This window comes from Vombatus ursinus, unplaced genomic scaffold (assembly GCF_900497805.2).
Source record: "Vombatus ursinus unplaced genomic scaffold, bare-nosed wombat genome assembly UNPS02014802.1, whole genome shotgun sequence".
Taxonomy (NCBI): Eukaryota; Metazoa; Chordata; class Mammalia; order Diprotodontia; family Vombatidae; genus Vombatus; species Vombatus ursinus.
Genome location: NW_020954580.1, coordinates 282,407 through 354,495, shown reverse-complemented (window position 1 = coordinate 354,495; position 72,089 = coordinate 282,407). Strand labels below are relative to the sequence as shown.

Sequence of the window (72,089 nt, the reverse complement as noted above, 5' to 3'; positions counted from 1 at the left end):
GTCCCAAAAGTCTTAGTGCATTTTATTAGACACCCTATATTTATAGTGATCCTCTCATTGTAATCCCCCCTCGCCAAAAAAGGGGGAAAAAAGGAAACAAAATTGGCATTTGTTTATTGGGAAACTGCTGATTAAATTGAGATATATGAACATAATAGAATATTACTGTACCTTAAGAAACAAGGGATACATATATAAGGACTTTAGAGAAACATGAGAAGAGTTTCATGAAATAATGCAGAAGAAAGAAGAACCAAGTGAACAAAATACAGAATGACTATAACGATATAAACAACACTAAAAAGCAATGAAACTTTGATGAATTGTATTAAACAGTCTTGGCCCCAGACAACTGATAATGAAATGCACCTCCTTTCTCTCAGTAGAGATGTGGAAGACTATGGAGGTGGAATGTGGCCTGCTCTATCAGATGGGATCATTGTGTCACTTGGTTCTACTTAAATGTTTTTCTTTGTTACAAGGGAGGGTTCAAAGGTAGGGGGTGATGGAAGGACTGTGGGAAGGGAAATAAGTAGCTAGATAACACCTACTATGTGCCAGGCAGTGTGTGAAATGCTTTTACAAATACTACCTAATTTGATCCTTACAACAACTCTGCAAGGTAGGTGCTACTATTTATCCTCTTTTTACAGTTGAGGAAACTGAGGCAAAAAAAGTGACTTACCCTGGGTCACACAGTTAGTTTGTCTATCTGAATTCAGGACTTCCTGCTTGTAGGCCTCTGGTTCTATCCACTGTGCCACCAGCTACCTCAAGCAAATGAATACACTGCCAGTGGAGCTAATGGTCCAACCATTTTGGAAAACAATTTGGAATTATACTTTTTTTAAAAAAGGTTAATAATCTGTACATACCCTTTTAATCCAAAGATATCTATACAAAGCACAAACCCCAAAGAGTTCAAAGATAGTGAGAAAGGTCCAACATATACAAAAGTTTTTATAACATCACTTTTTGTGGTAGTAAAAAGCAGGAAGGCAATTGAGTACCTGTCATTTGCGGAGTTCAACAATTGTGGGGGGCAGCTAGGTGGCGCAGTGGATAGAGCACCAGCCCTGAAGTCAGGAGAACCTGAGTTCAAATCCAGCCTCAGACCAAACACTTGACACTTACTAGCTGTGTGACCTTGGGCAAGTCACTTAACTCCAACTGCCCAAGCAAAAAAAAAAAATTGTGGGACATGAATGTAATGGAATATTTGTTATGCTGTAAGAGGTTGAATGTGAAAAATTCAGAAACACTTGGGGAGACTTTTATAAACGGATGCAATGTGAAGCAAGTAGAACTATGGTAACAACTTACATGCTGACCACAGTAATGTAAAGGAAAATAATATTAAAAGACTTCAGAATTGTGATCAATACAATGGTCATTCAGACTTCAGAAGACTAACAACAAAACATGCCTTGGCAGAGAGAAAGGTGGTCAATTATAGGTAAAGAATGGGCATTTATTTCATAGATATGGCCAGTGTGTTTATTTGGCTTGACTGTAACTGTTAAAACTTAAGATGTTACTGTACCAAACTACTTAAAAAGAAAAAAAGTTAACAATAACAACTAAAACAATAAAATATCATTGGGAAAAGTCAGAAATGCAGCTGACCCTGAGTGAATGCTATAAGAAATATGACCAACTGTCTGCTGGAATAAAATACAGGACTAAGTTGGTCAGAGGAAGTAAATCTTTGCAGACACCCAGAAATCTAGTGAGCTCTATGAATAAAGCTCTGAATTCTTTGCTCTGAGAGCTGAGTACTGCTTGATTTGAGCCTAGTTATTTTCCAACTCACATAGTTCCCAAAGAAGCAACAAGTAAATTCCTGAGTCTACTCACCTGGAAAGTCACCGATTCAAAGCAAACCAGGGTAGAGGAAAGTGTTACTCCCTTTCTCTAATAAATAAGCAGTGATCTGGCAGTACAAATAAGAAGAAAATCCCTGCAGCAATTTATCTCATTCTGAAGTGTGACATCCATCACGCCTTTTCACATGAGTTTATTGAAAGAGGGTCTATTTTGCAATGAACTATTCAAATGGCATCAAAATCTCATTAGATCCCATGACTAAATAATTCATAACAGGACCCTTGTTCTTCATTCTCCAGATCAGTCATCTCCTTGTTTCCTCTTTTAATTGCTGTAACCTATTTCTGCAGCTGCTGATCTGCAGGAACTTTGTGGCTCCAATTTCCATGAGAGATACTGGATAGTTTTATTCAAAGTCTAGCTCTTACCTGGAATACCATTTTGTCGTGTTATAGTCACTCAAATAGGTGCTATTTAAATTATCAAAACCTAAAATACCAGACAAACTTAGGGCCTGAATGTTAACTTCACAACTCCTTGGCATCCATGCTTTATGTGATTCCTCAGGCAAAAGTAAATATTTCATACGATTCTATAGGTTTACAACAGAACAGACTAGAGCAATGTTATTAGCATCATGTTATATATACAGCTTTTGAGCAAAAGCTTTGTATTTTATTCAATCAAAACATGGTGCTGTAGCCCTCTTGTGTTCATTTTGAATAATAACTTCTGGCCAGAATCTTTTTTTTTCCTGGAATGAAAACCAAAGGCAGAGGAAAAACAAAACGTTTAGGCCTAACTACAATCAGTTAAGCAGACTGCATATTTGCAGTTACTTTCTTTTACCATTTTGGGCCACTGCACCATTATAAAGAATTCTCTATGTTCTACAGGAATCCTAGGGAAAGGAGTATGCCCAGAAGATACATAAAACCCTACTTTTGCTAGGTAGATCTAGTCCTCAGAGACTAGACCAGAACCTGAAAGGCAAGTGCATCCATGGTGAGGAGACGCTGAAAGTGTGCCTATCAAATGTCTAGGTAATGATAAAAATCCTGTTCAGGATTTTTGAACTGGCCTAGTTCAGATAGAAAAATACACATCTAAACCAAATTGTCACAAGGTGAAATGAAAAGAATGGACCTTGGTTCAGGTCCCAGCTCTGCCACGTGCCCTCTCAGAACCCCATTTGAGTTGTTTAAATTCCCCGAGCTTTAATTTCCTTCTATGCAAAATGGGGTTACCCTGAATGATCTCTGCAGTCCTCTCCAGTTCCAGTTCTAAGAGCCTAAAACCATTATTTTATTCTGGACACTGATTCATATTTCCTGAGTCAGTCCCCTTAGTAAGTCAGAGTACTATCAGGCAGTCTCAGGGAATTACCACTATATTATAGTGGGGGAAAAATGTCAAATGATTGCTTCAGTTGCCCCTGAGATAAAATAAAAACCTCCTCTGACATTTAAAGTCCTTTGCAATTTGACTCCATCCTATCTTTCTAGGTTGGTTTCATATAATTTCCCCTTACTCTTCACTCCAGTGAAACTGCCCTATTTACTCTTCCAAATGGGTAACTTCCTGTCTTCTTCCTCTCTGCCTTTGCAAGGCTTCCCCACTTTCCCCTCTAAGAATCCCTAGCTCCCTTCAAAGCTCAAATCAAGTGCCATATCCTACATGAGGCCTTTTCTGATTGCCCCCTACACATAACTGCATGTGCTCCTCAGTTCCACAAAATTACTATATAGGCTGTGGGTTTTATAAAATTAGAGCTATTCAAAAAGTAATGGGCTATCGCAGTGGTTACTGGGTTCTCTCTCACTGGAAGCCTTCGTGGAAAGCCTGGATGGCCACTATTTTGGACTGTTTTCGAGATTCTCATTCAGATATAATGGTCCTTGCAGAGCCCTTCCAAATCTGAGATTCTGTTATGTAAAGGCACATTTGGCAGATCACATTCCGGTGAAATCCAATAGGTGAAGAATGTGAGATTTACTTTTTTCTTAGGGAGTATCTAAAATAAAATGCATTTGCAAAGTTTAAAAAGTTCTGTTGGGATGTGGAGCTACTTCTTGTGGATAAATTATCAGAGACACTTCCCTGTTCAGGTCAGACAACTCTTTCTTCCTTGGTGTAGAAGCCAGGTATTGGTTTACTAACTCATTGTCTTCTCGCTGCAGTTCCTCATTATTTCACCCAGTTTCCTCCCCTCAAGGGAGTGAATGCCATTTCACAGCTTCTCCTCTACTACCTTAATCCTAAAGCATGCGAGCAAACCCTTTGAGGTTCCCTAAGGGTATTTCCAACTGGTGACTACAGAGAAACAGACAGCAGTTAAAAATATCAGAGGAAAGAGTTGTAAGAACTCTTGAAAAGTCCTGAAATAATAAATATCCCTGTAATAAAGTAACAAGTATTTATAAAAATGCACACTAGGCTTTCTTTTAGCTCTTCTCTGGGTCCTTCGCTAACATCACTTCCCTTCTGTGCTAGCACACCAGAGAATCATCCAAAACCAAATCATCCCCCTCACCTCTTTATAAAAATTCTGGTTTCACAAGGACTACCATCCTCTCAGATAAACAGGAAGGAGGAACAAAAGTCCATACAGGAGCAGAGGACAGATCTTAGAGATTCAAATGAAAATTATTTACATCTGAAACTCTGGACCATTTAACCTACCTACTTCAAAGCCTTCTAAGCTTCACACGGAAGTCATTCTCTCTCTAGGCACAAATGCTCGGTCAAGAACAAAAAGGAGCAATACTAAAAAAAAAAAAAAAAAAACAAACCAGGGAGTTGACAAAAGCATCTGCTGATGCTTCATAAAATGTTTACCCTTAAGCTAAAATATTTATCAGTTGGCAAAGTATTTCACATCATCAGAGAATTGGAAGGGACCACCCCAACCCACAGCCATCCAGTCTAATCTGCAACAAACCAAGAACTGCCTCCTAAAAACATCTCCCTTTATTTGTTGTCGATGTGCGTCTTCCGTGCTAGAAGAGGATCAAAATCACATCACAACATCTGGGTGGATGCACAGTGAGACCAACTTGTGGCTGATCAGACCGATAGGCGCTCAGAAGGCTCTATCACAGGTTGGGCACAGATAGTCCATATGACCATTTGGGAGGGAGATGTCTCTAAATTTGTGCATCTCATTGATGAGAATGGGATCTGGACCCCAAAAAGGAAAAACCCTGGCCTTTCCCACACGGCCAATTCTGTGACCCTTAACCTAGCCTAGCCCTCCATTGCTTTACCTCCCCATGGCCCCTGGCCACTTCCCACCCTTAATCCTAGCTAGGCTCCATTCTCCCTTGGCCACATGGTCTAGGTCCCTGGCATTCTATTTATTACCTCACTCCTAGATCCCTCTCACAGTCTTTCTGTACTTAAGATCCACCTTGTCTCCATTAAGGCGCTCAGATTCTTATAATCTCAGATTTTTACAATCTAGCCAATAGCTCATAGATGCTCAGATTCCTTAAGAGTCTGGCGGATCTTTCATAAACCTTGTCTCTGGTTGAAAGAAGGCTCGGGTCGAATTTTTTCAGGCAGGATCCGTGTGTCGTGATCTCAGGGTCCCAGCACGCTAAGCCTCTAGATCTCGTCATCATGCTTCTTTTGAGCTATCACAATCCTGCTTTGCTCATAGATCACAACGTCTTGTTTGACGTGACCATGCCTTGTGGATGGTCCCGTGCCAATGACCCCCAAAGTTCTTCGGAGAGACCGTGTATCATCTCTTCTGACCACCACATAGGTGCTTGCTTTGTGTGAGTTTTTCATTAAACAGTCTTAGGCAAATTTATGATTGGCATTCCAACAATATGGCCTGTCAGTCGCGGAAGCCTTCATTTGAATATCTTTACAAAGGAAGAAACCACTAGGCTGTCCATTCTACTTCTGGATGGTGGCAGAAATAATCACCTCTTAGATTCTATCACCCACACCTGTGCTGCCTCCATGATCTCGAAAACTCTTCTGTTCCTCTCTCAGATCATAACTTCCTTTTCTTCCATCTCTCCCTCTGCCTCCCTCCAACTCAATCCGTTTTTCATTCTGTGACCTCCAGTCCAGCCCCACCCCTACCTGTTCTCTCAGTCCATCACTCTTGCTCTGGCTTCCCTTTTATTCCGTTTTGTTCCTATGATTGACCAGCTCAAGTACATACTATCCGCTAATCTGGAATCCCTTGTTCCCTTGTCCTGTTTACATTCACACCTCGCTGAACCCCAATCCTGTTTTACCCTACCTTCTGCCTTCTATACTCCTCACATGCAGATGAATATTCTAGGTCAAAGTTACGGAACCTAGGTCCATTATACTTCATGTTTTCTGATCTATTTTGGGCATCCGGCTACCTAGCAATACTTTTATACTTCCTTGACCTACCTTCAGCCTCCGTGTCTATTTAGTTTTATTCAGTTTTTGACTCCTGGCAGTCTAGCTTCTGACCCTGCTCCACCCCTTACCCCCATCCTGGATGGAAAGCCTCTCTGGCCACAGTTACTAGTGATCTCTTAACTGCCTTTTCCCAGTTTTTATCTTCTTAAATGCGTTTGCTCTTCATCCCCATAAACTTTGCAGTTTTTGATCCTGTAGACCACACTGACCTAATGGATATGCTCTCTTCCCATAGCTTCTGAGACCTTTCCTCCTTTCTGCCATATTGTTCCTTCTCAGAATCTTTTGCTGGCTCTTCATTCATCTCCTTTTCCCCTAGCAATGGTATCTCTCAGTAATCTGAGTTTGGGGAAAAAAGGGCCTCTTCTCTTCTTTCCACACATTCTCATGGTGACCTCATGTATTCCCATGGGTTTAACCATCATCTTAATGCAGATGACTATCAGATCTCTATGCGGAAGCACTGGGGCTTCAAGCCTCACACCACCAACTATCTAACTGACATCTCTATTCAGATGGCCTGTAGGAATCTCAAGCTCAACATTTTCAAAATGGTTGGGACCTTAGGTCCAAGAAAACATTTCTGTGTCTATTTCCTAAAAGACAGATTGGCAGAAGCCTTTACCTGCAATGAGAAAAAACTGAAACTCTAATAGGAGTCACAGTCAAAGCCAGGTTGTTTATATTTCATGAGAATTTTCAATTGATTCAGTTTGAGCAGAGAGAATATGGCCTAGAGGGGTATAAGAAATTAACATCTAAGTTCCTGGAAAGAAGAAACCATTTCTTTTATTTGGTTATTAATACGAAATATTCTTCGAGGCAACGTGCCTCCTTTTTAATGTAGTGTTTTAGAGTCTTACTTGGAGGTTCCATAGTGTGAGTATGTGGAAAACATATGCAAAGGATCCAGAAGACAGAAGGTAAACTTACTTCTATTCTCCAAGTATCCATGGGTAGATGCTTGGATTCTCAGCTCTCTGACGCAGAACGCAATCCTGCTGCACTGTGACTGAAAAAAATATCCATCACTTGGTGGCCAACCCCATGTGCTAGGCCTTCACAACCGTAGCCAAGCCAGTCCTTAGATGACAAGACTTTTGGTCCACCCCTAGGTCTCTACTTAAAATAGTACCTGTGAGAAAAGTAAAGATATAGCAATTTGGAGTTTTGAGAGACAGAGATACCGGGAGACTATTAGGGCAATTTAAGGTATATCATAATACCAATTACATATAGCTTTACTTATACCATTTATATATAGTTTTAAGGTTTACAAAGAGCATGACATATATTCTCTCGTTTGAGAACCCTATGAAGTAAGTGCTATCATTATTCCTCATGTTGCAGGTAAAGGAACTGAGGCTACAACAGATGAAATTACTTATCAAGGGTCAAATAGATCATAAGTGCCCAAGGTAGAACTGAATTTGGGTCTTCCTGATTCTAGGTCCAATGCTATGCATGTGTACATATATACATATGGGCAGCTAGGTGGCACAGCAGATAGAATGTCAGACCTGGAGTCTAGCTGTGTGAATCTGGGCAAGTCACTTAACCTTGTTTGCCTCAGTTTCCTCAACTGTAAAATGGGCTAGAGAAGGAAATGGCAAACCACTCCAGTATCTTTGCCAAGAAAATCCTAAATGGGGTCACAGATTCAGACATGACTGAAACAACTCAACAACAACAAATATATGTGTGTGTGTGTGTGTGTGTGTGTATGTATATCACATTTACATGAATGTGTATACATGTGTTTATGTGATACATATAGGTATATGCAGATTGTGTCGGGTATAAATATTTATATGCATCTACATATATGCACCATATGGCACATGTGATATGTCAGTGTGTATATGTATGTATGTATGTGTATATATATACACACACATCACGTGTATGTGCAATCTGTGCGTGTGTGCAGATGTATACACATACACAATCCCCTAATCTTGAATCCCACCTGGCTGCCTCTGGAAGGACAACGAGGGATAAGAAGATGTCATTCTTCACTGAGGGGAAGGAAAATGGGTTTAAATGGCAACAGAAGTACTCATAGGTATTATGTAGAGTGGTTATGGTGGCTCCTTCCCTCAGAAGTTTGGCAGCCTTAGAGAACAGGAAAGCCAGGTGATGTGAAGTCAGCATGGTATAAGAGACAGGGCATTGCATTAGAGGGCAGGAGAAACTGAGGACATGGTATGTATATCACACAAACACACACACGCAAAAATGACACTGATTATAAATTTTAACAAACAATTGGCTACCAGTGTAAGAGTAATTTCCAAATTATCTATCTAGGTACAGTAAGAACATTGACTCAGAGCAATAATCAAATACCAATTTAGAATAAAAATGAGAAGACATGATATGCCTACTTTCCAATCTCTATGAAAATCTCCTGACGCTGATCTAACACACATGCAGGGCATCCCTGATAAAGCTATAAGAAGGATCAGTCAGGCTTTCACAAAAGATATTATATAGTCACACAGCTGATAAAAATGCAAAGAATTTGATTTCACCGTACTTATTCTTTTACTTACTCTTTGTTGAATTTTTGTTTAAAGCATGTGACTTTGTAGAACAAAATGTCACTCTCCTCCAACAGAGCTTCCCCTGTGCACATGTCAAAATTATACAAGATTAGTCAAAAGATATAACAGAGAGCTTTGTTCAGTGGCCTTCTGCTTAATTAAAATGGAAACAGATATAAGTTGGCCAAAGATGCTTGCTTACTGGATTGGAGGATGTCCAACTGAGGGCTCCCTTTGGAAGGTGAGGTCCTTTAGACATTCCTGTTTGTATGTGGCATCGTGCTGACCTGCATCAAATGCGGCAACGCTGCAAAGCCTCTTCCATGAGATCCATATTCATTTAGAAGACTTCAGTCTAATTATTCATGCAGGAAAAACCAAATTAGGAATATCTATTGTAAGGCCCCATAGAAACCAAAATATTTATATAGCTGCACATTTTGTAACAGCAAAGAACTAAAAACAAAGTAAATGACCATTGACATAAAGAGAATGGAATGTTCCTGAAATGGCAGAAAGTATGAAAGTGATGAAGAGAGCTTACAGGAACTGACAGAGAGCGCGCAAAACCAAGAAAACAATGTACACGATGACTAAAACTATGCCAATGGAAACAAAGACAAATCAAAACTGAATGGTGTGAAATAATGACCAAGCTTGAACCCAAAGAAGAGAGATCATTGCATCACTGATTGAGAGCTGGGAGGGAGCTCAGAGACCATCTAATCCCGTTCTTATTTTGTAAATAAGGAAAGTGAGGGGTGGGGTGGGGGGTGGGGGGTGGAGGGAGTGAGGTTAAGGGAGGTCGTAAAGCTAGTAGGTGGCAGAGCCCAGGTACTCAGATTCCACATCCATCATACTGTACATTGTAAATTTTTCCCCAGCGAGCACACACCTTTCTCTTTGTTGCTGAGGTAGGGAACTATGGGTATGGAACAATGCATATATTGTTGTTTGGTTGATGCACTGGTTAATTTTTACATACCTTTTATTCTCTTTTAAAAATATCCTTTAAGTGATGGATCTTTTGAAGGGGGAGAGAAGAGAGGTATAATGGGAAATGTAGGTGTTATCAATACTTTTTTAAAAGGATGTCTGTTGGGGGCAGCTAGGTGGCGCAGTGGATAGAGCCCCAGCCCTAAAGTCAGGAGGAGCTGAGCTCAAATCTGGCCTCAGACCAAACATTTGACACTTACTAGCTGTGTGACCCTGGGCAAGTCACTTAACACCAATTGCCTAATAAAATAAAATAAAAAAATGAAAGGATGTCTGTGGTAGACAGTAGTAGGTGCCTGGATGTATAATAGAGTGTTGTCTCATACTTTAGTAGATCTGTCTTGGACAGAACCTCTGAACAGACAATAAATTGGGGCCAGAATTAAGCCAGAGAAGGTGAATGGATGGGCTGAATTGCCTTTGAGAAATTTCACAGAACTCATGACTGCTGAACTTTTCCTGGAAACAAAAGTTTATCCTTTTGACATCAATATTATTCTGGTGATGCTGTAAGGCTGCAAAAACACATAACCTTCAAATAATTCAAACCAAAAGACTCACAAAAGGCAATGGAGAGGTACAGAAGGCAGGCAGAAGTAGGCTGCAACATGTTACCAACACAGAATTATGAAGAGGGGTGTGAAGGACAAGAGATATAAGACCAAAAGAGAAGTTGAACCAATCATGTAGTCCCTCCCCTTAAGAAGTTTACAGCCAGGTCACAATTAGTTTGAATAATGAATCCAGTGGATCAATGTAAGTTCACGCTATTCAAAGTTATAATTATGTAAAATATAATTGGTCCAGTCTAATGAAAATAAGCAGGGCAGCCTATCAATATTACAGTAAACAACACATAGTGTTATAAAGCAGTGCTGGCCAGGGAGGGATCTATGATGTCAGAAGTCACAAAGATGGTAAGTGGAACAATAGCGCAGTCTATTCCCAGAGACAAATGGCAATGACGATTTGATTACAGTTTTCAATGGAATAGAGGAGGGGAGAGTACACAAAGAGGCAGTGGGGCAGTAAATGGCTAAGGTGAAGATGAGAAGGAAAGGGCAGGGTGAAGATAAGGACAGGATAAATGGTCCCGAGAAGGGCAGGGCTCAGTGGTTTAGCTTCTCCCAGGCAGTAAGACAAGTAGTACAAATATTAACTCCATTTTAGCAATAAAGAAACAGAAGTTTAGAGGTGTTAAGCAACTTATTCAAAGCTAAACCACCCTATAGCATGCTGAATCAAAGATCAAAGACAAAAATAGAGAAACAACTCATTGCTGCCTTTGGGGGTTATACCTAAGGAATCAAGCCCTGGGTTTTCTCTGTCTATATTTCAGTATCTGTCAATACACAGATTTGTCCTTAGATTACACTTGGCAGCAGATTTCTAATCAGTTTAGCCCAAGAAGAAAAAAAAAATTCATCTATTACAGGATTCAATTTAACTTTGAAAATTATGAAGTTCTCACCGAATTGCCAAAAAGAGTAAAGCAGGAACTGGGAAGGCATATGGTTTCCCCAATTCTTTTGCCCTCTTAGGGTATATAACATAGTCTAGGTCAGCTCCCACATGTGTGAATAGGGAAACTGAAATGCAGAAGCTGACTCATCTGACATTATAAGGCTAATATATTAGCCTTATAATGTCAGATAAGTACTTGGATGTGACATAGTTTGAGGATTATTTATTAGCTCTGTGACAATGGGCAAGTCACTTAATCTAACAGCCCCAGTCTCAATCCATGAAATAGGGATAATACTAGAATACAGAAAATACTAGAAATACTAGAAAAATACAGAAACCAGCCAGCTTTTCAGGCATGCATGTTACTCCTGCAAAGATGGAGAGCTTAGCTCAACTTTCCTGAGTTTCTGGAACTCTAGAAGGGGACTTCAGGTTTCCATTCTAAGACTTCTAGCCACTCTCCACTCCACCCAAACACGAAACACTTGAGAGTTTAACGACTATTCTATTCTTTCAAGTTTATTAAGCCCTAAATGTTGAGTCTGGGTACAGATGTAGTAAGTAGTGAGAAATTATTTTCTAAGTTTCATTTGATTTAGTGCTCCCAAACCTGAGTTTGAATCACTACTACTCACCATCTGTTTGGCCTTGGGCAAATCACTGAACATCTCTGAGCCTCAGTTTACTCACTTGTAAAATGAAGGAATGAGACTACATAATTTCTAAGGTCTAGCTCTAAATCCTTTGATCCTATTTTGAATCCTATTTGAATTGGATTATCTTGAAAAAAACATAAGATCTTGCATTATTTTTCCTAAGATTAACTAAAAGTATCTAATTAGGTATTTCAAATTCACTTAATTCTTTCATTGTACTCATCAAAATATCTGGTGAAAAGAATTCTGTTGCCAAAATTTAAGATTACATTTAATGTTACAGGATCGTAGCTCTAGAGCAGGAAGAGGCAGATGACGAAACTGAGGCTCAGAGAGGTTGTCACATGCTCAGGGTCCGTCAATAAACATTTATTAAATGCCTACTGTGCTTAATAATGTGCTAGGCAAAAAAAAAATTTTTTTTTAAAAATAATGTCCTAGGCACAAAGTTAAGCACTGGGGATACAAAGAAAATTAAAAGTCCCTATTCTCAAGGAGCTCACAGTCTAATGGGGGAGACAAGATGCAACCAAATATGTACACACAAGCTACAAATAGGATGAAATGGAAATAATCAAAAAAAGGAAGGTACTAGAATTCAGAAAGATTAAGAAATACTTCTTGTAGAAGGTAGGGTTTTAGCTGAGACTTGAGGAAAGCCAGGAAGCAGAGATGAGGTGGGAGAAGATTCTGTAAATGGGGGGACAGCCAGTAAAAATGCTCAGTCAGCAGATGAAGCGTCTTGTTTGAGGAATAGCAAGTCCAGCGTCATTGGAATGATGAATAAAATGTATAAGATGGAAGAAGACCGGAAAGGAAGAAGGGGGCAGGTTTTGAAGGCCTTAACCAGAGTATTTTATGTTTGACCCTGGAAGTGCTAGGTGTTTGTTGAGTATGAAAGAGGTGACACTCTCAGTACTCTACTTTACAAAAATCACTTTGACCACAAAAAAAGAGGATGGGCTGGCACAGGAAGAGTTTTGGAGCAGGAAGGCCAAACAGCAGGCTCCTGTAATGTTTCAGGCATGAGATGTCACACAGCTGAGGTATCTGAAGCAAGATCTGAATGAAGTTCTTGACTCCAAGCCCAGGGCACGATTCACTACACCAACGAGGGAAAGGATGCTTTGACTTCTAAAACCATACTACATTTAGGAAGCCATTCAATGATTTGACCAACCTGATCATTCCTCTATCAGCCATTTATTAAATACCTAATATATGCAAAGCACTGTGCTGAATGCTGGAGAAATGCAAAGATAATTAAGAAATGATTGCAACCCTCATGGAACTTACAATCTAGCAGACTTTCATACTAGGACCCACAGGCCTGATAAAACAAAAAAATTTTGGGAAAAGTCAGCATTTCCCATTCTCAGGCAAACAGATCTAACTGACAGTTCTTTATAGTGGCACAGGTGTAAATCTATTCTCTTGAGCAATAATTGTCCATATCTTTGAAGTGGGATACCCTTATCATTACCTAGATTTTTACAATACCCCTTCCTTGAGTTTTATTTGAAATAAACAATTAAGTTTTGAGAATTTCATGACATGCAATATAAGTGAAAAGATCCCAGGTCATTACAAGACCAGGATTAACAATCACTTCTCTAGAGACTGGTAAGAAATCAAATAAACCGATGGTTACTACTTCTTTCAGCATGCATATTCCAGCACTGATTAATTAACTTTTGGCATGCTACTGGTCTCACAAAAGCTATCATAATAACTGGCACCTTTGTTAATAATTTCATAAAAACAAATTTGTTATTTAGTGTAATTCAAACACCATTTCTCCCTTAAAGTAGAACTTCTTGGCTAGAGTGAAGAAGCTGGACAGGGTGATAAAGAAGTCAATACCGCTCTAATTTAATGCTACAGTATGAAAAACATCCAGATAATTTTGGATTTCTCCAGAACTACAGATTACATAGTTGGTGAGCATTATAATCCAGTATCCAAACTTTGTTCAAATGTATCCAGATAAAACATCAGGACAACATATTAACAAGCAAGAAACATTTTTTATTGTACACGTATTCCAAAAAATCCCCACAAAAACAAAACCCACAAATAGAGAGGAGCAAGGGAAAAAGTTTATCTAGTCTCTCCAACTTATGCAGGGCACAGTATCTTGCAGAAAATAGCTAGTAAGAGACTAAAATACACTTAGTAGTACCCTATACTCCCCCATTCGAAAAAGACTCTACAAGAAAAAAACACTTAAAATTGTATCCTAAATACAAATTTCTTACACAATTAAATTGGTATGGTATAGTAAACTGCAGAAAATACAGTAGGCATTCAATAATCTGCTTGCATTTAACAACAAAGCAATAGACACTTGAATACATATACTACACATTACTCACTGTTAAACCCCGAGTTTATAATGAGTAATTGGTATTTCATCAAGAGCAACAATGAGTTTGTTCAATTTCTGGAGGTAACAGAATCAATAACTTAAACAGATGTTATTTAAATGCAAATTGGTTTTAGAAAATACCTGCTTAAGTTTTAACCACTATATTATATATATAATTTTTTTTTAACCACAACTGGGGCAAGTTTAAACAATTGCAAATTCAAGATACAACTCACTTGGATTCTTCAGGAAGAGAATAAGAACTGGAAAGTGCTATAATAATTTTTAATTGCCCTAGGCAGCAAAATAGGAACTAGGACACACTCTTAGAGAGATTTGAGAAGTAATGAATTATCTGTATCTATGTGATGCTCAGGGGCTAAGGGGATTGGCCTTACCACTGAGACTGACACAGGGAAACTAAGGAATTGTATTAAATAAGCAATTGGTCTTTCTTTATCACAATACTTTCTACTAGCACTTAACATAAGGACCTCCTTCCCCAATATTATGAGCTTGAAATTCCTAATAATGTTTGTGAACGTGAGCATGGAGGAATGAAGAGATAAATGAACTGCTATTTATGGACAATCTGAAATAACCCTCTCCTCTCCACAAATAAAAATTAATGAAGTATCTATAATATAACCTTACCAGTACTCTTTCCAATAGTAAACTTAAGGAAATAATTTTTATTTGTTTCTCTAAACAGTATTACTTACACTTTTTTGTCACTGAATTTGTGATAGTGATAAGACATTTCTGTAATGTGTGTTTTTTTTTTAGTAACAACTCAAGTGAAAAAAAAAACTGAACCATTTTCCTTTGCTTTCCCTAGATATTGCACTTCCATTTTAGCTTAACATCCATTTCTTCCCCGATTTATATTAAGTTAATACCTTAGGAGTTGCTATAGCAACATCGTGTCACTCTCTGGAACACTGGATTTTTCATTAAGTATCTCGAAAATGGAAATAATTCAAAACTGTACAATCCTGCCTAAAGCCTTGATAATGTGTCCTGTCTATCGCACGGAAGAAACATGACACTTTGGAAAGTTTAGGAAAAAACAAGACTAGAGGTTCAGCACTTTTCAACAAGGCAAAGAGTCAATCATAGCTAGCTTCCTTGTAAGGACCAATCAGATCCCCAGGACAGTACCTTCATATGGGCTGAACACAGGGGAAGAACATTTGTTCAAATGGAAATTACTATAAGATGTTTAACATTCAATGTTATATTTTTTTTTAAATTACATTTTCAGTAAGCAACATATGGGGCCTTTGGCAGGAAGTCTAACAAGTTTTCAAAAATAAAACCTCTCCTAAGTACAGCAACCCAAAAAACAGTATTTAATACCAAAAATTGACTGCTATTCAGAAATAAGTGAAGGCTAATTCAAAACATGATGCATGTGACAGCCCTCCCCCAATCCCCTCTTAGTTCATGTCATCTGGACTTTAAAATATTTAATTCTAATTTAAATTTCCTAAATTTGATATTCCACTTAACTATTACTATAAAAGAGAGTCTACGACTCATTTTAATCCCACAAAATTAACCACGAACTAGCAGAGCCTTTTAACCCAAATACATCAGTGCACAGGAACAGACACCATTACCATCTGTTTTAAAATTTTTTCTTCAAAAAGTCTAACCGAGTATACTAAAAAGTGTGCCCATTTCTGCAGCCCAGCAGGCAATAAATCATAAATATTTTAATATTAAAATGGATGGAATGCTGACATTGTCCAGGAAACAATTAGCTGAACAGTTTTAACAAGACCTGGCCTCTACACTAAACTTGGTTAACAACTAAAAGAAAATGTTAGGTCTCATATCAGCAAGTTACTGCTTACTGTGCAAAGTCTGATTTTAGAACTATTGTCTTGAGTCATCGACTACTCTTAAGGAGCACCAAGAAATACGAAGAACTCCAAAAAAGCCGCAGAGCTTAAACACCAGCTCGATCTTCTGAAGTGCGCACTGAATTGCTACTGCAATCTCTCAGATCCTCAATTTAGAACTAGAAAGAGGTTTTCAGTATCAAATGGACCAGACTGTTGGATGGAACACACAGACCGTTTCCCATACAGTCATGATGGTACCATAATCATTCTTCACTGCAATGAGAAAAGCGAGGCAGTTTAGTGTGTTTCCCATTTTAACAGCACCATAGAAATGTCTGCAAACTAACTGCTGGGTGGTACATGGCCAGCTTGGACTGCCTCTGGGGACGGAGAGAGTTTACGACTGACTTACAAACATCTACGGTGGCCCGTGTATATGAGACAAGAAAAAAAAAAAAAGAAGAAATCTACAAATGACTGAAGGTGGCTGAAACTATGTGCAGACTATCACACGGCCTGGGGAAAAGAGACGCCTTGAGGAGTCTTGGCAATCACTATGCTACAGAACATACTCCAGTTGTGGCAGCAGATAGGACTCTCTGGCAGTTCAGAATTCAATCACTGCCCCTCAAGAAAGACAGACCAGGTATTGTGTGTCTTCCTTGCTCTTCCTTCTTGCTCCAACAATCTGTACAGCCAGAAAAGTGCTTTGGGAATCTGGCTAGACTGGTTTGTGAGTAGATTTAGAATCCTATGGGAACCATTTACCAAAAGTCCTTTATGTCTCTGTTCAATGTTTTCCACTAACCTTCTCATCTGATTCCTTTTTCAGGACATTTTAACACACTGTTCACATGCAAACTAAGCTGAAGTTAAGTCCGCTTTTCCAGGACTCACATTACAGATGATCCTTTGTATCCATCCTACCAAGACATTTAGAGGCATGTCTGCATCGAGGCGGTTCCAGGGGTGTCCTACAGAACAAAAACTTTTTTTAACTTTGTTTTTTAAATGGTTACTGGATATTCAAGCAACCAGAAATCGTGGAGCTATTCAGAGGAAGGACTTCATTTGGTGCTTGTTGCTGTACATGAGGTGCATAAATTGCCCAGGTCCTAGGTCAGCGGGAGGAGAATCCAGTCGCAAGACTACAACCAACTACAGGCGTCATGTCCCATATCTGTAAGAGAAAAGGGAATGTCGGAGAAGGCAACACTGGTCATCTTACAGGATAGCAAATGACAGATCTGGAAAAACACACACTTGCTAAAAATGAAAAGTATTCATATTAGAAAAACTAGATTCTTCCAGTTTCTTCTTCCCTCACAATAGTACCAAATCTCCTTCAGCCTATAATATTGGGCATTTTTTGAGGCACAAAGGAAAACAGGAAACAAAACTCATTTCAAAAGGGAGGGATGGAAGGTACAGTAATAGATCAGACTGAAGATTTTCAGACCATGATCATATAATAATGGCTAACTTACAATTGCCTATGGCTTGTCTCAAAATACAGTAAAGTCTTTCTATACCTCAGATTCATTTTTATTGTTGCTCAGATCCCATCCCCTAGGTAATGGGTTCTTAGCTATATTCATGAACTTGAGCTTTAAAAAAAAAAACTTTGATAACTATATTTCTATATAATTGATTTCCCCTGTAATCCTAGTAGTTTATGCATTTAAAAACATTCTGAGAAGGGAGCCACAGACTGCCACAGGGATCCCTGACAGAAAAAAAGGTTAAGAACTTCTGTTATTTCATCAATATAGGAAATCCTTCCCCACAAAAAAGGTTATAACGCCTCTAAGCTTTAACAGATGGCCTTGATGAATAGCTATGGATAGAAAAAAATGCACGGTCCATTGGCCAACCTTCTGGTCATGAGTCCATCCTAATCCAGTCAAGTCTGATCCTCAGATGACTGACAGAGTCCTTTGCAAGGCTGGGACTTAAAGTCATCCTAATAATGCTAAGATGAGGTTCTACTGTATTTTCTTCCCACCTTTACCTCATCCCTTCCAAATAAATGCTGGTGTAAATCGAGAACCATGTCAAATACAATTACTTTACCTGCCACAAGCCCAGGGACTTAATTTTAAAATATCTGGTTATGCTTCAAAATTAGAACATAAACGTGCCTGTTACAGATGCATGAGACATCCAGAGGAAGACCACAAGCCCAAGAAGAAAGAAAATTAAATCAAGGAAGGAGGAGGAAAGTAAGAAGAAAAATAATAATGGAGATAGGCACAAAACAAAGTTGACTACACAGGAACATGCAGGAGCTGGGGTATATGCAGACGAGGCTCCCTATACAGTTGGGGAATAAGTCTAAGAAATATGGCTGTTTTGGCACCAACCTTGAAGATGAACATACCAACCCTTCAGCTAGACAGAAGAAGAGAGAGTATGCCAACAATAAGAACATCCAGAAAATGTACCAGCAGTGGAAGAAACTTCATAAGAAAGTACCAACAATGAAGGGAACTAAAAACTATAACTGTTTTGTGCCTCAACTTTTTAAATGGATATTGTATAGTTTACAGAAAACAGATGCCACCTTTGAAATTACACTGTCAACAAAAGATAGAAGACAAACTGCTTTTAATTTTAATTTCGTCAAGTCAATGAAATGGTAATAGCAGAACAAAGCAAAAAGCCAACTCTAAATCTAGATAGTACCTGAAACAATTTTTAAAAGTTACCTTTACAACACGATCGGTCCCACAGGTCACCATTAGTCCCCTAGCAACATCCATAGACATGTGAGAAATGTTATGTTTTCCTTCATGAAAGGTTGCCAGAGAAGTGCGACTAGTAAAGAGAAAACATTAGATTTGAAATTCATTTGGCAAACTGTCGTCAGAATTTAGTGTTATTTCTACATCTGGACAGCTCTAAAAATTGTTTCATGATTAAAGGCCACAACTAAAAGGCAAGACAAAAGCAAGGCTTTTGTAACAGATTAAAGAATTCTCACATTTTATTTTTATTTCATCACAGGGAGAGTGAACACATATTCCTAGATATTTAAAAAATTCTCACAAGTGTAAGAATATTTAAGGCAAAAGAGAAACTATGAAAGTTAAAGCATGAGGGAGCACAGTCACATGAAAGAAGGCCTCCTAAGTTTAATCCTAAAAGTTTTCATGGGCTCTAAGTATGAGGTATTGTGAGACATAATAGATAAAATGCTAGATTTAGAGTACGGAACATCTGAATTCAAATCCTGCCTTTGACACTTATTAGTTTTTTGACTCAGGGCAAATCACTTAGCCTCTCTTAGACTCAGCTCCCTCATCAGTAAAGTAGGAATAATACTCAACACTTATAAAAAAAGAACTGTTGTATCACAGCAGATAATGCATATTAAATCCTATCTATTCTTTAAAATTCTATAAGAGTGTCAGACTAAGAGGGGAACAACTAAATTAAATCAATCATATCATATCATCCCATCCCAAGATGCTACGCCTTGATATGCAACAGGAAATGTTTAGATTGGCCTTGATCATGCCCTTTGAGCTAGCTGGAATCAGAGATCTGAGCATCTAATAGCTTAGAGGAGATTCAAGCCATCTAGGGATGTTAGGTGAGAGAGCAACCTGAGAAAGAACTGATTGGGAGTTAGCGGAGAAAAGAGTGGGTGGCCTTCATCCTATCCCTTTTAACCAAAGGAGCCTTATTAACTTCAAAGGATTGGAGCTATTCCTTCAGCATCCTAACCACTTCCCTTAAAATGGAGGGGCTGACCGCAGTGTCTGCAATGCGTAGATAGGAGGCTGTACAAACAGTCCAACAGAAGGGCTACACCAAAGCTAGAGAACCCCAACAAAAGGACTTCATAGAGCGGAGACGCCCCCCCTTTGCTAGATGTCCTGAACTCCTCAAAGCATTGATGATCTGATAATTACTATATGAATCTAAGTTTCTACAGTGCAGGAGTTGTATCTTATTTATCTATTTCTGTAAGCTCCTGGTACTATGATTTTCACACGGTAGGTATGTGGTAAATATTTGTTTAATGAATGAATTCTGAACCATGAGCAGAAGAAAAATCTGAAGTTGCTAATATTACAATATCATTATTTTAAGTAGCAAGCTGATAAAAAGGTCAAGTAATCCAGAAGATAGTTATCTCATTATTCTAAATCACAAAACAAAACTGAAGTAGAACTCCAGTTAGAATATGTTTTCTAGCCCAGAACTGTAACAGGATCATGGGCAGGCATTTAGAAATAAACTTCAGGAAAAAAAAAAAAAAGAAAGAAACTCCTGGACTAACTTTGCTTCTGTACAAGAATGTTTACGCTACAAAGTTTTCATAACTACAAAATCGACACAAATATAACAGAAGAAAAGAATGAAATGACTTAGATCAGCCACAATCAATACATGGCTATTGCAGACCCTTCACTGTAGCCTAGAAACCACTAGGTGGAGATAGAGATTGTGCTAGGTCATGAAGCTCAAAGGATCATAGATTTAGATTTGAAAGGGACCCTACCCCTCCTTGTTTAACAGATGAAGAAAGTGATATTCTGAGGGGTCACATCATTTGTCCAGAATCACAAAGTTAGTAAATGTGTGTCAGGATTCAAACTCAGACCTTGCTGACTCCCAGTCCAACAATGTATCCACTACGGCACCTAAACTATCTAATAAAAGAGCTTCTGCTTATCCAAGGTGAGAATGACCACATACATCTTTAGAAATAAGTAACGGAGAGTATCAATAAAGCATTGTAAAAGCTGTATAAAAAGGAGTAATGATGCTGCTTGGATATATTCATATATCTATGTATGTATGTGCGTGTGTGTATCATAATATATGTGTATTATATGTGTATACACATATTTGTATATATCTGTGTGCATGTAATTTAATTTTTCTAAGGAAAAATAAAAGCATAGAAGTTTATACAGATGTTTACAGTCCTCTTTTCTATTCTTCGAGTTTGGAGTTGTCTGTCATTGTTGACAAATGAATTTTTTAAAGTTGAAAAGAATTTCTTCAAGTAGACCTTTTGGTAAGAAATGCATCTTGCTTCTCACATTTTCATTGGAAAACAAGGCCAAGATATGAAAGCTCCTTACTCTTCATCTTTGATGGAGTCATAGCAAGAGTCGCACATGCGGACCTGGAACTCGAAGCCCATGACTGGGTACGTAGAGCGCCTGGTGCTGCACTTTCCACACACTGCTTGCCCACACTTCCTACAGTGATGCTTTTTTATGAAAAAAAAAAAAAAAAAAATGAAAGCTGAGATTTTGTGTTTTTATACATGTACCTTTACATTTATATTACATAAAATCTAAGAATCAAATGTGCTTTAAACATTAGACCATTCCTACCCTGGAATAATAATTTGCAAATTGCCTTGTAATGCTTGACTCCAATTTTTTTTTTCTTCTGTATTACTTTTTTTAGCAAGTAACAAGGGATTAGCTAGGTTTAAAGTTAAGAAAGTATATATGGGTGAGACCAAATAATACACAAACATTTTTAGAAAGAACAATCAGAACACCAGAAAAGAAAAAAAAAAGTCCTTAAAGAATGGTTTTGATGAAATATTTCTTGATTAATATACTGGTACCAAAAAAAATCATAGGTTCTCAATTTTTAATCTTTCAAATTTACATAAGAAGATATGAGATTCAAGTAAACTCCACTGTCAATCACTGGATTCTTGTTATAATGACTTACTCTTCCCAGAACCCCTTTGAGGTGATGACTGGACACTTCCACTCTCTACACATATTAGTTGTTAGCTCCGAAAAGCACAGTAAAATTTCAGTATTTTCCATTAGAAATAGGAGTTACTTTACCTATTAACTACAATGCACTGATCAAAAGCACTGCTGGGCAAACAGTAAGAATACAGAGGCTAGTAACAGAATGCTAAAGAGACTGCACTATCTTGGTGCATTAGAATGTTACACATATGTAAGTATTTCCTGAATTGTCTGCTAATCTTAAAATATCACTTCACTCTGGAGTAGCCTTGTAAGGAACACCAAAAAGTAATTTGCCAATTCACACAAACTTTGAGCCAGCTTCTCATGGAGGTATATTGGTCATTTGAGTCGACATTCTATTCTACTAACCAGCAAAATTCATAATCGCCCTGAGTGAGTAGCTATTTTCAAAGCTGCTGTAGAAATATATTTTTTCAGAACTTTAGTAGTACATAAATACCTAATTCTAAGAATCTTTTTTTAATTTTATATGAAGTATAAGCTATTTCTTTAATCCTTAATTTTAAATCAAATTGGTCTGTTACTTGAATCATGTGTCTTGAAAATGCTGTAGGGTTAAGTGTGTGGAAAAATTCAGAAGAATCTTAAATATTTATCTTATATTCTAACATCTTACATATTCAGCAATATATATATTTATATCATATATAATATTATATATATATTTCATATGGAGAATAGAGTTACTCTTAAAGACCATGATACTATGGGAAAAGCTTTAGATTTGGAGAAATAAGAATGAAGTTCAAAACTGGCTTCTGTGACCTGTGTGACCCTCGGCAGATCACATAACTTCTCTGTAAAATAAGAGGGGTTGGACACAATGGCCTCCAAGTGCCCTCACAGCTCTAAACCTATGACCTGTGATCATCCCACGAATAACTCTTCTCCACGAAGATCTTCCACTTCACTCGTGATCACAGCGTCTGAGTTTCTGAATATTTTTGTTTTTAGAAGACAAGCAATTACGGAGTTTGGTACCTTTCTGAGTGCAAGATCACTGCCTTACATATTAAGGTACCAAATTCTTAAAGTACCTACTTAAATATTTGCTGAATTGAACCAGTCTTTCCTGGATGGACACCAAGCGGCAGTGACCATTAAAAACAGATGAACTCAACAAAGTGAGGTTCAACACACAATCACAATGTAATTAAGAAAAACAAGGCAACAAACAGCAGCAAAAGCATCGGTAAAGATTTGAAGTTGGCCTCTTACCTGTCTTAACCCCAGTGTCTTTGTGTCCCACATCTGCTTTATGTTCCAAAAGAAGGGTTGTTCACATTTTTGACAAGAATCGCTTTCTAACCATTGAGGAGCCTGGACAGGAAAAACACACAAACTTATCTAAATTTTTCAGTTTGACTGCTCGATGAGAAATGAAACTTATAAGATGTTAATAAAGCAAGAAGAGAAAATGCTAATTGTTTTACCTTCTCATATCTGAGATTCAATTGTGACATTATATATTAATACCATGACTTCTGGAAACGGTGTGTTAACTGATTCCCCTACAGCCCCACTCACCAGCCCTATGATGTCCCAAACCTACAATAGATTAGAAAATGCTTATATTACCAGTGACCTGAACTGACCAAACAGATCAAATGGATCTGTGATCCCACTGACTTGGGAGTTCTCTCCAACAAGGAAAAAGGAAATCCATCTATGTCATCCCAACTCGTGCAACTCTTTTCCATATCCCAATATGCTGGGGACCTTTCTCACTTTCTCTTGACACTGCTCCACTGGTAAGCTGTTCATGTGTCATCTCCCCTCCTTGCCAGGTAATCTTGTCCATTCCTCATCTAGTATATGTTGCAGTCTACTCATATTCACCATGAGCCTCTCAACTGCCCCTCCTCCATGTGATACTTTTTAATTCTTCAGAAGCAGTTATATTCCTATCCCACTGCCAAACTGCAATATCAGTGAGCTGTCAGTAATGAAAAAGAGAATGGTCTTTGCTTTCATGAAAAGCTTGGATCAGTAACAGAGCTTTGCAATCTCCCGAAGTAATCTATCCCAACTTCCTCTTCGTCTTCAAATCTGGGCCTAACTCACTGTTCATCTGTGCTGCCTGTCCCAGACACACATATTGATGTGCAAGTTCTATAGGGTGTCTATGCAAATACATGTTGAAATCTGGGCAACAGACATTTTTCATCCACTTCCCTGTGTGCCTAGGCTACAAACCTTCTGAGTGATTATGGATTTCTTCCAGGAAGCTCTGCCATGCTACAGAGCTTGATACAACCCATACAATGTTATCCACAAGCAGGAACATTTGAATGATTTATTACTCATAGGGAATCCCTCTTTGACCAAGATCCTATCACATTTGCAAACCATATCTTTTTATGTTTATTCTCTAATTTGGTATTGATTTAAATCATTGCTCTAACTAGGTAATAATTGATAATAATAAAAATAATAATAATAAATGAAATAAGAAAACAAGAAAATTACAGCTAAATGGGAAGAGCAGTGCCTAGTTTCTCTTTGAAGAGGCAAATAAAGGAATGGCAGTGGATTTTTATCACATATCCGAAGGAAACAGAAAATGTCATTCTTTAGGGCACTTGGTCATCTCCTATTCCAATGCTCATGAAGAATGCTCTCAATAAAACCACCAAGATGGTGTTAACCACTCACTATGTTCAGTATCACATGTCAAAAAAGAACTAGAAGCATACTTAAAATGACCTAAGACGGCCAGTAAGAAAAACACAAGAGATCAGAAAAGAATGATTTCTTTGAGCAGTTTAAGAGCAGTAAACTTGCTTCTTTTAACACTTGGGAAGAATAGTGAACACTAAAGTGACAGCTATTTTGGGCTGTCTTGTATTTTAATCCTCCATAGTCATAGAAAGTTTTATTTCTGTGCTATGTTATGTCATACAACCTCCGGCATCTTGTCCTCTAAGAACAGCCACAAAGGTCATTAATCCAACATTTCATCAGCAGACTGTCTTCTATAACCTACCTCCTTTTCCTTATCCTGATCTCAACAAAAATGAGAGACTGGTGCTCACATTCTACTGCATGCATCCTCCTCCTGAATAAAGTGTTTATTTTCAAGAGCATTGTCTCTAATTCAAAAATGGTACAGTAACAGATTTTCTTTCAATCCTCCAGTAGAGAGAGAGCAAATCAGTAGGTAAAATGAGCTCCCAAAGCTTTCCCAAGGAAGTTAAAAAGCAAACTAGTTATGGAAGTGTGACCCAAGTAATCCTCTGTCTAGCCTGGCTCCTCAAGTAAGACAGAAATTCCCCTTTAAGGCCAGACACTTACTAACCATAGGTTGCCTATTTTTCCTATATATTTTTAGCCAACTGTTTAAAAAAAAAAAAAAACGGATCACAACAGACAAGAATCACAGACAGGAGGTGACTGAGTCTAAAGCCAATTCTTTTATAAGATGTTTTTGTTCAATTTGCTCACTTTCATTTCCACTTCCGAACTCCTAAGAGTCATGAACAATTAATTCATGCAGAATGGCACAAATCAGGTACAGAACTGAGATTTAGACACTGACTAGCTGTGTGACCCTGGTCAAGTCACTTTATCTCTCAGCTTCAGTTTACTCATCTGTAAAATAAGGATAAAAGGACCAACCTCTCCACCCTGGGTTGTTGTGAAGACAAAATGAGACATGTATAAAGCACTTTGCAAACTTTAAAGCGCTATGTAATTGCTCTTGTGATTTTACTATCATTATTATTATTATTACTGAGACATCCTGTTCTATTTGCTATTTTTCGAATGTGTTCAACATCTTTGTCAGAAAATAGTGAAGAGTTCAGTAAGGAAGGGGAAAGTGAGGCAGCACAAAGTGAACTGTCCAAGCTTCCCAGGCCCTGGGGAACGAGCAGAATGAGGAAAGGAGAGGACTCTTAGGCCCGACCACAAGAGCAACTTTACAGAACCAGAGGGGCAACAATAGTGAGAAGTGGCCCCAAGACAGAGGCCCCACAGCCTCCGCACAGCTCCCCTCTTACCTCTTCTCTTTGGACATCCATGTTCCAGACAGCGATTCCCCCATCAGATGAACAAGAAACCAGCTGTCTCGTAAGTGCAAGGTAACAAAGAGATTGCACCCGGTCACTGTGAACAAAACAGACAACAGACCCCTTTCTCAACAGGGAAAGACAAGGTGCTGCCCCAGGCAGGCTTGAGACTCTGCCCTTCAGAACCCTGAATCTCGACATCACAACACATGGTCTAGAAGAGACCTCATCTGGAGTGGCACAAACTGTTCTCAGAAGAGAGCTTTGGAGACCAGTGATCCTACCCTGCAAAATGAGGGCACAGATGACCTCATGTTTGCCTTTGTATCCCCGGCACCTGCCTAGCACACAGGAGATATCTGACAAATGTTTACTGACTTGAATTTTGAAAATCAGTAGCTAAAAATTGCTCATTCCCTTGACTTAGTGAAAACAAAGCTAGTCTTCTACTCCAGAGAATTCAAAGAAAAAGGGAAAAGTCTCCTATGTATAAATATATTTGACAGTAGCAAAAACTGGAAAATATGGGAGAACTGTTAATTGGGTAATAGTTAAGCAAATAATGGTACGGGAACATAAAAACAACAAAAGAGAAGGCTTCAAAGAAACCTAAGACTTGTAAGAACTGATGCAGAGTGAAGTGAGCAGACCCAGGAGGCCACTTTATACGACTACAACACAGTAAACAAAAACTACTCTGAAAGACTCTGAAAGTCTGATCAATGCAATAACCATTTGTGCTTCCAGAAGGCCAACAACAAAGGTTTGCTACCCACCTCCTGCCACAGAGGTAACAGACTTGAGAGGCAAAGTGTGATATACATTTTTCAGACATGGCCAATGTGTGAATTTGTTTTGTGTGACAGGAATTATTGGATACAAGGGAAGTATTACGGCTGTTTTTCAAACGGGGGGAAGGGAATTGGTCGAGAGAATGTGATGAAGCATTAATAACATACACACAAAAGAACAGAAGGAGGTACAGAGGCAGATACAAACAAGCAGGACAGCTCTGGAATTTACATGTTTATCACATTGTTAAAGAAAAAGAGGGTCAGGCTATTCATGATAGAGCTTCTCAGCTATATACACCCTTTCTTCTGTTCTTTTGAATGCAGAGATGCTCAAGCAAACTGTTGTTTAATAAATTCAAAAGAAAAAAAAAGAAAAAAATTCAAAATAATAAAAATAAAAATTATTTTAAAATAGAAAAGCGGCTAAATATTTTCACTTGAGAAGATGGGATGAGTTTCAAGATTCTCTGATTTAGGCACCATGGTTTTCCAAAATGTGTATTACTGAAATACTTAATGTGGAGAAAAAAATTCTTCTGGCTAGAGTAACTCCAATCACAAAGGCTTAGATGAAAAAAAGAAATGGGAGTGCCTGGAGGGTGAGGATGAACTTTTTTTTTCCTTTTCAATATTCTAACAGAAACTACAGATAGGAGTATCTAGTACAGTGAACAATAGGCTTCATTTCTCCTGTTCGGTGCTGGGAAGATGGAAAAAGGGGAAAGAAAAAAAAACCATCAATCATTCCTCAAAACTCACAGGAAAAGCCCCCCTGGCAAGGCTAAGAATTCCTCCCATGTCAAAGAACTCTAGAATTGGAATCATCACATTTTAGAGCTGGGTCACTCCTCATTTTAGAGAGGAAGCGTCCAGAAAGGGACACAAGCTCCTACGGTACCAGAGCTAATAAAAGACAGAACTAGGCTGACAGCCAAGGGCTCCCACCTCTCATCCCACTGCCCTCTTCCCTACACCAGGCCTTTGGTCAAGAAAGCGTTTCTCCTGTTCTTTTGTTCTTTGATACTCAGCGTTTCCCCTTCCTCTTTTCTCACTCTCTCCTTATTTCCCCTGAAATCTGGTTCCTGACTTCATCACTCAATTGAAATTGCTCTTTCCAAAGTTACCAGTTCTCTCAACTGACAAGTGAATGATCTCTTCCCGGTCCTAATCCTTCATGACCATCTGCAACATCAAAACTATTGACCACTCCGTTCTCCAGAATCCTCTCACCTCCCTGTATTTTCATGCTCTTGCCTAGCTCTCCTCCTCCTTGTATGACCACTCCTGCTTAGTCTCCTCTATCAATTCATCATCCATGCTTTGCTCACCAAGTGTGGGTTGACCCTAAGGCTCCCTCTTAGGCCCTCTTCTCTCTAGATACTCTCCTGTGACAATCTCATCAGCACACATGGGTTCAATTGCCATCTCCACCATCCAATCAGTTGCCAAATCCTGTCATTTCTATCTGCATGACCTCTCTCCACTTCCATATTCACAACCCTGGTTAGGGCCATCATTACCTCTGGCCTGGATTACTGAAATAATGCCCCTAACTCAGCCTCCGCTAGGAGCAAATATAAACCTCTCCTTTTGGAATTTAAAGGTTTTCACAGCCCAGTCCCTGCCTACCTTTCCAGTCTTCTCAACCATTACTACGTCACACACAAAGCTCCCCAGCCAGACTGGCCTTCTCGCTGTTGTACACACACAACACTCCCATCTCTCACTTCTCTGGCTGTCCCCCATGCTAGGAATTCATTCCCTCCTCATCTCGACTTCTTGGAATCTCTGGTTTTTTTCAAGACTCAGTTGACATGCCACCTTCTATGCGACACCCTTCCTCATGACCCAGACAAGCTGCTAGCACCCTCTCTCTCTCCCAATACTCCCTGGTATCTATTTTGTATATATTCTGCATTCATTTATACATGCGTATGCTGTCTCATTTCCATTAGAATGTAAGTCATTAGAGAGTAGGTCTGTTTCATATTTGTAATAGTCTCTTCAGTGTTTAGGGCAATGCCTGGCACAGAATAAAAAATTTGCTGACTGGTAACAACTACTTCATTAACCTTAGATTGAAGTTATTACTAAGTTTGAGTCATCAATTATATAGGAAACCAAAAACAAAGAACCCCACAGATAAAACCAATTGTGTTATAAAAGGACTTGAAGCATTTTAGGAGATTCAAGGGAACTTCAAAGGGACACCTTGGCATGCCATCAGGATACAATCATGGAAGCAGGTAGATGGCACAGTGGATAGAGTACCGGCCCTGCAAATCTGGCCTCAGACACTGAACACTTACTAGCTGTATGACCCTGGGCAAGTCACTTAACTACGATTGCCTCACCAAAAAGCAAAAAAAAAAAAAAAAAAAAAAAGATCTAATCATGACATTTATATTTGTTACAAGGATTTGTTTTCTCAGAAACACCAGAGTTTTTATTTGAAATAAAGCAATAACCTAAGAAATGATTAATATGAAGATTACAGGGAATAGGGCACTGTAGCCCAGCTGAGAGAGAACTGGCCTTGGAGTCAGGAGAACCTGGGGTCAAGTCTTGCCTTTAACACACCCTATCTTGTGTATGCTATTTAACCCTTTCAGTACCGCCAAGCTGCTCTGAAAGCTGCACAGTGAGTGCCACACTGCATCTGTAGAAGGAGTTTCTCACCAGAAACTCCCTATGCCAAATGAAATCACAAGTCCACTTTTGAAAACAAACAACATCAAAGAAAAACAACGATAACAAAAGAATAAAGGAAAGCATAGGAAGACTTACACGAACTGATCCAAACTGAAGTAAGCAGAAGCAGGAAAACAAAACACACAATGACTACAATGTAAACAGAAAGAACTACAACAAAAATTGGAACTGAATACTGTAAAACTCTAATGACTCCATTTGGCCCTGAATGAGAAACAGAAGAAGGTATCTCCTTCCCTTCTGGCAGAGGTGAGAGGGCTATAACACCTCCTATAAGACCTAAATGGTGCTTCTTAAGTTTGCTGAATAGCCCCTTTCCTCCTCCTTTTTTATTCTTAATTATAAGGGGTATCTCTCTCAATGAAGGAGAGATACATGGGGAAATGAAGTGATATAAAAACAAAAGACACCAATAAAACTTTAAAAAGGAGAGAAAGGAAAAAGGGAAAGCAGCACTGAACAAAACAAGCAGCAGAAACTGAAGACTGCTTTACTTGACAACAAAAGTTTTTTAAAAATGAACTTTCTGAGGGCAGAGACTATGGTACTCAGTACACAGCAGATACTTAATAAATGTCTGTTGAATGATTGGAAAAGGGCATGCAGTTGCATGTCATTCCACTAGTACACGTTTCTTGGAAAAATACATGGAGCCCCAAACTTTCCTTCAGAGATGAAAACAATGAGGTCACCTACTGATGGCCCTGAAGCAGCAGCATCCGGCCTTTTCTTCCCCCGATGTCCCACATGATGATGCTGTTGTCAGATGCTCCTGAGAAGAGTAACCGCTGAATAGGATCCCACCACAGTGAAGCAACGCTGCCTGAGGGCATATAGATAAGCATGTGCATTCAGTCTTACCTGGACAGCTAAGCCACACGACAAAAACGAAGCTCCCACTGGGTGCAGGTTTCTGAGCCACCTTCTCATGAGTTACAAGACAGGAGATGGAGGATCACAATAAATGGAATGAGCAGCAGTTGGCTGGGCCAGCTACCTACTGAATTCTATGAATACAATATGAATATTTAAAAATACTTTCCCTGTGCTTAACCAAAAAAAATAAGGCAGCAAAAACTGCACACTACAGAATGACTTGGAAGCTGATGAACCTGTTGGCTTTGGAGAACAAAAGTACTCTAGCATTTAATAAATCAGAAAAAAGTTTTCTTTCATTTTTTGTAGGATAGCTATGAGCCTAAGTTATTAAATTTCTCCAAGTCCAGGAGGAGAGTTCTTCTTGAAAGTGAGCATGTTTAATTTCATTTCTAACTAGGTGTTTCACAAAAAAAATTGACTTAGGCTTGGGAAGGCCCTGAGTGATTACCAAATCATAGAATCATCACTTTAGGGAAAAAAAAAAAAGGAAACTGAAGCCAATGTAGGTGAAGTGGCTTGCGCAAAATTAGCAAAGCTAATCAAGAAGAGATTTGACATAGGACTCAGTTCAGTGTTCTCTGCAGTTATCAGACTGGTTAGACTGTGCTAATTCAATATGCCAGACTACTGCAAACTATACAAAAAGCTCAGCTGCAAGATCTAAACTCTTATACCTAATTCTGCTTGATATTGCCTGACTTAACCTAATTTGGTGGTGCATTCTTGGTTTGAAGCAATGTTGTCTTGTCTTTTAAAAAACATTGTTTCTGGGGCAGCTAGGTGGTGCAGTGAATAGAGCACCGGCCCTGAAGTCAGGAAGACCTGAGTTCAAATCCAGCCTCAGACCAAACACTTGACACTAGCTGTGTGACCCTGGGCAAGTCACTTAACCCTAACTGCCTAAAAGAAAATTGTTTCTGTAAAATTTCCTGTATTTTCTCACAATGAAAAGGTAAATAGTAAAAGGAGCCTTCTACATTCATTTTCTTCGACTCATCCCAACAAAAGAAGGAAAAGAATAAATCTGAAAACCGAGCTACAGTCGTTAATTTCACATCAGCTTTGGGCCTCCTTCAGTCACTGTCCTGCCCTTTTGACAGAGAGCCTTAGCAGTTGTGACCCCTGAGTTTTTCATCACAGCCACCACGAAACAATAATGGAAGTCACACTGCTCTAAGTGGCCCAAATGGGAAAAAGAAGAGTCAGAAGAGAACTAGTCACAGCCAATAGCAGTACAGCCTGGTTCGGCCAAATCCCACACCCCACATTAATGGTATCACTTCCCCCCAGTCCTTCTTTCCCTCAGCAATTTCTTTCTTTTGCATGTATGTTTCCAATCCCCACCCCAACCCCCCCCCCAACTCCCTTCTCTCAGGAGCAAATTGGTCAGGAAAGATGCAGTTAGTCAGCCAACAAACATCTTTTAAGCATTTAGTATGTGCCAAGGACTGTGCTAAGCACTGAGGATACAAAGAAAGGCAAAAACACAGTCCCCAAGAATAATATTCATTTTTTTTTAAAAGCTGTTGATTCTTTCCCCAGAAACCCTAAATTTCCTAAAATTCAAACAGATGGCTACAAAATTTCTAACTTAAAGCTCCTATAAAAATCATATTTTGGGGGTTTGTTTTTGTTTTCGTTTTTTTAACTGCATGAAGGGATAGTTCGACATCAAAGGAAACTCTTTACTATAAATTTTTTCATTAAGCAATCTCAAATCCAACTAAAGGAATTTAGAGCCCTGCCACAAAGGCCTGCCATAATGCAGGAAGCTCATACCACATTAAAGAAATTTTCAAATGCCACATCTTTGTAGAAATTCCATACCCACTAGGTAGCTCTAGTCCCTGAGATTTGTTCAACATACACAGTATAATACACAGCCCCATCTTCCTTGCTGACCTGAATCCTGAAAAAACAAATTAAAAAACAATTCCTCAAAAAGTTTTACCTTTCTTTGCAAGAATTTTACAAAGTGTTTTTGAAAAAAATTTGATTAAAAATAAGTAATGTCATTGTAAGAAAAGAGGATAATTTAAAAATATATTTAAGAAGAGGAAGCATCCTCATTCAATCCCAATTCATCCTTTGGAATCTATACCCTTAGCTCAATGGTTCTTAACGCTTTTTGTATCAGGGTCCCCTTGGGCAGTCTGGGGAAACATATGAATCCCTTCTCAGAATTATGTTTTTCAGTGTACACAACAAAATGCATTAGATTACAAAGGAAATCAATTATGTTGAAATACTGCCACCAAAAATTTTTTTAAAAAAAGAAGTTCACAGACCCCAGGTTAAGGAGGCTTGTGCTGGCCTAGCCAAAAGTTCAAATTTATAATTAGTCATCAGGAACTAATTACTCTGTTAGAAAGGCCAGAATGTGGGTTCTGAAACAAGGCGGAAAAGTCTGTGTGAAAACAATTTACCTTCATGCCCTTTAAGGGTTGTAATAATTGAAGAGGTGTTCTGTTCAAGCTTCAGCAGTGTGATCTGCCCAGAATAGTCTCCAACAAAGGCATGTTGAGTGTCAAAGTCATATCTGAATAGAATTAGTCAAGGATAAGTAATGAATAACTATTCTCAAAGTACTTCTTTAAAAACACACCACTACCAGCTTCGGTCTTAAAGCTATGCAGAAGAAAATATGAATAGAAGGTGTATACAAGACTAAAATTATGCTCAAGTTTCTGAGTCTAAGTCTCCTGCAGCTCTCTCCTGCGTGGGTGCACCTTTGCTTACAAACTTACCCCAGGAAGAGAATTAGTTCTTTGCCCTGGTCCTTATGTATTAAAACCCCTCCCTCTGTTCAAGACCCAATTCAAGAGCACCATCTAAATGAAAACTTCCCGGACCCACCCCCACATCCCACCCAGGGCAAAAGTCTTCTTTCTCAAATTTCTCAGAACTCTTTGCCTAGACCAGAAGTTCCCAAAGTGGGCGATACCTCACCTTGGGGGGCACTAGAATGTTTCAGGGGGGCGGTGGAAGCAAAAGGAAAAAGAGAAGATAAGAAAATTTTGAAAAATCATTTGTACGTGTTTTGTCTGTTGTGTAACAGAGTTAAAATCATAGTGATTACATGATTTTCCAAATAAACACACAAAACGCAAGTTATAACCAATCAGTGGTTAAGTCTGCCGCCCGACAGGTGTTAACAAGCAAATGTTGACAGGTGATCATGTCCCATATTGGCGGGAAGTCCAGCATGCATAGACAGGAATAAGTGTGTGTAATGACTCGTTTATAATACAATACTACTACATGGTTACATAATAGAATATTATGCCATCAAAATTTCAGCACAGGAAAAAAATCCAAAAATTTACAATAAATTATTAAATTTAAGAGATCATTTTTAAAGAAGAATATTTTCTATTTTTTTGAAATAATGCACATTTCAAAAAAAAAATTAAAGAAAGTAGATTTCCAGGGGGGTGCTGAGTAAATTTTTTTTTTTAAAAGGGGAAAGTAGGCCAAAAAAGTTTGGGAACCTCTGGTCTAGCCCTTTCTTTATTTATCTCTCACTCTTTACACTATCATAATCAGTTATGTACATCATCCCCTGTTCAGTCGATCAATAAGCATTTATTAAGTGACTAATAATGCTCAATATGTTCTAAGTGTTGTGTTAAACAGTGGGGATACAAAAAAAGGAAAAAGCAATCACTGCTCTTAAGGAACTCTAATGAGGGAAACAATATGCAAACAGCTACGTACAAACAAGACCTATATAGAATAAACTGGAGATAATCAATACAGGGTAGGCACTGGGATTAAGAGGGATCAAGAAAAGCTGTGATATGACACTATTATAAGAAAAGGCAAGATCAGGGGCAGGTAGGTGGTGCGGTGGATAGAGCTCTGGCCTTAGAGTCAGGAGGACCTAAGTTCAAATCCGATTTCAGACACGTAACACATGATACTTACTAGCTGTGTGACCCTCGGCAAGTCACTTAACCCCAAATGCCTAGCACAAAAAAAAAAAAAAGAAGAAGAAGAAGAAAAAAGAAAAGGCAAGGTTCAACTGATTTTTAATGAAGAAAAAAATCTGCAAAGTTGCCAGTGCAAATAGAAAATGTATAGGAATTATTCAATGACTTAAAAATTTATTCACTATTTAGTGGCCAGAATTCAAAACCAATACTCAGAAATATATTTATATGTTACATAATATAAATATATTTCTCAGTATTGGTTCTGAATTGGTTATACACAGGCTTTCAAAATTATTTATTGGAAAGTTCATCTTTCCAATAAGGGAATTAGAATATTTTTAAAGGATACTGTAAGCATGAAGCCCAAGAAGTGAAGTAGTGTCTCCCAAGCATATTCCCACTCCTGGTACACATCCAGCTGACACACTTGTCATGACCTGTGCTGATAACCCATTCTGCCCCCAAGCAGAAGATAACTGCAGATACCCGGTTCTGATGAGCTATTGGATTAGAAAGAAAAAATGTGCTTATTTTGGTTAGAAATACTATCACCAGAAATAACCCACCACTTACTATTAGAAAAGGAGGCTTAACTTCTCAACCAATATTAAATTGACATTCTGCCCAAATAGACTTAAAGGGCAAAGGTTCATGGAGACAGCAAATAACCTCAGCTTTCACTGATCACTTCCTCTTGTTTCATACTCCTTAGCACTTAGAATCCAGGAAGCCCTCCAAATTCTACATTCCTGTTTTTGAATATTTGTAGGTTTCAAACATTTCAAGGTTTGCCAACACATCATGGGTTCAACTGCCTTCTGATCTAAGAAGCAGTCTCATCCACATTCTTTTCCTGAACAGGGATATTAAGCAGCTCTCCTTGGTCAAAGACAATCAGAATCTATAAAATATTAAAGAAATATGAGCACCTTTGCTATAAATGGAAGAAAAGAGCAATGGAGAAAAGAGAACTCAGATACTCTACTGCAAGAGCAATCCCTTTGCACATACCATTGAGTAAGTGCAATAGTTCTAACATTTTTTATTTTGAAATAATGCCTCAGAATGTGAAGGGTATCCTGTATATTCTTTTAAAATGGCTTCTAACCTGCTTATTACCCTTAGATCCACAAGAACTCTTCCTAGACAACTATCATGGAATTTGGTACAGTGGTATATATATAGTAAGTACTTGATAAACACTTATTGAATGAACTCAGAAATATAGTTAATGATGATAGCAAATGATAGCCAGAAAAAACCTTTAACATTATTTTTAGATGCATAGACCACACAGGAAAATCCTGGGTTAATTTATTAACTTCAGTATGTCAGATCTATCTTTAAAAAAATTATATTCACTTCAAAGAAGTGAATGAAATCTCCCGAAAAAGGTAAAAGGTAATATTGTTATTAATTTTGTAAACAAGGCAACATCACCTCAGATACTGAGGAGGAAAAATGCAATGAGCAAAACAGATGTTCAAGTATAATAATCAAAATACAGATAAAGTCATCTCATTATCATGAGACACATTTCCAGAAGACAAAATGTTGGAAGAAAGCAGGAAGCATTTTTCTAGATCCTTTCAAAAGGTAATTTGCACAAATGGTAACTGAGGCAGCTAACAAGTTAGTTATAAAGTTTGTCCATTTACCCAAAACTGAAAAAGCATTATTACATCACTTTGGTCAAATGAAAAAACAGCTTGTACCACTGACATCCTCCAAATTAACATTATTCCACCATTATTACGTCATCTTCCTATTTTAAATATAGCCCAGATTCCCAGCTGCCCTGGGAAAGGCAATTTGGCCTTATTTTACAGAAACATCTTTCCAGATTCCATAACTATGTCAATTCATATAGAAAAGTAATTATGTGGTCAAAGTAAAAGTTTAAACTCTAAATTTATTAACTATAAGCATGAACTCTGAAAAATTCATGAGGATCATGGACTGAATGACTCAACACTATGTTCTTTCAGAATGGGCAATCTACATATGGTTAAATCTGGTGTTGCTTTGGTCTAAAATTAACTATGTACTTGCTCTCCTGGGCCCTACATAGAACTATATGGGTTCATATTGTCCCAAACTTCTGCCTTAAATAAACAACTTTATCTTTAAGAAATACCTGAAATCTTTATATAATATTATATTATACAAATTATCATGAGCCTAGAATTCCTAGGTGTAAAAGAAACCAGGAATACAAAATTTTTTTTTAACCGGAAAATGGGACCACCCCCATTGATCGCTGACAATGAAGTTAAAGGCTTATAACTAATAAATACATTATACTTGGCAATAAGCCCTGGGCAGAGTGGGGAGGGCAGGGGTGGTATGAGATACCTTTTCTGAGGGCTGACAGTCTCCTCAATACTTCTGAAAACTAAGCTATGTGACATAAAAACTTCATTTCGATAACGAGCAGTACTCTAGTGCTTTAAAGGATAAAGCAAATAATTGTGCATATGGTATTACCTGGGTAGGTCTTAACAAAGTTCATCTTATTAAAATCTTCAGAGACATGAAATTCCTATAATTGAAGATAGCAAATAAACAAGTTATATTTTTAAACATTTAAGGTAATGATAAATTTCAACAAAAAAAAAAAATGCAAGTATAGCCTATGAAAAGATGGAGGATTTTTGGGATCAGCTCTATGAATTAAAATGCTTCAGCAAAAAAGCCTCAAACTATCATTTCTAATATGTAACACTTTAGACCAGAATATTCAAACCTAAAGTTTATAAATTTTTAATATCTTGGTAATGAATTCAATATAACTGGCTACCTTTATAACCTTATGTATTTTTGTTTATGCACTTAAAAAATTATTCTGAGAAAGGGTCCATAGGCTCCCACATGGCCAAAGGCATTTATAACACCAAAAAGGTTAAGAATCCCAGGTCTACTGGCAAAACCAAGTATCTATAATATTAACATTTACTGTAGTGAAATGTAGAGAGCTAGTCAGTCTTCTTTGAGGGTTTCCTTCCACCTTTTCTATACCCAAAAGTTATCACTTACTTGTCCTACCATTTTGGCTATATTAAAATGGCTCAAGATGAATTAAACAAACCACACTGCTGAGAGTTGTTTCTGACAAAGTACTTTATCCACTCCCACCCCTAAGTGGTAAGTGGTAGGTGGTCCCCGTAAAAACAGGGAAAATGCCACAAAGGAGTATAAGAAGGAAAGCAACTTTTTTCAATTAGTTGAATGAGCTTGATCTTTGCATTCTCCACAGCCTGGAGAGCACAGCTGGTGTGAACTGCTGATGGACCAAATTAAGGAAAAACAACAAAGGAGAACTATATCTTTATTCCAAAGGAAGTGCAAATATTGTAACATCCTACACAAAGGAGAATCATATCTTTATTCCAAAGGAAGTGCAAATATTTTAACAACCTATACCTCTGTCACTGATAAGATTAAACTTGGGAAAAGTAATTGCTTTTGGTAAAATGGGGGGGGAGAGGTTCCTCATTATGCTTAGTACATTATTCCATATAAGACAGTGCCATAATAAAGGCAAGTGATAACTTGTAAATTTGACTTACACAAATCTTTTCTCTTCACTGCTTTTACAACCGCTATTTCATAGGCCCTGAGAGTGGGTTATAAGAGAAAGTAAAAATTCCTTCCAGCTACTGGCAAATCCAAACACACTATCCTATTCCTTTTTTTTGTTGCTCAGTAACTGTATATGAAAGCCTATATACTAGCTAATACCCCTCTTAAATAAACAGGGAGAGGTATTATCCTCATTGTGATGGAGGAACAAGGGCTTTGACAAATAATCCTGAAAGATTTATGGTTCCAACTTCCTGCCTCTGTCCCCTGAGTCTTTCACATGAAACTCATCTCTTGCCTACAGAGTCCCCACCTTCCTCATCCTTGGGGCCACACCCATTCCTCTATCCCAGGCAATGCCTCTAGGGCTCATACTACTAATATTGTGCCAGGTATATTAAGGGCAAAATACATTTGTGGGAAGGTCAAGGAAACTACAAATTATAATTATTTCTATGGGGAAATGCATTCTAAGTTCGTACAGAGAAACTTTTGGAACACACCCATTCATAAATAGGGATAACACTGTAATGAATTGAGAATGCTTTTGACAGAGTCAGAATTATCTATTAGATAATGATAACTTTGCATTTACAATGTCTAAAACTAACAAATGCTGAGAGGCCAGAATAACGAGAAACTGTGATACAGACAAAATTCAAGTGGTTTATATGCATTTAATATTCTTAAATTCCCAAAGCTACCTACCATTATGGCTCCATTATCCTGGCCCACAAATATCCTTCTGCTATCATGATGGTATGCCATAGTTGAGCAAGGAGCTGCCAAAAAACCCAAGGCCACATTAATAACAGAGTTAAATTTTTAAGTCATTTTTCATATGATATGTCCCAAACAGCTAAACTAAAAGCAAATGAGAAAATGCTTAAAAATAATTAAATAACTTCAAATAGTAATAAACTTGTTTTCCTCCTCTGAAATGTGGTGGACATACTTCAGAAAACTAAATGTCTTAGTAATTTTTAAAGAAGGCACGCAGTTGTGTGATACAAACAGAAAAAAATATATTGCAATGAAGCTTTTCTTCAAGATTCGTTTTAATACATGTCACTAAAAAAAGAAAAGCCTACTCAGAATCCTAAAACATCTATCAAGAAGTTGGCTCATGGGGCAGCTAGGTGGTGCAGTGGATAGAGCTACAGCCTTGGAGTCAAGAGGACCTGAGTTCAAATCCAGCCTCACACACTTGACACTTAAGAGCTGTGTGACCCCAGCCAAGTCACTTAACCCCGACTGCCTCACCAAAAAGCAAAAAGAAAAAAGAAAAGAAGTTGGCTCATTCAAATACTGTTATAGAGGGGGCCAGATTAGGAAGGGTTTTAAATATCAAAGAAAGGCTTTTCTATTTGATCCTGGAGGTGATAAGGAGTCACAAGAATTTATTTGAATAGGGGGACTGAACTGGTCAGATTTGCTTTTAAGAAGATCCTTATTATTATTTTATAATATTGGTAATATGACTAATCTTCTCTCCATCCCTAGCAAGGAACTACTATACTACAGGTATGTATGTATGTGGTGGTAGATAGAAAGAGTGCTGAACTGGTAGTCAGGAGAGACCTACGTTCAAATCTTGCTTAAATACTTCCTAACTGTGACTCTGGGCAAATCACTTAACCTCTGTGAGACTAAGCTTCCTTTCCCTTTGGTACAAAGGGGATAATAATAACCCTTCCAAGGTTGTTGTGAGGATCAAATGGAATAAGGCATACAAAACACTTTGCAGAACATAATTCTACATATAAATGTTAGCTATTACAATAATTACTGTTAGACTAGGAGGAAATCAGGAAGAAAAGCCAATCTTCTCCTTACAGTAGGAAGCCAAAGTAATCTACTAAGAGAGATGGTTCTTGAAGACCTAACCATCTGGTTCTATAGCCTGAGTGCCCTAGGTCACACCTAATTCCAAAGCTGTCTTTGATAGAAGGTGATGGTATCATTAGACAAGCAAAAAATGAGTGTGGAGTAATGGATTTGGGAGTATGTGTCTGAACTTTGCTTTGCCATTTGATTTTCATGATCTGCAATAATCATAATAACAATAACAACTAGCATATTACAGAGCACTTTAAGATTTGCAAAGTACTTTATGTATGTTAACCACATTTGCTCCTCAGAAAGTTAGAAATGACTGTTATTCTCCTCATTTTAAAGTTGAAGAATATTAGTCTGACAAAGGTTAAGTGACTTGACCTGGATCACACAGCTAGTGAGTGTCTACAATAGGTTTATGCTTAAGGCCTTTCGAGCCCAGGGCCATCACTCTATCCACTGCACCCCATACTTGCCTGTGTAAAGCAGGGGCTCATTTTGGTGGTCCTTTCCACTCCTAAGTGTAAGATCCTGAGCAAATAGATTAAGTCATTCTAATGAGCATAGATTCCAACTTTAAGGCCTAAAAGAGATTAGACTAAGATTCCTGAAAAGGGGCAAAACCCAACAAATCAGTAGCATTAAGGACACTTTCCATAAGAGGTATATGTACAGTAGCCAGGTCAGGGGTCCCACTTCCTCAGATTCCTGATGTTTCTAGCAGTTATCAAGATAATGCTGAGGGTGCATCACTGCTTGGCTTGCAGAGGACATTTTATGAGGGGAGAAGGAGACATCTACTTCACAAAAACATGAGAAATGGTATTCAGAGCTCACCGAGTCAGTGACAGGAAACATCCTCAAAACAGGCAAAAATAGAGGTTGCAGGTGTTCTAAGACTTTCATAACCACTAGAGTACTTGACTCAATCATTAACTGCTCATAGTCAGCTCCTTCTAAAGCAGATGCAGCAAATACCCTGGGCCTCTGCCACCAGAAGGAGAGGAATGAGCTATTGTAAGAAGAGTTCTTTCAATACACAGTCTGAGCTCCGAAGACTTTGGTGCACCCAACCTTCTCAGAGCTAGCCAGGAAAGCTTCTGTGGTTGTACTGTAAACAAAGGGGGTAACTGCACTGTTATGTGGATATGTGTCCTACTGCTGTATAAACAGAAGAGCCAGGAAGCCAAGTGTCCAGTTGTAGGACAAGCTGAGGGGCAGTTCCATTTTGCAGGGCAAGCTTTAATTTCGTTTTCTAGAAGTGCCGTTCATATGCTTCTCTATTTCTGTACTGTTTTCAGAAATTCATCTATCAAGAATAACTGTTTAGTCTCACTGAATATATAATATATGACAGAGATAAAAAGCAGGGCAGCTCACCAAAACAGGCAATCAGCCTGGCAGCAAAAACCTCAGTAGCCTCTCTCCAGTGCAGGGGACAAGTAATAAATCTAATGTCAGAGGATGCAGGTCCAAATCTCAACCCTTTATTACAACTGAAGTGACCTTGGGCAAGTCACAGTCTCCCTGGCCTGTTTCCTCATCATTCAAATGGGAAAGGGGGTGGGGAAGTCGGGGGGTTTGCACTAGATGGCCGAGGTCTCTTTCAGTTCTAAACCCTAGGACCCTGTGAAAGCTTACATGGCTGATGTCATACCATACGCATGAAAAATAAAGGTATGGAAAAAAGAAGTTTGTGGAAAAGAGAAAGAAGGTGTTTGCTTGGAAGGGAGACTAGGGTTAAACGCTGCTGAAATTTGTTTAAATTTTTCCTTTGTCTTTCTAATAATCTCTGGAATTCCTCAAGAGCTCAACTTTTTAGATGAGTATTCAACACTCAACTGAAACATAAAAATTCAGAGCAAGACCTCCAAGCCTTGCAGTCGAACCCTTTACTTTTATACATGATGATACGGAGTCCCAAAAAGACTCAATAACTAAAGTCACATCTACAGTACAACCAAGATCAGCATCGAGATCTAAAACCAGGCAAGGAACTCTTATTAAAAATGCATTTATGTATATGGGAAGCCTTCTTCATTCTTGGAAATACTGTGAACAGGTGGGTCAGCGGATAGAGTGCCAGGCCCAGAGTCAGGATGACCTGAGTCCAAAACTGGCCTCAAATACTTACTAGCTATGTGATTCTGTGCAAGTCACATAACCTGCCTCAGTTTCCCCAACTGTAAAATGGGGATAATAATAGCACTTACCTCCCAAGTGTTGTTGGGAAAATCAAAGGAGATAAATGTAAAGTGCTTAGTATAGTGCCTGGCACATAGTAAGGTTTATATAAGAATTAGCTACTATTATGTTTACGAAATATAAAAATACAAAAAACAAAGACGTTTTCACACACAAAAAGAGCCCTCAATTAAAAACCAAAACTACAAAGCATTTGACATCTATGGACTGGCTATTTCCAACACTGACTACCTAGGTTGTCAGGGCCCTGTCAAATTGGGAGATTTTTTTATATTCAACCGCTATTAGGACTAGCATTTAGCACTCTAACAACTTTCAGTTGTGCTTACGGCCTCATTAAAAGGTTATGTGCGGAGCAACTAGATGGTGCACTAGATAGAGTACCAGCCCTGGACTCAGGAAGACCTGAGTTCAAATGCAGCCTCAGACACTTGACACTTACTAGCTGTGTGACCCTGGGCAAGTCATTTAACCCCATCGCCTACCCCACCCCCACCACCAAAAAAAAAGGTTATGTGGACTCTTCTATCAAAGCATGCATGTGCAAGAGAATCGGCTCTTCTAGGCCTACTATGATTAATGACATATTCCCCAAGTTTTACTTCGCAACTAAACCTCTTTAATTTCTGAAAACCTCACTAAATGATTTAGCCTCAATGAGCCTGAGTTCCCTCATCTATAAAATGAGAGGGGGAGAGGTGTTACACGATTCCATGGTTCCTGCCAGTTCTAACATTCTATCACACACTAAGTAAAATGTGTGAAAACACAATGACCCTATTTTTATAACAACTGTGTTGCTCAGTAATAGGAAGTTAAGTTCCAGTTGCTTCAAGTTAAGTTTGACAGATATCAATTAAAAAGTATATAAGAAAGGTAAATGAACAACCAAGAAATTTCATATTTTATGCCAAAGCCCTTAGTTAGCGTTTGAGACACTAGCACTCAAATCCTGTAGCGTTGTGAGGACCGGGAGACCCCAAACAACAAAGTTGACTTACATGCCATTGTGTGATAAATGCTGGGCCAGTACTGACCACTGTCTCGTTTCAGCCATACCCGGATTGTTCTGTAGAGACAAGAAAAGAGGATGAGTCTATACTGATACTGTCCAGAACAGCCTCATCTATTTTTGCTCTGGGGTGGGGGAAGGAGTGGGCAGGGGTGTTCCTTGAATGCCAAGATACGAAACTTGATCTTTTTTTAGTACCTAATACATTATTATAAAAGTATTTTGGTGTCTGGCACATAGTGAGTGCTTAATAAATACTAGCTGACTATCCTGACCATCCGTAACTTTCCCTTACAATTTGTTAGAGAATGATTATGCAAAATGATAGAGTATTCCTAAAACAGACTACACATTTGTATTTTGGGTGATGCTTTTTTGATCATCTTTCAGCATATAAAGAAGGAATGACTTTCTTCAAGTTTTAGTATTCTGGGACCTGGTGATCAAGCCTGTGTTCGAACCATGAATATACTTATCATTCTCTCAGAAACAGTCTGGTATAATGAAAATACTCAGGTGAAAATCAAGTAACCTGAGTTCTAATAATTTTACTATCTATGTTAGTCATAGAATCAAAGAGCTGAAAGACAGGTTATAACAACAACAATTTATAGTTGAGTACTCAGGTTAAGTAATTGCCCAGGGTCACGCAACAATTAAGTAACAGAGCCAATTTAATCAGGGCTGACCCCTGCCATTCGCCTCAGACAAGTCCCTAAAATGTTTTGTGTTGTGACCTCATCTGTATGTTGATAACAACATACCTGCTCCATCCACCTTTTGTGGGGATAAAAAAAGATATAAAAAAATGTACATGATAATATCAATGAAATTAAAACTCTAGGAATGCCAAATTTAACACATAGTCCCTTCTTTAAGGGTCTTAAAATTTAGTAGAGATAGACCAGGTATCTAACATTCACCTCTAAGAATCCATTCCTAATCTGTAAAATGGAAATAAATATAACTGTCCTGTTTAACTCAATATAGGTAACATTGTCTGTGAAAGAAGGTCATAAATACTATCCAAATGTAAGATAGAATAACATGTGTGTGTGTGTGTGTGTGCACATGCACACGTGCTCACACCTACTAATAGACCCTAATATAGAGGGCATATCTGGGGTTATTGAATTCTGGGCAGTGTGTCCTGACTGGGATTTATATTAAGTATACTATTATACATTTATTTCATTGTGTATATATATATGTATATATATTATATAGACACATATATTATAGCATAAGTAATTCTAAGAGATAAGTGAGATTGAATTTTTCTCTAACCCCCCTTAAGGAAATACCAATCTGAACTGTAAATACGGTTTGTAGGTCCCCTACAAGCTGAGAGATAACAAATTAAGAACATCAGTTTTCAAAGTTCAATCAAGACATGGAAAAAGTATTATTGGAATGGAATGTAACTGACTGAATAGATTATCACTTTTTTTTCTTCCACTTTATGGTAACACGCCCACGATAATGTTTTCCTAACAGAAGGGTGGTGTCTGGAGCCTAGAAAAAGCTAGTCCAAGAGTAGGTGTCAATGTTTACTGACTATAAGAGGGGACACAGACAGCATAGACTACTTAGTCACAGATAGCCTTAGAGTGCCAAAGAAAAATTCACTGTACCAGAATCTGGAGGAAACATACTTGAAGAATATCCAACTCTCTTTGTTCTAATTCTAGTTATTTAACAATGCTCTTTAATTTGGTCTCCTGGATAGATCTACCCTCTAGGGAGGAATGCCCTGTGAGACTGACCAACGTCAGTAATGTTGCCAATACATACATACACGCAACACGTGCACGAGCGCGCGCGCACACACACACACACACACATACACAGTCCTTCAAAATCCTTCATTCAAATAATCAGTAAATCCTTTTCCTTCATTGGCACTTGCAATTAATTACCAACTCCTATAACTCTTTAATCTGTACCCTTTCTTTCCATGCCCAGTGCCAACACCCTCACTACCTGGAAAGTTGCAATAGTCTCCTAAGTTACCTCTTTTTGACCAATAATTAAGTTGCTAAAGCCCACAGAATTCCAAAGGCAAATCAGTTTGGAGTATAAATTCCTTTGTAATTATCTTAAAAAGGAGAACAGTAGATAGAAAATTCTGAGTAGTATTATCTTACAAAACAGCTCAATGATGAAGATGAAAAAAACAACAAATCTAAAGAAAATATAGAGAGCTCAACTAAAAATAATTCAAAGGCCATTTAAAGGTGAAACTAGAAATATAACAGATAAAGAAAGAAAAAAAGATCTGCAAAGACTTTTATAACAAACTCTTTTCTCCACAAATTATAATAAAACCACCACCATCTTCATTCCAAATATGCTGTATAAAGAATTTAAAATAGTACTACAGAATACACAGAAAAATTCCATACTAGGCGTGACAAAATTTTGAAGGCACTGAGGAATCAGTTCTCAAGAGAGACAGGAGGCTACTAAACACTTCTGGAAAAAACAATAACTTCAAACCTTACTATAACCAAAAAAAAGTGACACAAAATGCCATGATAGCTTGCAGCTCAAATATCTCTTTTTCCCATCACTACAACTTCTATTACAATCCACATACATATAGAAGACATCCTTATGGTATACAAAAGGAATAAACAGGCTTTTGCAAATGATAGTTGGCAGCAGCTACGACTTTTACAATCAGTCACACAACTGACTCAATAGTATAGAACATATGAGATCCCACTGTGTATCCTGTTGGCTGTAAAAAAGTATTTTATTTGGTAGATTGCTACTTTCAAAGCCCTCCTTCAACAAACTGTCTCCCACGTTTATGCCTAAATCATGCTATGTTCCTCAAAAGAGATGAGATAAACTCTGCTTAGTGAACTTCTGATTTTAACAAGTAATCCAACAAGGAAATATATTTGCCAAAGGCTCCTAAATAAGATCCGTGACAACATCTAACATTTATGTAGTGCTTTAAGGTTTGCAAAGATTATCTCCCATTTGATCATCACAACAATCCTGTGATGGGTATAGGTGTTATTATCTCCATTTTACAGATGAAGAAACTGAGGACAAGAGAAGTTAAGTGACTTGAACAGCTAATAATTATCTAAAGCAGAATTTGAACTTGTACTCCTGACTCGAAGTCCAGCATTTTAGCCACTACGTCACCTGGCACCTTTCACAGGTCAATCTAAACATTCACACAGGAAACACAGAGTGGATGAAAAATACAAAATTTTCCACACTACTACATACAGCTGGATAAACAGCTCAGAGAGTCTATTAGTATATAATTGTAAAGGCGGACATTTTTGCTTTTTAACAGATTCTAGATACTTTCACCATTTAATCACAGAATCAGAGTGAGAAGGGAACTTGAGGACAATCTCAAGGGATTCTTAACCTTTTCTGTGACAGAGTAATTCTTTTATACCTCCCTAATCAATTCTGATATGCATATGGCATGATTTCAAATGAATTCCAGCAAATAATCACAATGAAAGCATGAATTCTTATGTGGAATGGTTCTTCACATTTCCTACCTATCTACTTCAAAACATCAAACTAAAATAGAGAACTAAGCTTCATCCATTCTAGAAATTACTCTTTCAAAAGGTGGGGCCATTTCTTCTGCATTTTCTTCATTTCCTATACTTTTCATAGGTAATCTCAGAATCAAAACTTTAACTATCATCTCAGCACTGCTGAGTCCCAAATCTAGTTTCCAGGCCAGTATCCCCAAGTACACCTTTACCTCTCACTGACATCTCAAAACTAAACTTGTCCAAAACTGAGATTATCTCCCCTGCTTCCAAAAACAAGACCATTGCTCATCCTTCTCATTTCTCTGTATCAACTCCATCAGCTGCCATATTCAAAGCACTTGTTATTTTTCCAAACAGTTGCCAGCTTCTGTTAACTCTAATTCTTTAACAACTCTCCCACAGATGCCTCTTCCTCCCTGCCCGCGCTGCCACTACCCTGTTATCATCCTCATTACTACACATTAGGACTATTACCTAAGGTACCACTATCCAGGTAACCTTTTAAGTATTCTTCACACTAACCCAGACAAATCTCTTTATTCATTCATTTATTATTTATCGACAACCAGTTAAGAGCGTATGTATGTATGTCACAAAACAAACACACACACAGAAACAGGTAAATTTATACACTTTTGTATATATGTATGTATGTTTAGGTGTATGTATACATACACACTTTGACATTTTTCCTCTTTTCTGATCTCTTTTGATCTCTTTGATTCCTAGTTTAGTGACTTTTGGGGAATAATTCTAAACCGCTTTCCAGAATGGTTAGACCAGTTGTAGATTAATGTGTCTATTTTTCCACAGGCCCATATTTATCCTTTTCCTTGTTGGTTATCTTTGCCAATCCAATGCCAACCCCCTTGTTTTAGAGATGAGGGAACTGAGGCCTGGAAAGCTTCTAGCCTAACCAAAGTCATAAGGACTTTAAGTGGCTGAATTAGGAATGAAACCCAGGAGTACTCTGAATCTCTATTCAGTGCTCTTTCTTACATACTGGAGGACACTACACCTCAGGATGAAAAGGTAGAGAAATTCCAAGAATGCAATAAGATTTTCCAGATTAAAAACTTATCCGTCAAAGTAAAGGTGGTCATAGGGTACAGTATCAAAAAATATTTTGGAAAACATAGTTTTAGCATAAAAAACAAGAGAGGTCAAAGACTTACAGACTATATAGAAGCCTCAGGACTACATGTCTGAACACTTTCCAGAAGAAGCTAGAAGAGGGTAGCACTTACAGAGCGTTTTAAGGTTTACCAAGCACTTTATACATGTCATCCCAGCTTATCTTCATAACAACCCTGGGAAATAGTTGCTATTACCCTGATTTTTACAGATGAAGAAACCGGTGCTGAGAGAGGCTTAAGTGACTTGCCCAGGATCACAGCCGGTCGGCATCTGAGGCTGGATTCTTGCTCAGGTCTTCCTGTCCCCAAATCCAACACTCCTCTACTGCACAGCCTCATAAGGTACTAGACCACCAAGTAATGTCACCAAAAATTACATTTGAAACTGATTATAAGATGGGATATGGCAGCCAAGGGCAACACTATATTTATAAAGCATTTTGAGGTACTTTCTGTACATGATTGCATGTAAATCCTACAACAACCCTGTGAAGTGCTACAAGTATTATTATCCCCATTTCACAGTTAAGGAAATCGAGGCCAAAAGAGGTTAAGGATCACAGAGAGTGTCAGAGGCTGGATCTGAGCCAAGGTCCTCTGACTCCAATGTACTGGCCCAGAAATGAACAGGATACAGCAAGTGGGCTGATTTTCCCTTGGAAAATTGTATAGTGTTCATTTTAATGACCACAGGGTTCTCCTCAAAACAAAGGCTCCAGTTTTTTTTTTTTTATTTCAATATTCTTGTAGTGATGCTATATGGCTGCAAGTCATAGAACAGAATTAAAGCTGAGAGTCACTTAAAGGGCAACAGAGAAGTCCATGGTCATAGGACCACAGTATCATAGACTTAGGGCTTGACAGGACCTCAAAGACCACTGCACTGAGCTCAGTCCCACACATTTTATACCTGGAGGCTCAGAGAGATTAAGACTTGCTCAACATTTGAACCCAGATCCCCTGACTTGAAAGATAGTGGTTCTTGCCACTGTTTCATGTGGGCGGGCATTTGATAGCAACATACTGTGCTGCCAACAAGGAATTATAGAGAATAAGCCTCCCAAAGGGTATCAGAAAAATGTATGATCAGAAATGCAAGTCAAATCATTAGAGTAAGGACTAATCAACACATAAGTCATGTGCTCCACTGATAAACACAACATAATGCACCAGTCAAGTGCTCCACTGATATGATAAACATGAGATGCCAAGAGATCTAGGGAAAGCCCTTGTAACACAGAGTAGACCGGACCTTCCCCCATCCCCAAGGCCTGGAGTGCTCATGGGAACATTCTGCTGCATAGCACAAGAAGGCAACACAGGCTGTGATTGGCAGATCCAATGAATACCCACAGTGAGGAGGTCATGGAGCTAGCGAAGTAAGCCAACAATAAGCACTTATCATGTAGTCACTTTATATAACGATTTGTATCATATCTTCCTACCAGAATGAGCTCCATGAGGGAGAGGGCCCAGTCATATCAAAATGCTGACTCCCTTGGTCCTAAGCAGCCTGTTCTGCACAGAATAGGCAATCATCTGCAAGGAATAGTTTGATTACCCACAGTCCATGGTTGAGACACGGTAGAGAAATTATCCATAGCAGATGCTCACTAAATAGTTGTGGAATGAATGAAGACAGAACTTAGAAATCTTGGTTTCTTTATGTGGTAAAGCCAAGCTGTGTGACCTTTGCCATTTGACTTCTCTGCAAAATGGAAAAACACTGAGGGCACAGGATAAGAAGAAGTGGAGGAAAATGACCTTCAAAGTATAAGAATGCTTCAAGGGGTCTGAAATTTTATAAAATATATTTTGATAACTATATCTCAACATAATTGGTTTCCTTTGTGATCCTATGTGTTTTATTTTGTGCATTTCAAAACCTTATTGTGAGAAAGGGTCCACAAGCTTCACCAGTCAATCGAAGGGGCCCATGACTCAAAGAAAAGTCCCTTCTATAGACCAAAAGTACATTTTGGGATTCACTAACAAGACCAGACAGCTATCACACTAACAGGGGAGAAATGCATTTTAACATCCCTAGATTTCTTTAGATACAAATAAGGACCCTGTTCATGTCTGGAATGTAATTTACAAATTTACAGAATTTACAAAGGAAGTTAAATGCCTAAAAGAGCAATCACAGACTTGAGTGCTCACTGCTTTAGAAATACAAAGACTAGCTACCAACCTTCATTCACTCATTGTTCAATTAATACTGGGCATCTATTGCATATATAACATTATGCAAAATCAATTAAGAAACATTTATTGAGCACCTTCTATGTACCACACATTGTGCTAAGTGCTATGGATACAAAAAGAGACAAAGATATTCCTTCCCCAAGGAGTTAACAATCTAATAGGGGAAACAACATGCAAACAAACATATACAAACAAGCTATATGCAGGATAAATAGGAAATCACTAGCAAAAGGAAGGTACTAGAATTAAAGAGAGGTTTTGGAAAGGCTTCCTGTAAAAAAAAAAAGAATTCTAGATGGAGTTTGAAGGAAGCCTGGGAAGGCAGTAGGTGGAGATGAGGAAGGGAGAGCATTCCAGGCATCAGAGACAGTCAGAAAAAACACCCAGAGATGAGAGGTGGAGTGTCTTGTTCATGGAACAGAAAAGACTCCAGTGTCACTGGATCAAAGAGTATGTGGCAGGGCATTTGGTATAAGAAGACTGGAAGGGCCAAGGGGGTAGAGGGTAGAGACTGGGTTATGAAGGACTCTGATGCCAGACAGATCCTGGAACGATAGGGAGCCATCTGAGTTGAACAGGAGGGTGATATGATCAGACCTATGTTTGAGGAAAATCTCTTTGGTGGTTGAAAGGAGAATGGATTGTAATGGATAGAGACTTGAGGCAGACAGTCCCACCAGTGGTTATTGTTAATAGTCCAGGGATGAGGGGATGAGGCTCTGTACCAGAATGGTGGCTGTCTCAGAGGAGGAGGGCTTATTTGAGTGATGTTGCAAAGATGAAATTGATGGGCCTTGACATAGGGCTTGGATATGGAGGCGGGGGGGGGGGGGGGAGTGAGAGATCATGAGGATTCTAAGAAGACTAGCCTGTGAGCCCAAGGAGCTGGGAAGATGGTGATGCCCTCAAAAGTAAAAGAGAAAGTAGGAGGAGGGGAGAGTTTAGGGGAAAAGATGAACTCCATTTTGGACATGTTTAGTTTAAGTGTTCATTGGACATCTTAAGATGTCTGAAAGATAGTTGGAGATGTGAGAATGGAGGTCAGCAGAGAGACTGGGGCAGGATAGGTAAACTGAAGAATCATCAGCATAGAGACCTTAATTAAATCTGTGGGAGCTGATGCGATTACCAAGTGAAGTAGTATAGAGGGAGAAGAGAAGAGAGTCGAGGACAGACCCTGAGGGACACCTGTGGCTAGAGGGTGTGATCTGGAGGAAAATCGGATAAAGAAGACAGAGAAGACTCGGACAGGCTGGAGGAGAACAAGAGAGAACGAGGTCCCTAAAACCAAGAAGAAAGGGTATCAAAGAGGAGTGACTAACAGAATCCTAGGCTAAAAAAGGGTCAAGGAGAATGAGGACTGAGAAAAGGGCTCCATTCAGACTCCTTAAGAGTCTGCCCAATATGAGTGATGTTCTAATAAACCTTGTCTTTGGTTGAAAAAAAAAAAAGAACCATTTCAGTGGAATAATAAGGTCAGAAGACAGACTGGAAGGGATTAAGAACAAAGTAAGAGGAGAGAAAGTGGTGATACATATTGTAAACTGACTTCTCAGAAGTTTAGCTACAAAAGTTGTGGGGAGATATGAAACACATATACACTCACTTTGTGGGTGGGCCCATATACACCTATGATTATGTATAAGGAGATGTATACAATCCTTACCTATTAAGAATGTTCAAATCCCTATATACCAAAACCACTTGGTCAGAATGAGTACCCAGAATATGTGTATGTATATATATGTTGATATACCTGTATACATGAAATGGGGAAAAGTTCCTAAAGTTGGAGAGAAATTGCTTGGCACTCCCCTGCCAAGAGGAAGGAAGGAAATAAGCATTTTACTAAGTACTACTATGTGCCAAGTTCCTATACAGAGTACTGTGTACCCTGAAGACCTGAAGAATATCCAACAGGACCATGGACAAAGCCCACCCACCAGAAGCCTGCTGCTATTCTAAGGGGTTTCTCAGGAAGAAAAGACCAATGCCTCTGCTGATCTCAAGCAGCACTCTGATCATTTGGGATCTGGCTCTCCTTGAAGAACCTAGAGTCAACAGAGTCCAAGCTTGACCATCACTTTAACCAGATAGAGAATCCATCTAACCTAGAACCATCACCCCCACTGGACTAGGCAAACCAGTCTACAAAAGAGAGGGCAAATAGAGTCATAATTTGGGGTAAAAGTACCAACCTCAGAGCACAAATCTTTTATATTAGAATAATATGATGGTGTTCACAGATCATTCCCAAGCTCACATTGTTTGGGGCACAATCTAATGGCTTCCCAGTGTCAATTTGAATTTTAAATGGAAACAATATAACAAAAAACCTTTTTTTTAACTTTTCTGGGATTTTTTGTTGTTTTTTGCTTTGGATCACACAGCTAGTAAGTGTTAAGTGTCTGAGGCCGCATTTGAACTCAGGTCCTCCTGACTCCAAGGCCAGAGCTCTATCCACTTCCACCTAGCTGCCCCCAAAATTGAAGTCTTTAATGAGGTCAATTAAACTGCAGCTTGGGGTACCTCACAGCAGGTGCTAGTACCCCAGGAGGGGGCTGGGAACAGGATTTATATAGGATATGAAGGTATATTATATTATATTATAATTATTATTAATATATTATTATTAACATTGTATATTATTATATTATATAAGGTACTATGCATGTAGAGAGAAATAACTAGGCTGCAAGTGGGAGGAGTGGAGATCTCACAGTTTCACCAGGTAAATAGTTTTGCATAACAAGCTAAGGTCCACAAAGAAAGCTTGGGAGGGGAGAGTTTGGTAGATTTACAAAACAATCAGAGGCAGAAATGACATGGGCCAGGGACCTGACCAGAGCAGCTTCAGGCACTTCTTAATCAGCAGTGTTTAGTCACCAGGCTGAGCACCTTTCTAGGTTTCTTCCTCAGCCTTCCAAATCTAAATCTAATCAGTCACAAGGTCTTACATTTTCTTCTTATTTCTCCATAGTCACAGACACCATTCCTATTCCACGCTCTCAACATTTTATACCCAGATTATTGAATCAGCTTCCTGGCTGAAAACCCTGATTCACCTTTTCCCCTCTAAAGCATCCTGCAGAGGGGCTGCCGGACTAATCTTCATAAAATGTCACTTTCAATAAGTCATGTTGTACTTAGAGGCTTTCCATGGTTCACTTTGCCTGCCACATCAAGTCTAAACATCGCTACCAACTGTTCAAGCCCTTCTGCCTAGGAAAACTGCTTATTCTCCAATGACACTGCTTATTTCTGTTAGGCCCATTTCTTCTTCCACACCGCTATCCTCACGCTATCAGCCCTACCTCTAAAATCCTCAGAAAATTGGAACTGGGAATTTAAAATTAAGGTTATTCCCCAAGATGATAAATTCCTGTGTAACAATTTGGTTTGCACATACTAGAAAAAGGGGAAACCTGCCAGAAGAACATTCAATACTATCTCTAGAATATGTTTCCAGTTTAAATCTGTCTTTGTAATATTAAGGCTGGGAAAAGGCTGCTTGTTTTGGAAACAGAATCTCACACCCACACTTGACCTTATTCCTCCACCCATCTAGCTTAACTCCCAGTAAATAGTAGGTATTTACATTCCTACTGAAGGAATGGCTAGCTAGCACTGACACACCAAATAGCAATCACAGGTTGTGGGCTCTAACCGTTGTTCTGCCTTACTCAGAAGTAAGGGGGTTTGGATGAAAATACAGGAGTCTGACAGCTCTAAAAATCTACATCCTATGAATGTATGACCTCTCCCTCCCCTTTCCCCAATTACACCTTCCAATTTAAAAAATTCTCCTATACACCCTCCCAGATTAACTCCAGCACACTGAGGTGATTCCTAAAACTCCTGGAATAGAATAACTCTGTTCAACCACGAGTCACACAATTATTTCATGTTATGTTCATATTTCTCATTATCTTAATGAGGGCTGCAAAGCAGTCTTCAGTTGGTTTGCTTATCAACAAATTACACACACACACACACACACAGAGTAATGTGGAATTCAATACATTACAAAGAAGCATATTAAAGAACAGTAAATAACATTCTTACAGAGGCAATAAGAACTCACTTCAGAGAAAGCTGTCTTTAAGACCAAGTCAGCCTAGGTCAGCTAGGTTGGCAGAGTGGATAGGGTTGGGGCTGGAGAGAAAGACTGGAGCTCAAATCCGATCTCAGACACTTAGTAGCTGTATGACTCTGGGCAAGTCACTTAACCTGTTTGCTTCAGTTTCTTCATCGGTAAAATGGAAATAATAATAGCACCTGCCTCTCAGAGTTGTTGTGAGGATCAAATGAGATAATATTTGTACAAAGCTTAGCACAGTACCTGGTACACTGCAGGCACTATATAAATGGCAGCTATTATTTATTAAAGCAATCAATCATCAATTTACAATGTATAGCAGTCAGATGCTTTTATTCTTGTGAGAAAGGATTAGTTAGGAGTTAGGCTTCCCCCACAGAACAAGGGGATTCTGAGATTTCCAAGATCTTGTGGATAGCCCCTCAACCAATCAGAAAGTGCCCCAAACATTCCGAAAACAACTAGTTCCTTAAGAAAGTGCCCTGGTGGCTAAACCAGTTGCAACCCATTGGGGTCAAGGACGGGGCTTCGACAGGGCAAAGGCTTTTCTCCACTGTGCTTGCTTAACAAACTTATTAAATATTAACTGACACACTATGAGGGGAGAGATAGCTGCCATTTTTTAACCCATGGACCCATGAAGTGGGAGGAGTTAACAAAACATGGATGAACATGGGATGGGCAGTTCAAGAAGAGTGTAACTCTGATGAACTAGACCAATCCTAGCCCTGATGGGTGGAGTATGGATCTTACTATTTAAAAGTCGATTCAACCACTGAAGCAGTGCTCATGTGCTACTAAGGCAAGTTGTACCCACTTCTCGAAGACAGAAGCATAATAAAGGCTTTCCTTCACTCACCCACAGTAGCAGATTTTTTTTGTTTCAGCTTTTTCTAATATTATGCATTAAATATTAGGGACCAAATAAATCTCTAACTTTACTTTCCTACAATTCAACTTTCCCTTTAATGTTTTGATCTTTATATATTGTCTTGCCTATAGTCCTATTTTATTTTCTCTTGATACTTACTTAAATCTTACTTGGTAAAGGATGATTTTCCTTGTCTCTGGTCCTACAGTATGTATTGCAAAATCCAAGAAAAATGAAAATGTTCCTCCACACTATAACATCACATGTTGTACTCATCTTGTTGAAAAAAAAAACTCTTAAGTTGCTTTGAAACAAGAGATATGCATTTTTCCCAGAAGGAAAAAAAAGAAAGGTGATACTTCTTGCAAGACCTAGAGAATAATAGACTTAGGGACGTAAGAGCCATAGGAGCCCCAGAGGCTGGCTAACCCAGTAACTTGTCCACAGTCACACTGGGAGCAATCATCAGAAGTGGTATTTGAACTCAAATCTTCTACCTCCAAGGCTGCTTTCAAACAAATGGTTCTCACATTTCCATAGGCTACTATTCCCAGACCCATACAATCCAGTACACCTTCCCAATTAGAAAAGAATACCTGCACAGATCTACAAAAACCATTTCAGGAAAAAGCCTAGCATCTCCCTATATATTATAACAACCCCTAAACAAGGCAATCTTTTTTTTTTCCCTTCTCACTCATCTTGCAAGATTCAAACCCCATTGAGCCATCTTGCTAATTTAATATCTGGACAGAAAGTGTTCCACTTAAGACAAAAGTGTTCCACTAAGACCCTTTAAAAAAAGGGTCTTAACCATTTTTTAACCATTTCAGAGAAAAATATTTTTCACATGTATCAACTATTTCCTTGCCCTCTTAAATACAGCCCACAGCACACAATTCAACTTTTTCTTGATGACTATCACCATTCTTAAAGTTCATTATAGTACTTTGCCATAATATAGTTAATACCCTAAGGAAAAGATGTCAGGCATGCAGTCCACAAGACTCCCAAATGAGGCTTGGAACAGATTAAAACGTAGTTTCTAACTGATTTTAATGTGTTAATAAAAAAAAGAAATATATAATAAACGTGTGGTTTTCTTAGTCAACATGTAGCCCACAGGGACCCTTGGGTACAGTTTGGTGGTTCTTGGATGGGTGTCATTTATTTAGCCCCGAGCTCTCTGGGGTTTACATCCCGGTTCTCAGCTATGTTCTGCCTGTAAGTCGCCTCTCCAGGATAAGTAATGAGGTAAGTTAGACTAAGTAGTTCTTCTTCCCTATTTGGGAAAGAAGGGAAGGTCCAATTTGAGATCTATTTCCGGTACAGGCAGTCCCCAGTCTAGAAACTCCCACAAAGTTGCAGAGAATCAGGGAATCAGGGAGTGTCACAAATATGGTTAAATCAGGTTTTTATTTGTTTTTTTGTTTTTTTTTTTTACAGACTAAGTCAGAATCTAGGAGAAAAACATATGGGTTCTGTTAGTATTGTACTCAGTAATCTTACTTTGCTGATTTGCACTGTCCTTAAATAGAGATTCTTCTTAGATTTCTCATTCTTTGGAGAAGATTTTACCCATAGGTAAGCCTATTAATGACTACCTATGTGAGATTTCTGCAGGAATGTTGAAAAATATCCTATGCTGACAAATAGAAATGAGGTTAGATATAGATCCCTTCCTTTAAAAAGCCCCACATGTTCTCTTATGCAGGTACTTCCATATGTATCTTTCCAGGTTCAGGCAAGAAGATTATTCAGAAGGCTAGTTTAGTATAGGCCTTAGAAGAACCTGAAGGTCACACTAGACCAGAAGTGGGGAACCTGCAACCTTGAGGCCACATGTGGCCCTCTAGGTCCTCAAATGCGGCTCTTTGACTGAATCCAAACTTCACAGAACCACCCCTAGACTAGGCCTTGTTAGTCATCAGAACTTCTGTCCAATATAGCTGGCTCCCAATATGCTCTGAGCTCCCTTCTGGAGCCTTTTCAAAAGATGCTTCAAAATTCTCCTGGAGACCCACTGCTCCCCCGGAGGATCAAAATTCTCCTGGAGACCCACTGCTCCCCCGGAGGATGAAAATCCATGTTCTACGGCAGTTTATTTCTTTCTTCTCTCCACCCCTTTTTCGTTCATTCCTTGAAAGCTGAAAAAGTCCTCTGGCCCTGGTCCAAAACAAATATGCATTAAATTCTGCTTTGAATAAGTTATGAAAAGGAGAAAACAGGCAGACTTAGTTCAAAAGGAAAAGATTTTGTTTAAAAAAGGTAGTTAATTCATTGTGAAAGTTCCTATATTCACATTGGATTTTCCCCAAGTACCACCTCATGAGCACCATAGCACACTCCAGAAAATCCAGAGTAACAACTCCAGATTCTTCCTGAATTAAGCAAACAGACCCAGGTGGCCCAAAAAGAACCAAGCTCCTACACATGCTGCACAATCAGCCAAAACAATCCCTAACTACTCTCCCAATAAAAGCTGCAATCCCTAATTAAAACAGTACTACTTCAGTGTTAAATTTAGGGAAGAAAAGTCTAACTACAGCATTCAACAAGGAAATGCCATCTGCTCCGGACGAATGCTTTATATTTAAGAATTAGGACTCTGATCCCAGGACATCATTTTATAACTGAGCAATAACATTAGGTATTTACTGTCATCCACGCAAAGATCACAAAGCATGTACTGCCTTAATAACAGTAAGTAACACGACTTCAGCTCTTTCCTGAAGTAAATTAACTCTGCCCATTATACCAAGAAGTCAACATCCAAAGACACACAGCAGAAAAGGTCCTTGGTAAGGAATTATTAGGCATGAATCTTGGTGATTATACAAGTTTACCTTTCTGCCTAATTCTAGACAGCAGGAATACTGCCCCCATCCTCACCCTAACATGCCACTGACTCATTTTATAACTCTGGGACTGTCACTTTATCTCACTTTCCTCATTTATAAAATGAGGAAGATGTTACTAATTTTCCAGGTTTTTAAAAAGAAAATTAGACTTCAAATTATGTACACGATTATGATAAGGAATAAAGCATTCTCAGAGGACTTGAGAGAAACTCAAAGTTCACTAAAATGCTGTTTTCAGCTTGATAAGCACAGACAAGGGTGGCCCCCTTTTCTTTCCTTCAAATCATATACTCTTATGAAACCAAAAGTTGCTAGATCCAAAGCAAATCTGTTGAGCCTTCATCTGAATAATATTTAAAGTCAAAGGCAGAATAAAGAAATAAAATAAAAAGAAAAAAAAGTTTTGAAAGGCAGCTCATTCTCAAAGTTCCCACTACCATACTTTTCAGAAGAAAACTATGTCTTGCATGTGAGGCTTTGAGTTACCACTACCTACTACAAGTAGTTTGTACAGATACAACTTCATAAAAATCAGTGGTTCATTAAAATATTTTTGTTGCTATTTTCTTTTGCTTTCTTTTTTTTTCTTTTTTTTTTTTGCACAAACAAGAAGTCCCCCTCTGATGCCTCAGTGTGGTCTATGGAAAGTACTCTGGATTCTTGAAAGCTGTGCCAGGAGACTATAAGTTCTGGTACATTCAGACACGCCAAACGTCTTCCAAAGCATGTGTTTTCTGATGACCAACCTAGTTAAGTGCAGACAAGCTTACCTCCCAAACAGCTGGCCACAGCAACCAATGAAACAAAGACAATACAAAATGGCTCTCTGCCCTAATCAAACAACCTTTTGCTTCTACAGTGGTGGTTGGAGAGCAGCAGAAAAGGGGGCAGGGAGCAGTAATTATCAAGCCATTTTTATAAACTTCAGCACTCTAAATGTAAACACTTCATCCAGTGAAAAAATAAGATGTATGACTAAAGATAATGTCAATCTTAACATGTACTATAAATGAAAACAAAATGAATCAATCAACAAGCATTTATTAAGCATTTACTACAAGCTAAGCATATGGGCAGCTAGGTTTCGAAGTGGATAGAGTGCCAGACCTAGAGTCAGGAAGATTCATCTTCCCGAGTTCAAATCTGTCCTCAGACAACGACCCTGGGCAAGTCACTTCATCTTGTTCACCTCAGTTTCCTCATCTGTAAAATGAGCTGGAGAAGGAAATGGCAAACCACTCCAGTGTCTCTGCCTCTTAAGAAAACCCGAAATGGAGTCACAAAGAGTTGGACAACACTGAAAAATGAACAAATGTGCTAAGCACTTTGCTAAGCAGTGGAGATATCCCTCTCCTGCCGCAAAAAAAGCAAAAACAGTCCTGGCCTTCAAGAATCATACTCTAATGGTGGAGGGTGTACCTGTATCAATGAGACCACAGGCTAAAAATACCAAAGTCTCTAGTCTCTACTTCCCACTTAAATCAGTTGCACTATTCTGTTTGTCTAGAATGGATAACTTTCAGGAGGAAGCCATCTGCTCTAACCCATATCTGAGCAGATATGGGGAAAAAATGATGAAGAAAAACAAACCAACAAATTGTATGGTATGAGAAACATGTTGCCTTTAAGGAAGTTTCTAAGAGAATAAGGAAATGTCACCAAAAATTGCCATTGCACTATGTTGTTTCTGATCCCCTAAGACTGCACAGAAGGGCTCTGGAAACTGCAAGCATGGGATTACTACTTCACACAATGGAGAACAACATTCTTCTTCCAGTATATGGCTCAAGCACTCCAAAACACTCCAGCTCAGCACCAAAATGGTTAAAGGACACACATCCACGTTTGAGGAACACATTACAAATGCAGTTTTAAAAATATTGAATTCCATTTGGCAGCTCAAGACACATCCCTTTTGGTGATGAAGGTCGGGCCAACACTTTCACTGTACCATGTCCCTGTGCCATGACCTCAAGGGCCATAGGCTCAGGGCTGGAAGGAGTCTGAGGAGCCTTAGCATCCAACCCTCTCATTTTAGACATCAGGTGATCCGCCCAATATCCCACAGAGAGTAAGTAGTGGAGCTGGGGGTGACATCCAGGTTTGCAGATTCCAAGAAGAGTGCTGCTTCTAGAGCAGCACGATTACTAACGTACATGTCACTGCTACCATTCTATAGTATTTTCCCTGAGAGTAAGAGTTATCTTCTTCTGTTTCCCAAGGCTTTGCCTGTCATGACTAAGAAATGGTTGCTGAAATTAAATTGAACAGAACTACAAAACAGTCTGAAAAATTATCAGATTATATTCTTTGGGGTCTGTAAATTCTACTATTTTTCCCAACTAATCTTAAGATACTGAAATAAGGCAACTCAATCTTTTTCTAATAGCAGATGTATTCAACATTCCCCTGCAGATTCTAAACAGAAAGGAAATAAACTATACATAGAATTTGTCTCCGGAACAATGCCTTATTTTTTTGAAACTCTGAGTACATATTTTTATTTCAGGGCTACTCTATAAGGTTTTTTTATTAGTACCTTTAGTCCTGCTAATAAATTATCTTGGTTGATCAAATCATTTTTTTCTCTTCGATGACAGGAAGAACAATTTTTCTCACTTTGTCCCTATCTCCCAGGGACACAGAGGAGGCTGTATAAACTCAGTAGCCTCGTGGTTTCTCTAACAAGTCATCCTAAACAATACTATACAATGTTAGCAATTGCTAGGCTCATACATGCAAGTGCAATTCTTGAAACAGCAATTTCTTTCAAGTTTTTTCTCCCTGACTTATCAAGTAAAACACTAGTGAGTGAATTCTATATGCTAAAAAAAGAGAGAAAGATAATCATTTTGAAAGAGGAAGTTTAAACGTACTGATGGAAGAAAAAAGAAACTCAACTCGATTTCTATTCCCTGCTATACTTTGCTTAAGAGAAAATGGGTAGTTCAAAAAGGTGAAAAATAAGGAAGTATGAAGTCACTGATTTGATTGCATGTAGGTTTTCAGTCACTCAGTCTGAGATTGTTAGTCATTCTTATATTTAGCTATAAATTACTCTGATGCTAAGTATACTTAAATGATCTCCACAACCATTACTGGGTGACCCAGGTTCCAGTAATGCCTCTAGGAAGTTGGATAATTAGCCTTCTACCTGAAAAGATTTTTTTTTAACTTAAGAGACCACCTCCTGCTTCTGTAACCTCACTGCTAACAGTCAATTCTATTTCAGCATTTAAGCACTTGCTATTTGCAAGGCACTATATTACCAAATGGTATACAAAGATAGCTATAACAGATCTAGATTTCATGAAGCTCACAATCTAATACAGGCGACGCAATGAGATCAGTGAATAACTGTTAATATCCCAGAGATCAAAGAAAAAATGGAAAGAACCCCCATCACTCCACACACTGCATTCTTTCTGATGAGTGAGCCAAGATCAAATAAATGTTGAAGGAGAAAAAAAAGGAATAACAACTTCAAGCTAAAAACTGTCTAAGATGAGTCATCTCTGTTGCAGATCCATCCAGTCCTTCACAGAGGCTGCCCAGAGTAAAACCAATATGAGGTCATGTGGGCCCAAAAATGTCCAATCTGCAATAAAAGCAGCTGAGGCAGAGCTCTGAGCCAATAACCATTTATTGAAGGGACCTTTAATGAATAGGATCTCAGATCTTCCTCACGATCTGAGTTGCCCATTTCTCCAGGGCCTTGATTTATACTGTTTGGCAAGATGATACAGAGGATGCAGAGTAAAATACAGGATCTCATTGGCTGACAGATCTGTACCTTAACGCTCCAGAATAGCTGGTAGAAAGCATCTACATCTGGAGAAAAATGGGCAGGGCTGATGGTCATAGGATGGGCAAGGCAAGGGTGAGTGAGAGAGAGATGAAGGACCTAGGGACAAAAAGAAGCTGGGAGATCTTCCATATCATTAGGCCATACTGGGCTTGGTCACTGAGTCATCAGGCATAAAGGGCAGAAGTCTTTTAGTTAGCTTCCTGTGGTCAAGCAAATGACCCTATAACCCATAGTTTAAATAAGTTCACTTGCTTAACCAAAAGGAAGCCAACTTTATCTAATTATCCCTAAGTATAAGTTGATTATAATAGTAACTGACTAAATGTATATTAACAGATAAATATAACAGAAATAATCACTACCCAACAGAATCACATTAAACTGAATACTAATTGAAATAAAACAGGGGTGGGGCAAAGGATCAAGCTCACCAGAAAGGATGACATAAAATACCTCAGCATGGATGTTTATAAAACACAAATTTAAAACCTAAGAAAAGCTGGAATCTGAGAAGCAGTACATGCTACAGGCCAGAAGTTCTCAACTTTTTGGTCTTAGGACCCCAGTATATTCTTTAAATTTCCTGAAGACCACCATCTCACACACAAAGCTTTCATTGATGTGGATTATATCTACTGATATTTATCATATTAGAATTTATAAAAATGATCACCTGAAACAAAACAGTCTCAGGAACCCCTAGAGGTCCCTGGACTACACTTTGAGAACCCTATTTTAGGCTTTGAATGCTATAAGCCCTTAGAGGAGAGGAAGATGGATTGAGGGCTAAGAGTAGTCTGAGAGAACTCAACAGAATGCACCCATAGAGTGTGGATTTAATAAGTGCTTGCTGAACTAAGCATGTTAGCATAAGAATCGACCTTGAAAGACCAGAAGATCTGGATAGGTGGGCAAAGGTAAGTCCTGATGAAGATAAACACACTAAGGAACAGGAAAATACAAACGGGAACGAACACAACAGGTTCCAGGAGAGAGACAAAACCGTCCTGCCGGAGGCATCCCTCCAGAACTAGGCTAAAGAATCTGAGCTAAGGCTAGGGATGGGGGAGAAATGGATTATGGGGGCCCTTGAAGAGAAGTGGGAAGGGGCAGCGAAGGGGCAGCTAAGTGTCGCAGTGAATAGAGCTCTGGCCTTGGAGTCAGGAGGACCTGAGTTCAAATCCAGCCTCACACACCTAACACTTACTAGCTGTGTGACCCTGGGCAAGTCACTTAACCCTGATTGCCTAAGCCAAAAAAAAGAAAAGAAGGGGGAAAAGAGGTTATACTTGACATAGGATGAAAGAAGGATCAACTGAAGGTTCTTGTGTGAGGATGGGGTATGATAAAAATGGTCAAGTTTACTCGGGAAGGCTAGATAGACTGGAGAAAAATCTCAACTCCATGAGATTTTTCTAGGTTGCTACAGTCATCCAGGTCTAGCTGGAAGACCTAAACACAGTGGCAATGACAGAAGGGACAATTATCACATATTTCTAAGGAAAAACTGACAAGATTCTAACTATGAGAACAAAGGAATGACTCAAATTTGCGTTTTGAGCTTGGGCGACTGGGAACCAGCGACAGAGAGACAAGGATGTATTCATGAGATCCTTGTAGCAGAAACAGAACCCCATGCCCCAGCATTGCAGAGATGAAGTAGTGAAAGGAAAAACAAGATGGCTACAGGGAAAACAAGCACCCTCACAATGGGGAAATGAACTCATTTTCTTACAGGTTTCCTGCCTTTCTGTTTTTTATGTCTTGATTTCAAAGCCAAACTTGTTTCTTTTTTTTTCTATTTTTTTTCTAAACCAAATTTGGATGCCATATTCATCCATTTCATGAGAACCAAAACACATTAGCAATCATCAGGATCTGGTTATAAACTAACAACTTAGTCATCTATCTGTAGGTTTCCCAGACCACCACATTGCTAGCTTCCAACTTTTTTTCTAAACTTTACTTAACATTGTTTCCAGTAGAGGTTTTTTTAGTTGCAAAATTTTTCAAAGATATCTCTATGTAGCAATCACTTGCAATTTAAAAGAAAAAAAAAGTTTATAAATTTTGGTTAAAGGCAGATGACTAGAACTCTTAAATAGATTTTAAAATATGCTAAAAGACTATAGACACTAAGAAAATTCATAAATGAAGTACAATGTTCTAAAATATTTGCAGCCAAATGGAATCTCTTTGTTCCACTATTGCCAGACAAAATTGGCTTTCCTACAGAGACCAACACCCCAACAGCAATTTCATTATAAGCGTGCTGATAGGCAATCTGTGTTTTCTTTTTAATCAAAATAACAGGCCTACAGCCTAAACTTCCTTATAATAAAGTCTTTATCTACTTTAAATTCCTCCCTTTCTCCAAATGAATACCTGAATCCTTCATTTTTTTTTTTTTACTTTCAGGTTATTGATGTGTTTTGTTTTCACACTGCTTACATTTACAGATTACACTGGCTTGTGAGAGATCTTTGACAGTGATCTCACACAAAAGTTCATAAAATATTTCACACCTGGACTGCCCCTTCTCTATTTGTGTTATTTTTTTAATTAAGAGAAATCTATTTTCTCTCCTTCTAGGATCTATTCATTTCATTACTATAAGGAACTGAAGGTGAAAGTAAATTTTACCTACTAAAGTCTTCTGGACTTGTCTAGAGCAGAAGGGTCAAACTCCCCAGGGGGTCTGAACCATATTAAAATGTAACTGGGAAATGTTTAACAAAATAAATAAAAACAACACAGATATTGCTAATTTTTGGTTTTTTAAATCAGCATGCAGCCCCAGGGATCCATTTCTACCCAATGGCCTCTACAGAGGAGGGAAATGAGGGGATTAGGACAGCCTAGTTGTTAATTGTGGGAATTGAATGAACTACAGTCTTGTCTTGTGACTCAATTCTGGAGCTAGCTCAGTTCCCTTTCTATTCAATTACGGGTTTAATCCAACTTCTATCTTGTAAGAAAACTTTATTCAACCACAAGAACTAGGAGAAAACTTGAGTGTACTGTTTTAATTTTATTGTGGCTGGGAAGCTAGACCACTTCTACTTGTTATTTAGAGACCCTTAACTAAGGACCCAGGTTATGATGTTCAGAAACCCAGTCAGACCAAAGATCGATGCAAGGAGTTTTCTCACAATTGTACATCTCAAGCAACCCATATGTCTTTTCTGAAAACTGGCCCATATGTGCAGACATTTGAGGGGAGTGGGACATAGCTTTTTCTGATTTCAGGGAATTACACCTGTCCACTCTCCCTCTCCCAACTTGTAAAGTCCCTAATTTTTCCTCCAACTAGAAATCAGATTACCTAAAGTTGTATCCTGATTTTAATTAATATGTTTTTAATGTATAAAAGAATGTCTCCCCATGTATTCAGAGTCCAAGCCAATGCTGAGGAAGGAGACTGATCCCGATTTGTTGGGCAACTGGCATTCATTGCTTAATAAATCAATATGCTCAGATGGGCCGAACCTTTGTTTCCTCAGTCATTTCCTCTTTCACTAGCGACACAGAGGTTAAATGACTTGCCAAGGGTCACAAAGCCAGCATGTGTCAGAAGCAGGACTGGAATCCAAATTTCTGGCCTCCCAAGGCAGCTCTCATTATACCACCAAAAGATTCTAAAAACTAAAGCTATCCAAGGAGTAAGTTCTTGCTGCTTCTCAACTTTTGTGATTGAAGTGAGCAGTCTAGTTTGCTATCTTCCACGCTAAGAAAAAGCTAGTAGCCAATTAAATTAATCTTTATATCCACTAGGTTAATTGTTACATAAAGATACTTAAACTAGTAAAACTATAGTTAACTTATCATTGAAAAAGAATGCAATTTCTACTTGGGTGACTTTTTATAAAGACAACTATAGAACTTTTCAATCACCCTTTTTTTTTTATGCTGACTTAAGATAGAAAAAAATGGGGGGTAGAGGAGGAGAAGTGGGCTTACTGCAATGCCACAAGAATAAACACAAAGTCAGTCAAATATTTTAGCATATTTCCCTGGCAAAATATAAATGAAAGCTATGAAAGGAATACTCCATTGTCTGCAGCCACCCACCTTAACAGCTTAATTATACCTAGAGTTTTCTAAATGAACCCACAAGCCTCACTTTCCAAGGTAACAATGACCACTGACCCCCCTCAAGTACAAAAGAATTTAATTCTTATAATCTACTTTGAACGAACACTCTTTAGAGTGACTTGGGGGAAAAAGTATTTTCTTTTAACTAAGTTGATTAACCCATTGATCACATCTGGAAACAAGTCAATGTCTAGAATGCCAAACAAACTGATTACATAAGCTTTAAAAAAATTCCAACTGAATAACCTACTGACAGTGGGTTACAAATCTTAGTAGTATCTTTATATATAAAGAACATGGTCTTAATGCGAACAAAAGATCATGAATAGTTCTCCTTTATGAAAAGAGAAAAAAAACACAAGACCATTGCACTAGCAGTCAGACATGAGTTCAAATCCTAATTCTTTTGGATTCGAATCCACTACTAAACTCGTGACTTTGGGCAAGTCAATCTCTCTGGGCCTCAGTCTACTCATTTGGAAAATGAGGGTGTTTGAGCAGATGATCTCTAAGGTCCCTTCCAGCTCTTAGATCCTGAAATAAGTATTTTAATTCCAAAGTCCAAAAATTGGACTTTAAGTTCAACACAATTGTTTTACCTTTTCCCCAAATAATGTCAGTCCTTTAGCTTTTGCTTAAAAAAAAAAAGTTCTTACTGATAGAAAAATTAGGTTTCTGGGCAATAAAGCAGAAGTTGCACCACAAATAGTTCTGAAGAAACAGAAAGTGAGTGGGAAGAAAGACTAGGGAAATTAAGAATGACCAAGACAATAAAGTCTAGAGGTATGGACGGTCAACCACAGTCAGAATTTATTTTATCTTCTCTCCAGCTTTAAAGAGTTGTGGCTCAGTTAAGGCTGATGGTTCATAAGTCACCATTAGTCAATGACCCAAGAGTACCAACAAAATCAATGACAGTAAGATTATAAACAAAAAGAGAGCATCAGGGTAGAAATTTCAAATCCCCAATGTGTGGAGTTCATTAAAAGACTGTCCTTTGCTTCAAGAAGTGATAGCCATTTAAAACAAAAGAAAGAACATCAGAATTCAAACACTAGAGTATAGTAGTCCTTGAGGTAACTGTTGGTTGTTGGGCTAAGCAATAAGCAGTTATGTCAACTGTTTATACAAAATGTCCCTGAAAATTATATCCCACCCTCCCTTAGCAACTAAACAATCATCATAAAACATTTGTCACCATTGCTGTCAGCCAATAATCTCAAATTTTCAACAATTTACCAACAAGCAGGAGCCACCAAGAAGACATTTTGATGAATTGATATCGTCCCCAAAGTACCGATGGTGTCTCAATTAGGATCCTACAATTTTGAAGTCAACATTCAGGGCTTTCACTTTTACTTTCCTTCCTTCTCCCTCTCCCCTCTCCCCACAAAGAGACCCCTCCCAAATCAATCAACAAAAACTGAATGAGATCCTAGGCTGTGCTGGGCTCTGAGGAATGTAAAGTTACTTCAACCCTAATTAGCTTATAATCAAGCTGAGACAAAGAATAAAGATAAGAAGTTAAGCTTGAACTGAGAGAATTAATTCTTATTTGATCCAGATCAGATTCCAAGTTATTTATTTGGAAAGATGTGGTTTGTCTTTTGTTTTTTGTTTTTTTAAACAGTGTCTTAAGAAAATTACTTAAAAAAAATTTTTAAAAAGAAGAAAATTACTTTTCCTGACCTTTCAGAAACCTTTGGAGGGTTTAGCCTGTTTTTTTTTAAACAAACACCAACTGTAGGAAACCCAAAAACTTCCTCAAAGAAATATGAAAACAGCTTGCCATATATATTGCCATCTCCTTAACATGTCATCTCATTTTTTTCTCCCGAACACACAGGGCATCCAAGCCAAAGACAAGTCCTGAGAGCCTACCCCTAGAGTTGGAAAGGACCTCAAGGGGCCATCTAATCCAGCATCCTCCTCGATTTCCTAGAGGAAACGAATTTGAGAACTGACTCTGGAGCAAAAGGGACCACATTGTCAATAACACACTGTTACTGGACTGAGGAGGATAGAGCTGGAATCGGGAAGACCTGAGTTCAAATCTTGCCTCAGATCCTCACTAGCTGGCCAGGTCCTCTGTTTGCCACAGATTTTTCATCTGTAAAATGGAGATTAACAACAGCAACTACTTCGGATTCATCCACCTCCCAGGGCTGTGGCGAGGCTCAAAGACAGCACTCTGCACAAACAAGATAAATGAGATAATGTAAAGCGCTTTGCAAGCCTTACAAGCGCTACTGTTATTAACATTATCTACCTTAGAATGAATGTGGGTAAGAAATTAACCTTTGGAGCACCGAGGGAAGAGGAAATGCCTACGGGAGAAACACAATCGGGAGCAAGTAAAGAAGGAAAGAGAACGGCGGGGAGGGGAGGGCACCCGGCCCCACTCGAACTCGGGGGCCCCCGGAGGAGCGGCTCGAGGGGCGCCCCCGAGGAGCGAGGCGGAAGCAGACAAGGGGGAGGGGCGCGCGCGGCCCCGGGCTGGGGGCTCGGAGCTAACGGGAGCCGGCAGCCCGCGCGGCACCGCCGCGCTCCGCTCCGCTCCCCCCGCCCCGCGCTCCCCGACCTGTCCTCGCTGGCCGTGATCACGCCGTCCTCCTTGGGGATGAGGAGCGCCGCGGTGACGGCGTCCTGGTGGCCCTCGATCTTGTTGAGCAGGACCGGGCGGCTGCTCTGCGGCCGCGAGTGGATTTCCGCCGCCATCTTCGCGGCGGCGGCGGCGGCGGCGGCGTCGGGAGCTACGGGAGCTACGGGAGCGTCGGCAGCGTCGGGAATGACGGCGGCGAGCTCCGCTCCTCCCGCCGACCGCCCGTCAGCTGACAGCCGGAGATCCTCGGGCAGTATACCTGCGAATAGCGCCGCGCCCGCCTGCCGTATTGTCTGGGGGCGCCGCGCCTCGGCCAAAAGGAGGAGGGGCTCCCGAGCTGCGGCCCGGGCCCTTCCGGGCAGAATGTTCAGAAAGCTGGCGTGGGAATGGGCTGTCAGTTCCCCTCCCGAAAAATTAATGCGGAAAAATGCAGGCGGCCCAAATAGGGCAACTTCGTTACCACTGTATTACATTCAATTTATGCCCTTTTAAAGTAACAAGCCGAATATTTCCCCCGAGCCCCAATCTAGGTTCTTAAAAAACGAGTATTTGGGGCAGTGGATAGAGCACCGGCACTGAAGTCAGGAGGACCTGAGTTCAAATGCGACCTCAAACCAAACACTTGACACTTACTAGCTGTGTGACCCTGGGCAAGTCACTTAATGCCAATTGCCTTCAAAAAAAAAATTAGTATTTGTCAAAGGAGATCTTGTATAGGCGGAAGAGGGAGTGAATCACTGGGTAATAATAACTATGCAAAAAACTGTTTTTAATAGCCCAGAAGGAGGCACAATTTTATTACTACCTTTTTACATTTTATATGTTCTTTCTAAGTAAACAAATTATATGTTTCCACTAGCCTCTTAATCTAGGTTCTTAAGAAAACTGGCATTTTTGTTTTTTTTTTTTAAACTAGTATTTTTCAAAGGAGACTTTGTAGGTAAGAGAGAGAAGGAGTTACTGGATAATAATAGATATGCTAAAAAAAATGCTTTAAATACATTAAAAAAAGTTCAGAAGGGACACAAACTGGGCAACGTTGTTGCTACCTACTATTTTATCATATTTAATATGATAAAATTTGAAAAAAATGTTGGCCCTAAACCCCACCCACTCAAATCTAGGATCTTCAGAAAGCTAGTACTGTCAAGGAAGGGCTTGATGTGGGGTTTAGAGGTGGGAGAGGAGAGTGTTACTGGGTAACAATAAGTATGCAAAAAAAAATCAATAAAACATTTTTTAATACAGAAAAGTTCAGAAAGGCCCACAAAAAGAACGATTTGGTAATTAACTTATTAAAGCTAACATGCCATTAAAAAATGTGGATCAGGTTCACACTTTCATATTCAAAGCTCTTTTTGTTTTTTGCTTATTGACAAGTTTGTGTTTTGGCACTGGGTAATAGAGAAATTGATCAGTGGAACAGATTGGATACACAATATACAGAAGCAAATGAGCGCAATAACTTAGTGTTTGATAAGCCCGATGATCCCAGTCATTTAGTAAGGCAAGAATTCATTATTCAACAAACACGTTTGGAAAAACTGGAAAGCTGTCTAGCAAACATAAACCAGCATCTCACACTATATACCAGCATAAGCTCAAGATGGGTGTATGATTTAGCCATAAAGGGTGATATCATTAGCAAATTAATGGAACTTGGAAAAAAATTACTGTTCAGATCTATGGAAAGGGGAAGAGTTCATGACCAAACAAGAGATAGAGAGGCTCAGGGGAGATAAAAATAGATGAATTTGATAATACTAGATTTAAAAGGTTATGCACAAACAAAAACCAATGTCATGAAAATTAGAAGAGAAGCAGGAAAAAAATCTTTGCAGCAAGTTTCTCTAATAAAGGTCTCATATTTAAGATACATAGGGAACTGATCAAATTTACAAGAATAAGAATTAATTCCACAAATTAATGGTCAAAGGATGTGAACAGAGTTTTCAGAGGAAGAAATCCAAACTCTCAGTAACCATGAAAAATGCTCTAAATTGTTAATAATTAGAGACATGGAAATTCAAACTTCATACATGTCAGATTGACTAAAATGTCATAAAGGAAAATGACAAATGTTGGAGGGGATGTGGGAAAACAGGTACACTAATACATTATTGGTAGAGTTGTGAACTAATTCAACTATTCTGGTTTTTTGTTTTGTTTTTTTTGTGAGGCAATCAGGGTTAAGTGACTTGCCCAAGGTCACACAGCTAGTACATGTCAAGTGTTTGGTCTGAGGCCACATTTGAACTCAGGTCCTCCTGACTTCAGGGCCGGTACTCTAGCCACTGCACCACCTAGCTGCCCCTTAATTCAACTATTCTGAAAAGCAATTGGGATCTAAGCTGAAAAAGCTATTAAACTGTGTATACTCTTTGTTGAGGTTTAGAGGTTTAGGGGTGCTAGGACCCCAAAATCACAACACACCCGTCCTGCCTGAATGAATTTGACCCAAGCCTTCTTTCAGCCAAAGACATGGTTTATTAGAACATTGATCAGGGAAGGATGAAATTTAAACAATCCGCCACATCTAAGCATTAGTATTGGTAATGCAAGCAGGCCAGATCTTAAGGATCTAAGCCCTTGACTAGACTCTTGAGGAATCTGAGCACCTTAATGGAGGTCAGATAAACCTTATATACATAAAAACTATGGGAGGGATGTAGGAGTGGCCAAGTAGTCTGGGGTGAGGATCTGGATGGGAGTAGCCAGTAAGCTGGGGTGACTGTGAGGTTACAGAGTACCAGGGACCTGGACCACGTGGCCAAGAGAGAATGGAGCCTATACAGGATTAAGGGTGGGAACAGGGAGGGGGGCGAGGTGCCATAGGGAGGTAAGAGAAAGGAGGGCTAGGCTAGGTTAAGAGTAAAAAAGAATTGGGAGATTGGGCGAATGAAAGGCCAGTTGATAGGATTATAGTCTCAGGTGAACTCCAAAGATTTGGCCCTGTGGGAAAGTCCAGGGCTTTCCTTTTTGGGGTCCAGATCCCAAAGACATGGTCTTTTCCTTTTAAAGGTTCAGATTCCATCCCCATCCCCATCACCCCACTGCTGCTATACCCCCAAAGAGCTCAAAAGAAGAAAAGGATCCATATTTACAAAAAATATTGGTAGCAGTTCATTTCATGGTGGCAAAGAATTGGAAAACAAGGGGATGCTGATCACTTGGGAAATGCTGGAGCAAGTTATGGTGTGTTCTATGCTGTAAGAAATAATGAAGGGAATGGTTTCAGAAAAACCTGGAAAGCCTTGTATGAACTCATGCAGAGTAAAGTGAGCAGAACCAAGAGAACAATTTTTACAGTAACAGCAATATTGTAAAGAAAATCAATTTCGTAAGACTTAGTAACTGATCAACTCAATGATCAACTACATTTCCAAAGGATTCATGATTAAACATGCTATCCACTTCCAGAGAGAAAACTACTGGACTCAGAATACAGATTGAAGCATCTTTTCCGCTCTTTTTCTTTATATTTTTGGACAAGGCTAAAGTAGGGATTTATTTTGCATAGTTATACGTATTTTTGAGGGGTTTTGTTTTTCTTGCCTTCTCAATGGGTAGGGGAAGTGGAATAAGGAGAGAATTAGGAATTGAAAATAATTAAAATTGAAATATTGTAAAAAAGGAAACAAAAATAAAGGTTTGTGTTTATTGATGATTGTGAAGTTTATAATAAAATTAAATTAAAGCATTTATGGTTTTTTGCATTTGGTATTTCATTTCTGTAACTAGGAAGGCCTTGCATTGACAATTAACCCCTAAATATCCCTTTGCATTGTTTTATACAATGAAATCTTGGTGTTTGGTTCATTTCCTGTTTGGTTACTTAACCTGACTTGCAAGGATCTCTTGGAAAAGGAACTTGAATTCATTCTGCCTTTGTAACATCTGGGTATGTAGCTAACCATTAAATTCACAGTAAACATACTTGAGTTCCCAGAACAATTATTTATCTTCAGAGTGGCTAAATGGATTTGGGGGTAGGGGATGAGAGAGGCTTTAATTTCTTTT

General features: G+C 38.8%; 1 protein-coding gene across 2 annotated transcripts; it reads right to left on the bottom strand.

The window, feature by feature from the left end:
* Positions 1 to 13,912: 13,912 nt before the first annotated feature.
* Positions 13,913 to 68,186, bottom strand: WDFY1 (WD repeat and FYVE domain containing 1). Of its 2 annotated transcripts, none has more exons than XM_027873749.1 (12): positions 68,049 to 68,186; positions 42,840 to 42,907; positions 38,506 to 38,579; positions 36,703 to 36,757; positions 34,565 to 34,715; positions 32,707 to 32,819; positions 30,098 to 30,224; positions 25,887 to 25,992; positions 23,104 to 23,205; positions 21,223 to 21,353; positions 18,832 to 18,940; positions 13,913 to 17,303 (listed from the first exon to the last, which is right to left on the bottom strand). In XM_027873749.1, exons 1-12 carry the CDS (start codon positions 68,183 to 68,185, stop codon positions 17,244 to 17,246), a joined length of 1,233 nt encoding a protein of 410 aa, XP_027729550.1. In that variant the 5' UTR covers position 68,186; the 3' UTR covers positions 13,913 to 17,243. The 2 variants fall into 2 exon arrangements, with proteins under 2 accessions (XP_027729550.1, XP_027729551.1); XM_027873750.1 differs by lacking the exon at positions 68,049 to 68,186 and adding an exon at positions 66,707 to 66,758.
* Between the last annotated feature and the right edge of the window lie 3,903 nt (positions 68,187 to 72,089).

Excerpts from the sequence above, each read along its gene's own strand:
- WDFY1 (XM_027873749.1), bottom strand. The coding sequence starts at position 68,185 with ATGGCGGCGGAAATCCACTCGCGGCCGCAGAGCAGCCGCCCGGTCCTG. Across the intron at positions 23,206-25,886 it reads TGGATGTCCAAAGAGAAGAG|GCTCCTCAATGGTTAGAAAG; the intron begins GTAAGAGGGGAG and ends TTTCCTGTCCAG. Across the intron at positions 21,354-23,103 it reads AGACACTGGGGTTAAGACAG|CATCACTGTAGGAAGTGTGG; the intron begins GTAAGAGGCCAA and ends TTCATAAAAAAG.